Genomic DNA, 72,089 nt, shown 5'->3' on the forward strand with positions numbered 1-72,089 from the left:
AGAATGATAAAAGAAAACATAATTAAAATATGCAATATAAACTGAAATAGCAAGTTTGTGTTAAATGATAGCAAAGAGTAGGAAGTATTGACATCAGGGGGAACTATAGTCCACCTTTGGGACCCCAAGGGGATGGGTTCATTCCAGGACCCCCAGTGGATACTAAAATCCAAGATGCTTAAGTTCTTTGTACAAAGCAGTATAGTGCAATTGGCTCTCCATATTCCTGCGTTCTACATCTCTGGGTTCAAACAACTCGGATCAACAGAGCCAATTGTGTAGGGATGTTTCAAAGATGAGATGACATCCAGATTAGGCTGGATTGACAAAAGTTAATTTTATATATCTTCAGTCTCTCACTTCCTTCTGAAAAGGTCACTTCTAAGGTATACAGATATTTAATATTTTGAATATAAATAAAAGAGAAACTTAGAGTTTAAGTGTGTTCATTTTTTTTTACCCTAACATTAGAATTAGGCTGGAAGCCCTACATAGTAAGTGTTTATGTTCATGTGGAATACCCAGTTTATTCTTCTTTAGAATTGTATGTTTTACTCTTGCATTGAATACTCTGGTGGTGGTTAGTCGCTAAGTCATGTTCTGCTCTTGTGACCCATGGACCATAACCTACCAGGTTCCTCTGTCCATGGGATTTCCCAGGCAAGAATACTGGAGTGGGTTGCCATTTCCATCTCCAGGGAATCTTTCTGACCCAGGGATTGAACCTGTACGTCCTGCTTTACAGGCAACTTCTTTTATGCTGAGCCACCAGGGAAGCGCACTGAATGACTTGAATCAAAATCATAAAAAAAAGTTGCTTAAAACTTTGTAACAAATTTGCTAATTAGCAATATATAGTACAGTGGCTATGGAGGGCAATATGAAGGAGCTATTTCAATAGAAGAAAAATAAAATATTACTTTGTTAACTATGTCACATGAAGTCAGACTTGAAATTTACATTGGTGTATTTTACTATGGATTTTATTTCAGAACTTGTCAACAAAGACCTGGTAGTTAAGAACATTAATATTAGTGATCCCCAGATTAAGATGGGTTTTCGTCTCTACTAAAAAAAGTTACAAATTGAAAGGCAGGAATTTCCTTCTTGTAAAATGTGTTATGTTAAAAAAAGAAAGAAAGAAAGAAATGCAAAAAAGCAAAATGGCTCTCTGAAGAAGCCTTACAAATAGCTGTGAAAAAGAGAAACAAAAGGCAAAGGAGAAAAGGAAAGATATACCCGTTTGAAGAATTCCAAAGAATAGCAAGAGAAATAAGAAAACTTTCCTCAGTGATCAGTGCAAAGAAACAGAGGAAAACAATAGAATGGGAGGACTAGAGATCTCTTCAAGAAAATTAGAGATACCACGGGAACATTTCATGCAAAGATGGGCACAACAAAGGGCAGAAATGGTATGGACCTAACAGAAACAGAAGATAATAAGAAGAGGTGGCAAGAATACGCAGCACTGTACAAAAAAGATCTTCACAACCCAGATAATCACAATGGTGTGATCATTCACCTAAAGGCAGACATCCTGGAAGGTGAAGTTAAGTGGCCTTTAGGAAGCATCACTACGAACAAAGCTAATGGAGGTGATGGAATTCCAGTTGAGCTATTTCAAATCCTAAAAGATGATGCTGTGAAAGTGTTGCACTCAATATGTCAGCAAATTTGGAAAACTCAGCAGTGGCCACAGGATTGGAAAAGGTCAGTTTTTTCATTCCCATCCTAAAGAAAGGCAATGCCAAAGAATGCTCAAACTACTGCACAATTGCAGTCATTCCACACACTAGTAAAGTAATGCTCAAAATCCTCCAAGCCAGGCTTCAGCAATATATGATCTGTGAGCTTCCAGATGTTCAAGCTGGTTTTAGAAAAGGCAGAGGAACCAGAGATCAAATTGCCAACATCCGCTGGATCATCGGAAAAGCATGAGAATTCCAGGAAAGCATCTATTTCTACTTTATTGACTATGCCAAAGCATTTGACTGTGTGGATCACAATAAACTGTGAAAAGTTCTGAAAGAGATGGGCATATCAGACCACCTGACCTGCCTCTTGTGAAATCTGTATGCAGATCAGGAAGCAACAGTTAGAACAGGACACAGAACAACAGAGTGTTTCCAAATAGGAAAAGGAGTACACCAAGGCTGTATATTGTCACTCTGCTTATTCAACTTATATGCAGAGTACATCATGAGAAAAGCTGGGTTGGATGAGCACTAGCTAGAATCAAGATTGCTGAGAGAAATATCAATAACCTCAGATATGCAGATGACACTACCCTTATGGCAGAAAGTGAAGAAGAACTAAAGAGCCTCTTGATGAAAGTGAAAGAGGTGAGCGAAAAAAGTTGGCTTAAAGCTCAACATTCAGAAAACTAAGATCATGGCATCTGGTCCCATCACTTCATGGCAAATAGATGGGGAAACAGTGGCTGACTTTATTTTTTTGGGTTCCAAAGTCACTGCAGATGGTGACTGCAGCCATGACATTAAGAGATGCTTACTCCTTGGAAGAAAAGTTATGACTAACCAAGACTGTATATTAAAAAGCAGAGACATTACTTTGCCAACAAAGGTCCATTTAGTCAAGCCTATGGTTTTTCTAGTGGTCATGTATGAATGTGCTGCTGCTGCTGCTGCTGCTGCTAAGTCATGCTAGTCGTGTCCAACTCTGCGACCCCATAGGTGGCAGCCCACCAGGCTCCCCCATCCCTGGGATTCTCCAGGCAAGATCACTGGAGTGGGTTGCCATTTCCTTCTCCAAAGCATGAAAGTGAAAAGTGAAAGTGAAGTCGCTCAACTGTGTGCAACTCTTAGCGACCCCATGGTCTGCAGCCTACCAGGCTCCTCCGTCCATGGGGTTTTCCAGGCAAGAGTGCTGGAGTGGGTCACCAGCACCTTCTCTGATGGATGTGAGAGTTGGACTATTAAGAAAGCTGAGCACTGAAGAATTGTTTTGAACTGTGGTGTTGGAGAAAACTCTTGAGAGACCCTTGAACTGCAAGGAGATCCAACCAGTCCATCCTAAAGGAAATCAGTTCCAATCAGTGTTCATTGGAAGGACTGTTGTTGAAGCTGAAACTCCAATATGTTGCCCACCTGATGTGAAGAACTGACTCATTTGAAAAGACCCTGATGGTGGGAGAGATTGAAGACAGGAGGAGAAGGGGTTGAGAGAGGATGAGATGGTTGGATGGAATCACGGACTCAATGGAGATGAGTTTGAGTAAGCTCCAGGAGTTGGTGATGGACAGGGAGGCCTGGTATGCTCTGGTCCATGGGGTTGCAAAGAGTTGGACGTGACTGAGCAACTGAACTGAACTGAATGCCTCAGTACCCTTACAGTTCCACAGGGGGGGCTTTTGGGAAGGATGCTTTACTCTTTTTGTGGATTCCATGTGAGGGTTCATATGTGAATTTTTGAGAACTTCGGCAATTTGAAATCTCTATGACTAAAATTTCCGCCTAGGAATTTAGTGAAAACATCTCTGCAGTATTCTTTTATGCTGCTATGTTCATCCATAAGTGGCTGCATTTCCAAAGGACCAAAATTTTGTTGAAGATCACATGTTTGTGTATGCGTGTGTATGTGGTAGTCAGTCATGTCCGACTCTTAGCAACCTCATGGACTGTAGCCCACCAGGCTCCACTGTCCATGGGGTTCTCCAGGCAATAATACAGGAGTGGGTTGCCATTTCCTTCTCCAGGGGATTTTCCAGACCCAGAGATTGAATCCAGACAGAGCACTTGGTATGATAAATAATATAAGTTGTAAAGATATTTATACAAAACAGTTGATTAAAAACCTTGCTGTCTGTGAAAACTCTTTGCCAAACTTCCCCTATCCTTTATTTTGTGACTATAAAATCAACTTGGTCAAAGTGTATAGTAAAAATTGATTTTAATATCTCTAAATAATTTCTCAGATAGTTGCTGGGAAAATCAAAAAACAATGATGGCATGAATAGTCCGTTTACAAAAATAATTTGAAGTTTTAAATCATTTGATTTAATACAATAGCATATTAGTCCAGAGTGTAAACTCCCTAGGCACAATGATCTTGTCTAGCTTTTTTCATTGTAGCATTTTCCTCAGTATAAAAAACAGTACCAGGCATACAAGGGAACTTCAGTAAACATTTTCTGAATAAATGAGATAATGAATTACATTCTCTTTTTGTTTATGTCACCCACTAGATTTTTAAGTATCTTCCTAATCTGAAACATTCACTGTAGTATAAATGTAGTTTCTTTCAGAATATAATCATAAAGATTGGACACTTTCTAACATGATATCCTCTGCAGGTGCGTGCTCCACAGACATTGTCTCTCCTAATCCCCACAACACTATAGTAAGTATTATGACTGTCTCTATTTTACTGCGCTTCCCTGATAATTCAGTTCGTAAAGAATCCACCTGCAATGCAGGAGACCCCAGTTCAATTCCTCAGTCAGAAAGATCCCCTGGAGAAGGGATAGGCTACCCACTTCAGTATTCTTGGGCTCCCTTTCTGGTTCAGCTGGGAAAGAATCCCCTTAACCCCCACAATTCCATATTAAGTATTATGTCTGTCTCTATTTTGCAGGTAGTTGAGGCTAAAAGAATTTGAGTATTTAGCCCAAATAGTTCCGTGAGAAGCAATGGACTCCCCAGGTGGCTTAGGGGTAAAGGATCTACCTTCCATTGCTGGAGACACAGGAGACATGAGTTGGATCCCTGGGTTGGAAAGATCACCTGGAGGAGGAAATGGCAACCCACTCCAGTATTCTTTCCTGGGGGATCCCATGGACAGAGAAGCCTGCGGGCTACGGTCCAAGGGGTCACTAAAGAGCTGAACGTGTCTTAGCAACTGAGCACACACCTGTCTATTTGCTTCTGGAAACAGCTCTTTAATCTGTTCAGCCACCTCCCCCAATCCTGATAATCTGTCTACCATCATCTCTCAATGTCAGGGAAGAGAATTAAGCTTTCAGAAGTGAAAATGCTTGTGGTGTTTTTCATATAGCAGCATTTATTTTGGAATGTTTAGCTGCTTTTAAAAGCATCCATGAAAGTTTGCCAATTACCCAGAAGATAACAGCAACAGCAAAACACATTTGAAATTCTGAGGAGTCAATTTTTTCTTCACTTTCACTGCAGGCAGGAACCTGGAAAAATATATAAATTTCCATTTAGAGATGACTGTCTCTAAATTCATCTCTCATGCATCCTGATGTTTCATTATTCATTCTTCAATTGTAAAATTGTAGGCAGTTTAAGAAAGTGATGAAGATGATTTTGAGATAAAAGACATGATTCACTGAAAGTAATATAACAAAGGGTCAGGAATTGGACAAAAGAGAGAATGACAATACACTTTATTTCATTACATCATTTACTGCTGGCAAAAAAGTTGGTGATTAATTAAGACCTTGGTTTCTTTTTTCATCTTGAGAAGATCACACAATCTCAGACTCATCCTTATGTGTGATAGAGCATGTGCTCTGCCTCTCGGCTCTTTTGGATTGCAATTTCTTTCATGGAATTCTGTGAGCGATCACTGAACTCTGATATTTTATTCTCTTTTTAAATCAAAGTTTTAATTCTGGGCAGGTAGCTCTTCTTGGCAAGGAGAGGAAGGAGGCATCGCTTAGTTGTTGCGGCCTTTCTCTGAAGGTCCTAATTGACAAGGGAACCCTTTACAGGTGACTGAAGGAGTTCCCTTTGTGCTGGAAATCTGTAATCTCTCTGTCGCTTTCTGCATGCAGATGACAAGCTTCTGCCAGCTTCAGAACTTCATATCCTCTAGCTTCAGAGACTTTTGTGATTTCCAGCCATTCGAATTCGTCCAAGCCAGTGAACTATTCCCATCTCCAGCATTCTTTCAGCCAAACCAATCCGCCGTTATCACCACAGAGGTGCCAGAAACTTTGTGAATTACATGCTGTTTCTCATGTTTACTGATGCACTGGTATTTGGGAAAGGGCTACAAAAAATTTTATTTTAATGTTCAGCACATTTCGGTTGAAACTGAATCACCCCTCCCAACTTTTCCTTTCCACTCAGAGCTGAGTTTCTGAGTGTGAAACCTCTGGGAGACGGAACTGAAGTAATTGAATCGGATTAGACAAGCCAGCAGAACAAAGTCACATTCCAGGAGGTGTTTCCAGCATCGAGTAGATGAATTGTAATTATTTAAGGATTAGCACAAGCTTGAGATGAGGTCCATTCTGAATACTCTTCACTGTGTATAAACAAAAGCAAGAAGTAGTAATATAGGCTGTTTAAGCTTCTTTTTATCTTTAATAGATTTCTGTTAGAGCTACGTGAACTTGAAAAACTGCTGCCATAGTGAGCAAACTCGCTCATTGTTTTTCAATAAAACGTTAGGCCCAGCTAAGCCCTCAAGTCTAGGGAGAGAGCTTAATTAAGGCTGCTTCTTTTACCTTAATTTACTGGGACCGTACTTTGCTTTATGCCATAGGCAAGGGGAATTGGGCCTATCATTTGTAAATAAAGTTTTTATTTTAGGAGAGTTAGATTTACAGAAAAGTCGCAAAGATAGTATGGAGATTTCCTATACACCCAGTATATAATTTCCCTTCTTGCTGATGTACTACTGTAGTATATTTGTTACAGTTAGTGAATAAATAAGGATATATAGATGATAAACTCCATACACTATTCTGACTTTCATTTTTTTTTAATAAAGTCCCTTGTCTATTCCAGGATCCTATCCAAGATACTACATTTAATCATCATGTTTTCTTAGGCTCCTTTTGACTGGGAAATTTTTTCATACTTTTCCTGTTTTTTGATTATCTTATACTTTTAAAGCATACTTATTGGATATTTTATAGAATGTCCCTCAATCTGAATTTGGCTGCTATTTTTCTTATGGCTAGACTGATATTATGAGTTATTAGAAGGAAGATCAGAGAGGTAGAATGCTATTCTCAACACAGCATTTCATGCATACTATAGCATGCATCTTATCATCATGACTTATTACTGGTAATAGTAACATTGTTCACTTATTTTTCTATACCACACTCTTTGAAAGCAAATTATTAAGTGCAGCCCACAGTTGAGAGGTAAAGATTTATATTCCACTTTACTGAGTGAGGAGTATCTACATAAATTGTTTGCAAATCTATACTGGAAATGTGTCACCTCTCATATTCATTGATTGATTAATTCAGTGCTTTTTTGGTATCAGTATGGATTCATAGATATTTACATTTTGAATTATAATCCAATACTGTGTTACTTATTTTGTTGTAACTTTGCCATTGGGGGTTATTTCAGTTGGATCCTGTGTCCCTTTAACATATTTGTCTTTTCTTTGTTTTATCATTTAATTACTTTCTGGACTTCCCTGGTGGCTCAGATGATAAAGAATCTGCCTGCAATGCAGGAGACCCAGGTTTAATCCTTGATTTGGGAAGATTCCCTGGAGAAGGGAATGGCAACCCACTCCAGTATTCTTGCCTGCAGAATCCCATGAACAGAGGAGTGTGGTAGGCTATAGTCCATGTAGTTACAGAGTCAGATGCGACTGAATAATTAAGCACACATACACGGGGTTGATAAATGCTTCAGGTTCATATTGTATATTACTTGTCCCAGGTCCAGAAATTATCCATTTCTTAAAGAATCTCAGGTTCCTTCTACTGGGGGGTTGCATGAGGTAAAAAAATCAGACATTGGGTACACTCATTGCTACTGGGGGATCATTGCTTTTAGAACTTTTCAGTGGACAAAGTTAGGAAATATATATGTGTACCAATCTCTATATTATGCTAAATCTGAGTTTATACTGATGTCTCTGATTCTAAACCAGTATCATGGTTCACTTTGGTTCATTCTAGCCATGCCCCTTGCCCTTCTGTAACTTCTTACTCCGGCATTGTGAAATCTGATTTCCTCCAACACACATTCATTTACATACTTGTTCAACCCTGGTATGAATGTACAGCAGTTTCAGAATTGCTAACTTACACTCCCATGAAAAATAACTTTATCAACTAAAGTATAGTGTGTACAACTATATGTACAGCTCCTCTAGGTCTTTAATCTGTGTTCATTCATTTCTGAAGTGTCTTAGGTCAGCATAGCTTTCTCCTCATTAGTTCCCTTCAGTGAGATTATGTCATATTTTTGTAATACAGTTAGATTCTTCTCTCATAGTTTTCATTCCACCTTGCCACCTCTGTCTATCCTCTAGTTGATTTTATTGTTTTGTATTTTGCATACACTGAACTTAGTCTTATATAATTCTGTGGGTTATAGCAAATGGCTAGTGTCATGAATCTTCAACTACAGTACTACACAGAATATTTGCATAGTTCTAAAAATATCTCCTGTGTTCCCTCCATTTAATACTCTTCCAAACCCCTAACAATTAATAATCTATTTGCAGTTGGTATACTTTTCTCTTTTCCGGAGTGTCATATAAATAGAGCCATACTCTATCAAGCTCTCTCAAACTGGCTTCCTTTACATAGCAATGTGCATTTCAGATTCATGTATGTTTACATGCGGAGTAAGAGCTTATTCCTTTCTACTACTGCAAGGTTTGGACACATCACAATTAGCTTGTCCATTTACCTATCCAAGACCATCTTGGTTATTTCCATTTTTGTGGTTATGAATAAAGCTGTGAGAGTTTTCATATAGACATACATTTTCAAATCATGTTCATAAATACCTAGGATGGCAATTACTGGATTGTGTGTTGTCTTTGTTTAGCTTTATAAGAAACAGCCAAACCAACTTTCAAAGTGACTGTACCATTTTTCATTCTCTAAAGAATAAGAATTCATGTTGCTCTGCATTCTTGTCAGCACTTGTTACTACCAGTTTTCTTATTTTTTAATTTTAGCTATTTCTAATCAGTTTATAGTGGTATTTATTGTTATTTTAAGTTGTATTTCTTTACTGACATTATGTTGAGTAATACTTATTTGCCTTCTGTACATCTTTTTTGGTGAGGTGTCTCTACAAATAGTTTGCTCATTTTTAAGGTAGGAATGTTTTTTTGGCTTGTTTTTGTTTTTGTTTTTTTTGCTTATTGTTAGTTTTTTTTTTTTTTTAAGTGATCTTACTAATGAGTTTATTGGTCTTTTTTGTATAGGTCAATGTTTCAGATTATACGTCCCACATGCATCAAAAATCCTCTAAGATCCTTATTAATTGCAGTATTTTGGGCCCAATTCTAGATCCAATAAATTGAAACCTCTTGGAAGTATGACTCAAAACGCTATGCATTTCACAAATTCTGCAAGTGATTCTTACGCACCCTAACATTCATGAACTACTGGTGTATAATTTGGTGAGCCACTTCATAGTTGTAATTAGGTGTTGATGAGGCTCTTCTAAATCACTGGCTTTCAAAAATAGCTGTACATTTGAATCATCTTGGGACATTTTTAAGATCCAAATACCCACGCCTCTTCTTAACCTAATGAATCAGATCTTATAAGAATGAGATCCATTCAACATTCTTGCTTAACTTTCTTCAAGCAGTTGTAATGTACAGCTAGTATTGAGTATCACATTCCAAATTTCTTAAGTATTCAATGAGCCCATTCATTGTACCATATTTATTTTTAGCAAATAGATTTTAAAACCCTATATATTTTTCATTTTACTCATTGAGTTTTAGTGAGATTAAAGTAAATATTTATAATTTACATGATACACATGACAGAACTGCAATGTACATATCAAGTTATGGAAACACTTAATTCTGATGTTATATGATAATAAGATCTTATGTTTTACTAGCGGTCATATGCAGGCAAAATTCAATCTATTTCATTTTAAGAAGCATTGGGAGATGCAGCAATATCCTTCAAGTAGCCTATACTGGTGTTTCATACCATTATTAGAAAAGTCACCCTTTAAATAATAAGCATCCTCTGGTCTCAAACTTTTCCCCATTTATATTAATGTATGGTCTCATAACTGTTCCATTATATCTCTCTACATTTGACAATAGTTAGCTATTAGTAAAAGAATTATAAAAGATCTATATTGCATTATTTAAGTGTTATTTAAAGGATGTGTATGGGTTTCCCTAGTGGCTCAGTGGTAAAGAATTCACTGCCAATGCAGGAGACATGGGTTCGATCCCTGGGTTGGGAAGATCCCCTGGAGGAGGAAGTGGCAACCCACTTCAGTATTCTTGCCTGGAAAACCTCATGGACCAAGGAGACTGGCGGGCTACAATCCATGGTGTTGCAAGAAAGACATGGCTTAGTGACTCAACAAAAACAACAATTAGTTACCTATTGTTATGATAAAAAAATGCCTCCCAAATTTAGTGGGATAAAAGAACAAACGTTTATTACCTCACAATTTCAGAGATGAAAAATCAGGATGACTTATTCATGTAGCATTACTTCAGGGTCTCTCATGAATTTGCATTCAAGATGGCAGCAGGGCCTGCTGCTACCTGAAGGTTGAATTGAGGCTGGAATAGTCACTTCCAAGATGACTCATTCACATGGCTGTTGGCAGGAAGCCTCAAGTTCCTTGTTGCATGGGTCTCTCCATAGACTGCTGGGTGTTCTCACTGGCATGCAGATCACTTTCCTTAGATTATGTGATCCAAGACAGAGAGCTAAGAAGGAAACCACAATGCCTACCCGACCTAATCATGAAAGTTGCACATTGCTATCTCATCGCCTGTTATTCATTCAAAGCAAGTCATTAATTAAGTCCAGCTTATACTCAAGAGAAGAGGAATTAAGCTCTATGTCTTAAAAGGAATGGTATCAACTAAAGTGTAGACATTTTAAAAAGCATCAGAGCATCCTCTCAGTCTTCATATGAATTATTTTAAAAAATGTTTTAAAACATTAATAGTAGCATAAGATTTTATTCACTGAAAACTAGCAATAATTAACAATTACTACTCAGTTCAACAATATTTATTGAGTACATGCTGTAGGTCAGATATTGTGCTGGATTTGAAAATAAATGGGAGAAATAAGATCCAGGAGTTTAAATTTAGCTGGCGTCAGATTGGAGAAGATAGAAGTAAAAGCTCTATTTATTTTCTGCCACATATTCTGTGAGTGATAAAAGTATATACAGAGCATGACTTAAGAACAGAAAAAGGAAACAATCATGCTAGAGGGGCTGGTTGGAGATTTGGTCAGGAGAGGCTTCCAAAGACAACGATGGCTGATATGTCCTGAGAGATAATTGAATAATAGTTCATTAGAATCATGAAAGGAGAAGACAGACTCTTGCTAATAAAATGGCACCAGAAAATACATAATACTTAGGGGAACTCCAAATTATTCACTTTATCAAGTATTTTTATACTTAAGCACAGAAGGAGATAAGTGTAGAAGTAAAGTGAGCTTTGTATATAAACCATGATAAAGAATTCTACTTTATTATAAAGTAGTAAATACTTAACTAATTGCAACATTGTTACTACCATAAGGAAAAACCACCACAAGGAATTCTAAGCATTGGTTCTCATAGTAAGAATTACTTAAAATTAACTGTACTGATCAAATGGTTAATTAAATGAATACATTCTACTTCAGAGTATGCTAATAATTATAATCTATTAGATGAATAATTTCTCCTTTCATTTTATTCAGCTAGATACAGAATGCCCTACTTATCACAATTTCAAATATATGGAAATCCAACATATTAAAGCAAACATTATGCCAATAAGAATCTACTTTTGAGTTTTCTGTAATTGCCCCCACTGTGTTTGTTCACCTTTCTGCTGTTCAGAATATGAAATACATTTTAAAATGTCGAATAACTACTATTGTTCTGTCATACATTTGCTAACTTGTTAGGGGTGTTGGGTGGGGATGAGATGTAAAGCCATCCAGCAGGCTGGCGTTAGGAAGGATCCCAAGTGCCAAGGCTCCCATCATGTGAGTTGCTTCTCTGAGTGTTCAGGCTAAGGATGAGCCAGAGTGTGAATTCAAAGGGGAAAAATAGGAAAGTCAAAACCAGGGAAATTTAAGCCAAGATCAAAAACCAGGTTTATTCAGGATTTGAAGAAGACACTAAAGATAATGAGGGAGCTTACCAAGGTGATTCAAAAACTAATTTCAAGAATAGAGCCATGTACCCAAAAGTGCACAGGTAGGCAACCAAATACTGTGTTAAAGAAGGAGGCAGGTATAATGATATAAGACCCATAATGTCTGTAGTACCTCTTTTCCAAGTCCTTAGAAAACTTATTTTTATGTCTCCTTTTGTTTAATTCTGATAATCATGACTTATAGTGTCTAAATGCCAATATTCAAAGAAAATTATGCTTTTCTGTATGTGCCCTCTTTTTTTTTGTTTTCATTGACTTAAAAGAACAATATTAATTTAAGCAGTAATTCAGAACAGGGAAGAAAAAGACTCATTTAAAAGAGATGATGATGAAAATTTAAATGGAGATGTGGAGGAACTTGTTAAAAAGGATCGATTAGTGCCATTTTCTTTCACACTTATTTTCTTTAAGTGCATGGGGGTTGTTTCATTTTTCTTGCCAGATAGTGCTTCTTTGAATAAAAATAGGAAACTGTGTTCCAACACCATAAGCAGAGAATGGTTGTGATTCATTTCCAATAAATGGGAAGTGTGTTGCTGTTTCCAAGGCTCCTCAGAAATTGGTTGAGCATCAGGTGCATCTGTCTGACTCCTCCAATCACAGATGCACCCTCTTGCTTAGTTTTGTGAAAGCTTTTCTCCTTCCAATATATCCTGAATCTCTATGTGGATTTTAAAATAGATGCCATATTTTCTGTCCAGTGTTTACATTAGGCAAAAGTACAGAAGAGCTTTTTTTTTTTTTTTTTTTCTTCCCAAGGAGAGAGAAAGAGACAAATGGATATGTTCTCGAATATAGGGGTAAGAAGGATTTAGAACTATTTTTCTGAAAATGCCTATTCTCCCAAGCTTCTAGGCACTGATATCTTTGACTATCACCACTGCTGCACTCTAGGTTGTGGTCTTCAACATCATCAACACTAAGTGTTTTCCAAAATCATGATGGAAACAGACTCACTATTCTCAATGAGCCAGGTCATTTTAGTTTGAGATATGTGTCCACTTATCAAAAAGCTATAGACTTCAAGACTCCCAGTGACAGATCTGTAGTTAGTCTAGCTAGGACATAAGGGTGACGAAAAAGGGAAGTAGAGCGGGCAGGGCTTTTTGGTATCAGGCAGATGTCCCTGCTTTCTTTATTTTGTGCTGGAAAACTTTTCTTATTGTACACATCTGTTTTCTCAAACTGCAACTCTGCCTCCCTGTAGTTTAAACCTATTGGTATATTTCAGTTTCTACCATGTTATACAGGAGGTTCTGCATGTCTCATAAAATACATAAGCTGTTGCTATAGTTCATTTTAGTCTTAGCACTTGTGGTCTTAATAGTGATGCTACACGAAATCATCTAATAAAGGATCTCAATCCCCAATGTATTTTACTGGAAAATAAGATACAGTGACTGCTATTTCTTTATTGCTTACTGTTTTGTGTATCAGAGTTAATCATATGATAATTGCTCAATAAATATTGTGAATTGATTGAGAGTATTTTTAAAACTTAAATGTCTAACCCCCATTGTTAGACATGAATTGAAATCCTAAGGTAAAGGGATGTCTTGCACACTGCAATGGTTGTATAAAACCCCTCAAAATTCTTGGCAAGATAAGAAAAGCATTAATTTTCTCTCTTTTAAATGTATCATTTTTAATTTACAGAAATAAAAGTAATTGGATTTTTATTCCTCCTTCTAAACAAAGAGTTTATGAATTTTTTTCAAAGATACTTTGTGTTCTTGCTCTTACATCACTGCCATTATTCATGCAGAGTCAGAACCACACATAAGAGATTAGATTAGAAAGTTTTCAGGATTTTTTAAATTATAAAAGTCCATGATTATACTCTTAAGGAATTAATTGTTCATTTTTTAAAGTGAACAAAATTCAAATCTACCTCAATGTATTAATGTTAGAGATTGTTCCCGTGACAATAAATTCATTTCTAATGTTTTCTATTTTGCTCATTTCAATATGAATTCATTGATGATATCTGCATCTAAGTAAAATGAATTTTTTGGAATTATTATGGAGGTTCAGTCAATCAACAGGGAACTGGAAGAGGAAACTTCGAAATAAGCAGAAGCCAAGAACAAAGATGCCCAGTGTGGTTATAACTGAAACAATGTAGTCAGGATGTTGAATAGATAACAGTCTGCTGAATGACCTGTGTATATCATCTCCTCTTTACTTCCTAGCACCTTAGAGATTAACAGTGTTTAAATCACAAACTGGCCCCCTAGATCGCCTCAGACAGGAGAGGATTAAAGGATCTCTGAATTACAACTTCAGTCCTTTTATCATCCAGTCTGGGAAACTAGCAATAGATATAACCTTCCCACCAAGCCTCTACACACAGGGATGAAGATATAATCCCTAAGAAGAAAACAGAGGAGATAAAAGGGAAGACTAAACCTGAGTGACCCCAGATGATAAATCTTTACAACATTATGAAGTGGTTCTACAAGGGGTATGTGCAGTACTTTTCAGCTACACAGACATATTTTCTTCTTTGCATCTATACCTGAAGTGCATCCTGTTTGAAAAACTAATCAGGTATCTCTCAAACTTTTAAGTTAAGTCTCTCAGTTTGAGTCACATTCCCTTTCATTCTGCCCTAATCCCTAGATATGAACTGATTGTGCATGCGGGACTCTAGCTTCTCCTTGACTAATGGAAGGAAGGTGAACCTCGGTGTCACCAATTAACTCTTGTATAGGTTAAACCCCTGGTAGAATAAGATGACTTGTTGCAACAGTGATTTGAAATGGACTAAGCAGCATTCGCTGTAGTCAACATTCAAAATCCCATTATCACCAGGTCTCCAAGGAGTATTGTTTGATAAATACTGTTGAAATAACAATTTTGTCATTACTCATAGAGTGGCAAGATTCTTAAGTAGGAATTGTGTGCCTTTAAGCACGGTTGCACTATTTGAATTTTGGCAAAGATGGTTATGTCTGAAAGAATATGCTCATTAATCTTTACAAACAGGTTTTGGGGTTATTTTTTAATACTGTTTGATATAGAAAGAGAATAAGAAGTTGGTCTTGTTAGCATTTTACCATGAATGCCAATAGTTATTTTTCTCATCTGACTCAATAGTTCATGCCCTGAATCCATAAGAACATTGAAAACACAGGCAGTTTCAATGTCCTAATCTCCATTTTGATGGTGCTACGATTGCCTGTGGAAGAAGTGCTTATTTCTTTAGAACTCTTTTGATATTATCTTACTTGTTAAACAGGTGGAATAAGTGTTCTGCTTCTGAATAGATGAACTGGGTTTTCCAGGCACTTTCTGTGTAAGTTTTTCTTTCTCATTTTCTGTTTTGTTTTTTATTAACTCATTTACTTTTTCACTTTCTGATTGACTCCATATGTAGTATAATCATGCAGTTTTATTTCACTTCTTATTAATTCAGAGCATTCATGTTTATTTTAAAAACTCCTATGAAACCCATTTGCACTAAATGACTAAATAAAGATATGATGTGTCTTTATGAGTGAGGAAACAATAGAAGGAACTCTTAAATGTGCAGCCTCTAATTCAGAATGACTGACACATTAAATCATATCATCCAGCTATACTGTTGTGCTTTAAGAAATTCTTATTCTCAGAAGTAACATAATTAATAGTTGAGAGAAATAAGACTATAATATTTAGTTTGGTTGAAACAGAAAAAGCACATTTGGGAAACATTTACTGGAATTCAAAGAAGATGGATAAAAATCAATTTTGCCTGTTGTCTACATTGCTGTTTCATTCTCCAGTTGCCAACACACCATAAATTGGTACTAGAATTAGAATTTTGACATATTATTAATCAGAGAAATAAATATGAAACAGCTTGATGAACCCTGGTATGAGAAACAAAAATTCAAATAAAAAGTCATCCCATATGTGTCATTTCTTGCAGGAGCTTAATATAATTTAGTAAATCATATTGTAAATTTCAACAAGGGATACAAGCTCACTCTTCCTTATTTTTAATGGATTTTTTGAAGGGAAAACATTAGTTTAATATCATAAAATGTGTTTTCACATATCTTTGATCCATTTCTCATGACATTCACATCTACATTCTAATTCATATTAATTCTAGGCTAGTAATGTATATCTGAATTAGAAAAATTTCTTTATGTAGAGAATTCTTGTTAGACTGTCTGAGAACTATAACCACTCTAGTTTATTAAACTGTACTACATACATTGAACTTTTAATATATCAACAGAGAATAGGCTACACCTCATGTTGAATGCTGGTTGGTAGACTATTAAAATTATCCTGGTACAAGCTACCCTTAGCAGAGTAAAGACAGTGCTGATGATAAATGGATTTGGGAGAGGGATTCAGCCCCCTCTCTAAGGGCTAAAATTATCAGTCCTGTGGGGTGAAGTCGGAGAAGGCAATGGCAACCCACTCCAGTGTTCTTGCCTGGAGAATCCCAGGGGTGGGGAGCCTGGTGGGCTGCCGTCTACGAGGTCGCACAGAGTCAGACACAACTGAAGTGACTTAGCAGCAGCAGCAGCAGCGGGGTGAATGGATATGGAGACAGAGAGGAAGATCCCACATATGACTCTCATATTTCTTTTGCAAGAAACTGGATAGATGTTGGTAACATTAACAAAGATAAGAAACACTGAACCGACCATCCAGACTATTCCTTTCCACTTTTGTTCTCCTACTCCCTCTGCTTTCTTTATCCTGCCTTCAACCTCTACCTTTATTCTAAATAAGGCTCCAGGACCTACTTTCAGTGTCTCAAAGATTACACCCAGGTTTTAAATCTATTCTCTTTCCCAAAACTGTTTATTTTACCTTGTTTTTCTATCTCTTATTTTAGAGTGATGCTGTGTACGTTTGCCTGACTAGATTCGTGGAGTAATCCCAAATAGGATGCTCTTTTTTGATATTCCAAAATCCCAATCTTTGCAGCCTTAGATAGATATGATGCCCTGGGCTAAGCCTTCTAGAAAGGAAATCCAGGTCCATTTTTCCTTTCCTTCTTAGAGAATTTGTCAAAACCCCCTTTTGTTAAGTAAACCTCCCAGTCTTGTCTCTCTACCAAGCACAAGATAAGAATTCACAAATCATTAGGTTTAGTTTCTTTCTAACTAACTAAAGAACACTGATTGTCATAAGTGTCGTTAGAGTCTTAAATTAGATATGCACAAGCATGTGAGAGAATGTGTTGTGTGGTAGACCAGATAATGTACATAAAGATATAAGGTCCTAATCCTTGGTACTGGTGAATGTTACCTTATATGGAAAAAGGGTCTTTGCAGATATGATTAAGTTAATAATTTTGAGATGGAGAGGTTATCCTGGATAATCTGGTAGGCTCTAAGTATAATCACAAATAGTCATGTAGGAAAGAGGCAGAAGGAGGCTTCTTGACAGAACTAGAAAAGGTAATAAGATTATTCAAGCAGGATAAGTCAGAGGCCCGGGAATGCCTTCAGCCACCATAAACTGAAGACAGGACTGGATTCTCCACTTGAGCCTCCAAGAAGAGCACAGCCCTGCTGACACCTCAGTTTCCAGTTAAACTAATTTTAGATTTTTTGGCCTCCAGAACCATTAGAATATGAATATCTATTGCTTTAAAGCACCATGTTTGTGGTAATTTGTTAACAGCAGTCACTGAAAACTAATTCACGTTTACGCAAATAAGCTCTAAAGTCAAATTGTGTTTGAAAACTGAATACTGTTTGTAACTATGATAACTGGGTAAACCATGCCTTTCTCTGTATTTCCGAGTTTTCTTTTCTAATGCCTGTGCAGCATACTGAGTTGCTTCAGTCGTGTCCAATTCTCTGTGACCCCATTGACTGTAACCTGCCAGGCTCCTCTGCCCTTGGAATTCTGCAGGCAAGAGCACTGGAATAGGTTGTCCTGCCCTCCCCCAGAGGATCGTCTTCACCCAGGCATCAAACCCCGAACCCGTGTCTCTTAAGTCTCCTGCATTGGTAGGCAGGTTCTTTACCACTAGCGCCACCTTGGAAATCCCTTCTTTTGAAATAAGTGAAGTCGCTCAGTCATGTCCGACTTTTTGCAACCCCATGGACTGTAGCCTACCAGGCTCGTCCGTCCATAGGATATTTCAGGCAAGAGTACTGGAGTGAGTTGCCATTTTCTTCTCCAGGGGATCTTCCCCACCCAGGGATCAAATCCGGGTCTTCAGCGTTGCCGGCAGATACTTTACCATCTGAGCCACCATGGAAGCCCATTATTTTTTAATAAGAATTTATTAATAGTAGTCCCTGGAGTAGGAAATGGCAACCCACTCCAGCATTCTTGCCTGTGAAATCCCATGGACAGAGGAGCCTGGTGGGCTATGGTCCATGGGATCGCGAAGAGTCAGACACAACTGAACATGCACGCTGGAATAGTGGTACCCATCTCAGGATTGCGTGAGAATTTAGAAGAATGATTCGTATAAAGTGTTAACAAATCTCACACAGATGTTAGCTATTATTATTTACTTAACATTGCCATGGTTTGTTATTACCAAGAATAGTTAAGGAATTTCCATTTTTCAAAGTCTTTATCAAAGCTAGTTTATTTTCTTGTGACTAGAATTGGACAAGTTTCCAATCTGAGTTATATCAAAGATTTTTAAATTGTTTGACTGAAATATAGGAGATAGACAAAGTGGTTCTGATAGCCGATTCTAACTACGGTTTGATCATGAGCAACTTCCTTGATGTCAAGAAGGACAAGGGAGAATATTTAAGGAATGAAGCCCCTCTAATTGCTGATAACTTAAGCTGATTTACCAGAGTCACAGTAGTGGTCAGTTCTGGGATTTCTTTAGAGATGGGAGGTCAAACAACATGGAATTATTTACACTGATGACAGCCACATTAGCAGGCACAGGTCTGTAATGCTCAAGAGGGTGGCAAGGTCACAGACTTTGTGAAATTCCCTTATAAACCAAGATATCTCTTATAAATTTGAACCAGTGAGCTTAGACATATTATCATATTCATTCTTTATTTTATTTGATGTAGCAGTTTTCACTCTTCTTTTGTTAACATCAAGAGGGAGCCTAGTAATTGAGGTAACTGGAAGTGTGTAGAGGAGGACAAACCTTTCTCTACTCATCTTAGGTTTCTTGGCTGGGATCCTATAAATGGGACTGATGAAAGATTAATAACAGAAAAGCACACACATTTATTTAATACAAATTTTATATGACACAAGAGCCTTAATGAGGAAATGAAGGCCTGAAGATATGGCTAAACCTGAACATTTTTATACCAGCTGTGACAAGAATGGAAAGTTATGGGAAAATGTGATGGGACAAAGGAGAATGAGCTAACAGTAATAAACTGAGGGAAGCATAGTAGGCCTGTTTGTTCAGATTCCTCTGTTTTCCTTACACCTTCAGATAGAAGGATACTCTTTTTCTCCAAGCATGGGGAACTTCTCACATGAGGGTCTTTTGACTTGCTTCAGGAGAGAAGAAGAGAAGAGGTCAAAAAGCCTTTCCTGTATTGCTATCTTTCAAATTTCTTCAGCTTAAAATATTCCGTATGGCCAGGTATCATATATTGAGCTAGCCTGTCCTGAACACCATCAGTTACCACATGTGAAAATTTTAGTTGAGATTCCTGCACTGTTTGGTCCACCTGGAACTCTCCACTTGGACCATTCATTCTTACGTTTCAAAGTGTATGGGCACACTAGTCACTTTTTCATGACCTCCTCCCAGAATTCAATGATTTATTATATTTCACTTCTACCAAATAAAGGTAATAGTTTACCCTTTGCTGAGAAACATAATTTCACTCTAACATAAGTTTTATTTATATGCAACTAACACTTAAAATAGTAGAGATATTAATAAAAGATTTCTGAGGCAAAGCATCTGGTGAAATTCATTTTTTTAATATAGTATTTTATCTAGTTAATTAATGGAACACTGAAGCTTTTTTTTTTTTCCATTTGTTTTTATTAGTTGGAGGCTAATTACTTTACATCACTACAGTAGTTTTTGTCATACATTGAAATGAATTAGCCATGGATTTACATGTATTCCCCATCCTGGTCCCCCCTCCCACCTCCCTCTCCACCTGATCCCTCTGGGTCTTCCCAGTGCACCAGGCCCGAGCACTTGTCTCATGCACCCAACCTGGGCTGGTGATCTGTTTCACCCTAGATAATATACATGTTTCGATGCTGTTCTCTTGAAACATCCCATCCTCGCCTTCTCCCAGAGTCCACAAGTCTGTTCTATACATCTGAGTCTCTTTTTCTGTTTTGCATATAGGGTTATCGTTACCATCTTTCTAAAGTCCATATATATGTGTTAGTATACTGTAATGGTCTTTATCTTTCTGGCTTACTTCGCTCTGTATAATGGGCTCCAGTTTCATCCATCTCATTAGAACTGATTCAAATGAATTCTTTTTAATGGCTGAGTAATATTCCATGGTGTATATGTACCACAGCTTCCTTATCCACTTGTCTGCTGATGGGCATCTAGGTTGCTTCCATGTCCTGGCTATTATAAACAGTGCTGTGATGAATATTGGGGTGCACGTGTCTCTTTCAGATCTGGTTTCCTTGGTGTGTATGCCCAGAAGTGGGATTGCTGGGTCATATGGCAGTTCTATTTCCAGCTTTTTAAGAAATCTCCACACTGTTTTCCATAGTGGCTGTACTAATTTACATTCCCACCAACAGTGTAAGAGGGTTCCCTTTTCTCCACACCCTCTCCAGCATTTATTGCTTGTAGACTTTTGGATAGCAGCCATCCTGACTGGCATATAATGGTACCTCATTGTGGTTTTGATTTGCATTTCTCTGATAATGAGTGATGTTGAGCATCTTTTCATGTGTTTGTTAGCCATCTGTATGTCTTCCTTGGAGAAATGTCTGTTGAGTTCTTTGGCCCATTTTTTGATTGGGTCATTTATTTTTCTGGAGTTGAGCTGGAGGAGTTGCTTGTATATTTTTGAGATTAATCCTTTGTCTGTTGCTTCGTTTGCTATTATTTTCTCCCAATCTGAGGGCTGTCTTTTCACCTTGCTTACAGTTTCCTTTGTTGTGCAAAAGCTTTTAAGTTTCATTAGGTCCCATTTGTTTATTTTTGCTTTTATTTCTAAAATTCTGGGATGTGGGTCATATAGGATCCTGCTGTGATTTATGTCGGAGAGGGTTTTACCTATGTTCTCCTCTAGGAGTTTTATAGTTTCTGGTCTTACATTTAGATCTTTAATCCATTTTGAGTTTATTTTTGTGTATGGTGTTAGAAAGTGTTCTAGTTTCATTCTTTTACAGGTGGTTGACCAGTTTTCCCAGCACCACTTGTTAAAGAGGTTATCTTTTTTCCATTGTATATCTTTGCCTCCTTTGTCGAAGATAAGGTGACCATAGGTTCGTGGATTTATCTCTGGGCTTTCTATTCTGTTCCATTGATCTATATTTCTGTCTTTGTGCCAGTACCATACTGTCTTGATGACTGTGGCTTTGTAGTATAGTCTGAAGTCAGGCAGATTGATTCCTCCAGTTCCATTCTTCTTTCTCAGGATTACTTTGGCTATTTGAGGTTTTTGTATTTCCATACAAATTGTGAAATTATTTGTTCTAGTTCTGTGAAAAATACCGTTGGTAGTTTGCAGACACCTGTGAGCGGGGCAAACCCAGTGTGGCCGGAACACGGTGAGTGAAGCTTTAACCTACATTATTTTGCCTTGTTTTTGATTTGTTTGGATGCCCCTGTAGTTGTGACTGAGTCAATAGGTATTGACTTCTTCATGTGTTAATAAGGGCATCGTTCTAGTTCAGTGTTCACTGAGCAATGGACAACAGATGTCCTTCCACAAGTAGCTATCCTATGTCTCATGAAAAACCCATTCCATGATCAAATAAACTTGGCAAATATTTGGATAAAGTTGGGTGTTTGTTTTCTTAAAGACTCTTCAGAAGACCTTAATATAGTGAATATAGTCTGATATTCCTCAAGAAAGGAGAATTCATTGAATCCCATACCTCTTTGAAAAGAGAAATTGTATTTGGTTTGGCTTTCTTAACACATGAGCTCCACTCAAACTGTAATATTCTTAATTTTTCTTTTTTAATTAGATACAATACATAAAATCATTTTTTAAATGGTTAAACAGTTGATACTTTATTAATGTAGTCCTTGTGTAATTTATTCTAGTCAAGTCCTGAGGTATAAGATAACTAGTTTGTTTATATTCAATTTCCTATTCTTCCCTGTAAACCACCCCCTCCACTTTTATCACTATATAATCTGAATTCAATTACTTTAGTAAATTATGTGCAGTCCTTTTTCTTTTTTTTTTAAATTTTTACCCTTTTAAAAAATGCACAAAGATACCAAGGTCTTACATCAAAAATAAATATATTCCTGATTGGAAAAAAAAAAGTGTGAGTGAGAATTATTTCATGAGTACAAAGACATAGATTATTGTTTGCAATTTTTGGTGAAGAAACTTAAGGAAAATATGCCTCATACTTCTAAAATTTTGAAAAATGAAAATGGATAATTTTTGCTTCTACATCTCCAGAACCCCCTGGGGCATACTCTGTGTGAGACAGTTGAAAATGTCATTTTTAAGGGTGTGAGAATGATAGCTTTTCTTCCATAATTGATTGAACCCTAGGTAGCAATTTTATATATGTAAGTATTTTCTTAGTAGTGGTTTTAGGACTATTTGGGCAAGTGGAAATCACCATGTAAAGGCAATTTCTGGTTTAAAAAAAGTGTAGAAAGGTAAAAACTTATAAAATTTTAACCCACTCCAAATATAGTTTCTCCTAGTTAAGAAGAAAGATTATTCTGTCCCTAAAATCTCTATGGTAGAAGGAAGGATGGATAAGACTGAAATATTTTCTCTCTATCTTATAAAGGGGATCTTTTAATAACATTGGAATTCATGGCTCTGAAATGGTTTTTATTCACAAAATAACTAAGATTAGCCATAATACAAAGGGTTTATTTTAGAAGTTTCTTCTGTTCAATGATGCCAATATTAATCTATGTCATATATTTACAGAGAATCAATATATTTAGTGCTTTGTTAAGGTGTACCAAAGGGCCAAAACAAATAAATAAATGATACAAAGTGCAGGTCTTAGCAAAGAGGAAAGCTATATCCTTGTTAGCCACTGTAAAATACATGCTCTCATGTCTTTCCCAAATCTTTGAAGATCCCTAATCTGCTAGGTAATGCTTTTGGTGACTCCTTTTTACCCAGTTCCCATCTATAGCTGCCACTAGACACAGAGGGGCTTCTTTACATGAAACCACCCTAGTGTTTTTTGATCCTCCTTCAAGTTCAGAAAAAAAGATGAGAAGTTAGAGGGAAATCAGCTATTTTATTTATATTTTTCTTTTTGTCTTTGTTGGCTTTGAGATCATTTCTACCAGTTACCTCTTTCATACAAAATCAGTACAGAGATGGAAAAAATGACAGAAAAGCATCAAGGCAACATTTTCTATCTGCTTAAAAATGTAGCTATTAAAATTTTTTTTTTCAAATAGTAAACTGAACAACTGTCTCCTTTCTCCCCTGCAAATTCATATGTTAATTTTAAATATTAAAGTAACAAATCATCATTTGGCAGCAGATTTCTTTTATGTAGGATGGTTTCCTTTTTGTCACATGAACAGATCTTCCAAAATTTAATCTTATAATTATTTTAGGTATATTTTCTAATATAACATAATAAAGCTTAGAGTCAACTCCCTATATACTCTGTAATATAATAATTTTTATATCAAGTAACATATACATAGATGTTAAGAATAGTATCTGGCAAATAGTTAACACTCAAAACTAATAGACATTTTGTTATATTATTATAATTATCATTATCATCATCATTGTCATTATTATTACTATATTGAAACTTAAACACTACAATATCCAAATGAAAATAATGGATTAATAACACACAGTTGGAAAATTAAAGCACAACCACATTTGAAAGTTTTTATAAAAATTATTAAATGATAAAGCACCCACAGAAATATATTTGAAATATTAATATATAAATTAGCATTCATATGCCAAGCTAGAAAATGTTTTTTATATATAATAAAACTGATCCTGAGGAAGTCATTATAAAAAGATGCCAGCATATATATTTGCATGATGAGACTACGAGTAACTTTTTTTCTTTAATTCTACATTTTATTTACTAATGTTTTACAAAATAAATACTATTAAAGTGAAAGTAGACCCTCTAAAATTAACTACTTATTCTAAGTCTTCAAAGACCCAAGTTCAGCTTGCCATCATATCTTCATCAGAAAAATTTGAAAAGTTAAGTGACACCTTCCCTGCACTTTTAAAATGTATCTTAGGTTTAGTGTTTAAATTTTCAACTTGTAGCAGTAACCTTTGTGTTTCTTGTAATCTTTGTACTTAGCACATCATTTAACACTTCTTTTGGTTCCTTTGTCCAATTAAGTGACAGAATTTTCAGTCTTGAAGGACATCCATTTCTCACCATCTGAGAGAAGGGTGCCTTGATCTTTGAATATCTCTTCTTTCAGGAGGCCACTGCTCTGATTCAGGTTTGCTACATAGAAGAGGAATATGCTCCCTTGTTCCTTCTCCTCATTAGAACATTCAATTTCTGGTTGATTGAATAGAGTCTTGAGGAAGTCTGGGGAAGTTAACTCACCTCTCCCTGGAATGCTTTAGTTTAGCCAAGCCCTAGGCAAGGAGACATCTGGTGAGAGACTCCCTTAGAATCCTTCAGGTGCAAAGAAACAAGTTAATGTCTACATTACTCTAAGGCAGTGTTTTGCAAAATATGGTCCTTGGAACATCTGTAACAGAATAATCTGGGGAGGTTGCTAAAAAGGCAGATGCCTCAGCTCTATCCCAAAACAATTAAAAATATATTTGAGGATGGAGATCAAGTAAAATCATGTTTATTAATGTTTCAAGGACTTCTTTTGACATTTAAGATTATAGAATCAGTGGTGTGATTTCTCTAGTTTCCAAGTAAGAATCAATCTAAGTAGAATCAAACTAAAGAGAATTGACCAAAAAAGTAAAGGAGTAGGTAAAATTAACTCCAGGTGAGGCATGCAAAAGTAAAAGGTAGGATAAAGGCAATAATCATTTTCTATAATGAGGGAGACACAAACATCATAGGTTACTATTTGTGAGCCATATCATCTCAATGCTCAGGACCTAAGTCACCAGGGTATGCAAATTAAAGATTCTATTCATAAAGAAATAAACCAACTTTGGCAAAATCTATAACTGATTCATTTTTTATTGCTCATCTCTTCTCAAGAATATGTTTCTCATGTTATAAGTTGTTACATATTTTTATTATTTGTTTAAAGTCATAAAACTTCAGGGAAATGCATTTAAGAATAATGTTGAAGAAAAATCATTAAAAGAAAAACCAGTACGTTTTCACCTGCTTATTTCATTGGATTGTCAGATTTAAGCAATAAAATCGATTCAAAGTTTTCTGCTCTTTGGAGTTAAGAATGGAAATATTTCTATGTTATTTTGTTTCTGGTAAAAAACAATACATATGTAGTATACACACATAGAAAACATATTTCCTAGTAAATTCAAACATGAATTTGTCTTTTGAGTTACTTTAAAATGATTAGCAGAGGCACTGAAGGGAAAAAATATCATTTTATAAGAGATGATATTGATTGAGCAACATAGTATGATTATACATAAGAAATAAATGATAAGGTACACTGGAATATTTTATTCTTAATGGCCTATATATAGCTTTTATAATTTACATACTCATATAAGATATGTAAATCAGAACACCATAATGCCCTTTATATCTTATCGAGGAAGAGTATCATCTGATTCTTTCTGTTGAGGCAAACATTTCCTTTAGCAAAGGCTAAAAACCCTTTCCCTGCCCCAAGTTATTAACTCAGAGTAAACTTCAAGTCTAATTTGCTTTTTTCTTCCACTCTCAGAACATAAGACATAAGGAAGATTGTTTTAAATCAGGCAAACCAGAACAGGTGAAATTTTATGGTAGAGGTAATAGTATACAGTAGTTGTTCTATTAATATTAGGGATAGGAGTAGGAAAGGATAAACTGGGAGTTTTAAGTGTAAAGACTATAACCTAAGGGCTATTTGTAAGAAAATCAAACATCTTAATGATGTAAAGACAAGAGAGCATAGACTAAATGTTTCCTGCCAGCCATGTCTTAGTTAGAAGCAATAAATAAATAAATAAGTATTAAAGGTGAGATATAAAATGTTTTCAATCCACTATGATAAGACATTCAAAAAGCAAATTAACTGTGTTCAAGTCGCTATTCAGTTGCTAAGTCATGTCCAACGACTTTGTGACCCCATGGACTGCAGCATGCCAGGTTCCTCTGTCCTCCAGTATCTCCCAGAGTTTGCTCAAATTCATGTCCACTGAGTCAGTGATGCTATGCAACCATTTCATCTTCTGTTGCCCTCTTCTCTTTTTGCTTTCAATCTTCTCCAGCAACAGTGTCTTTTCTAACAACTCGTCTCTTCACATCAGGTGGCCAAGTATTGCAGCTTCAGCTTAGGCATCAGTCCTTCCAATGAACATTCGGGGTTGATTTCCTTTAGGATTGACTGGTTTGATCTCCTTGCAGTTCAAAGGACTCTCAAGAGTCAGCACCACAGTTCAAAAGCATCAATTCTTTGACACTCAGCCTTCTTTATGGTCCAAGATTCTCCATACATGACTGCTGGAAAAACCATAGCTTTGACAATGCATACAGAACTTTGTCAGCAAAGTGATGTTTATAATGTGCTGTCTAGGTTTGTCATAGCTTTCCTTCCAAGGACCAAGTGTCTTTTAATTTCATGGCTATAGTCACCATCTGTAGCAATTTTGGAGCCCATGAAAATAAAATCTGTCACTGCTTCCAATTTTTCCTCTCTATTTGCCATGAAATGATAGGACCAGATGCAATGATCTTAGGTTTTTTTCACATTCAATTACAAGCCAACTTTTTAACTCTCCTCTCTGACCCTCATCAGTAGGCTCTTTAGTTCCTTTTTGCTTTCTGGCATTACAGTGGTACCATCTGCATATCTGAGGTTATTGATATTTCTCCCGGCAATCCTGATTCCAGCTTGTGATTCATTCAGCTTGACATTTTTCATGATGTACTCTGCACATAAGTTAAATGAGCAGGGCTACACAATATTTAGCCTTATCATACTCCTTTCTCAATTTTGAACCAGTCCATTGTTTCATGTCTGGCTCTAACTGTTGCTTCTAGACCTGCACACAAATTTCTCAGGAGACAGGTAAGGTGGTCTGGACTCCCATCTATTTAAGAATTATTCAGTTTGTTGTGATCCACAAAGTGAAAAGATTTAGTGTGGTCAATGAATAATATTTAAATGTAAATATCACTTTTTCCATGATCTAACCAGTGTTAACAATTTGATCTCTGGTTCTTCTACCTTTTCTAAATCCAGCCTGTACATATGGAATTTCTCTGTTCATGTACTGCTACAGCCTAGCTTGAAGAATTTTGAGCATTACCTTGCTAACATGTGAAATGGGGGCAACTGTGGGGTGGTTTGAACATTCTTTGCCATTTCCGTTCTTTGGGATTGGAATGAAAACTGACCTTTTGCAGCCCTACAGCCACTGCTGAGTTTTCCAAATTTGCTGCCCTATTGAGTGCAACACTTTCACAGCATCATCTTTTAGGATTTGAAATAGATAAACTGGAATTCCATCACCTCCACTAGCTTTATTCATAGTAATGCTTCCTAAGGCCTACTTGACTTCACATCCAGGATGCTCAGCTCTAAAGGAGTGACCACATCATCGTGGTTTTCCAGGTCATTAAGACCTTTTGTTGTATAGTTCTTCTGTGTATTCTTGCCACCTCTTCTTAATCTTCTCTGCTTCTGTTAGATCCGTACTGTTCCTGTTCTTTATCGCACACATCCTTTCAAGAAATTTTCCCTTGATATCTCCAAATTTCTTGAGGAGATCTCTAGACTTTCCCATTCTATTGTTTTCCTCTATTTCTTTGCATTGCTTATAAGAAGGCCTTCGTATCTCTCTTTGCTATTCTCTGGAACGTGTTCTCAGTTGAGTATGTCTTACACTTTCTCCCCTGCCTTTCACTTCTTTTCTCATCTATTTGTAAATACCCATCTGACAACGACTTTGCCTTCTTGCATATCTTTTTCTTTGGGGTGATTTTGATCATTGTATCCTGTACAATGTTACAAACCTCCATCTATAGTCCGTCAGGCATTCTATCAGATCTAATCCTTTGAATCTATTCATCACCCCCACTTTATAATCACAAAGAATTTGATTTAAGTCATACCTAAATGGCTTAGTGGTTTTCTGCACTTTCTTTCTTTTTTTCTTTTTTCAATTTAAGCCTAAATTTTGCAATGAGAAGTTCATGATCTGAGTCATAGTCAGCTCCAGGTCTTGTTTTTGCTGACTGTATAGAGCTTCTTTATCTTCAGCAGCAAAGAACATAACAGTCTGATTTCAGCATTGACCATCTGGTGATGTCCATGTGTAGAGTCATCTACTGTGCTGTTGGAAAAGGGTGTTTGCATGACCAGCATGTTCTCTTGACAAAACTGTTAGCCTTTTCCCTGCTTCATTTTGTACTCTAAGGCCAAACTTGCCTGCTATTCTTGACTTTTTACTCTTGCATTCCAATCCTCTATGATGAAAAGGATGTCTTTTTTGGTGTTATTTTTAGAAGTTGTTGTAGGTCTTCATTGAACTGGTCAACTTCAGCTTCTTTGGCATCAGTGGTTGGAACATAGACTTGGATTACTATGATGCTGAATGACTTGACTTGAAAATGAACCAAGATCATTCTGTTGTTTTTCAGATTGCACCCATGTACTGTATTTCAGACTCTTTTGTTGACTTTCAGGGCTACTCCACTTCTTCTAAGGGATACTTGCCCACAGTAGTAGGTGTAATGATCATCTGAACTAATTCACCCATTCCCATCCATTTTAGTTCACTGATTCCTGAGATATTGACATTCAATCATTCCATCTTCTGATTGACCATGTCCAATTTACTTTGACTCATGGACCTAACATTTCAGATTCCTATGCAATATTGTTCTTTACAGCATCAGACTTTACTTTTACCACCAGAGACATCCACAACTGACTGTCACTTCCACTTTGGCCCAGCTGCTTCATTCTTTCTGGAGCTATTAATAATTGCCATCTGCTCTTCCCCAGAAGCATAGTTGATACCATTTGACCTAGGAGGCCCATCTTCTAGCGTCATATCTTTGCCTTTTTATAATGCTCATGGTGTTCTCAAGCAAGAATACTGGAGTGGCTTACATTCCAGTGGACCACGTTTTGTCAGAACTCTTCACTATGAGCCAGCTGTCTTGGGTGGGCCTGTATGGCATAGCTTATAATGTCATTGAGTTAGGCAAGCCCCTTTGCTTGACAAGGTGGCGATCCATGAAGGGGTGTTCAGGTAGTTTTCACTTATAACTTGAAAATGAATTTATCTTCCATTCAAAGTATTTACCAAATTGTAATTAGCATTTAATCTCATTTCCAAATCCTGAGCAGGGTTAGATGCACATCCATTGATAAATTATCCTGTGGCATATGCAGAGATGACTTTAATTTCACTAGGTTGAGTCATGTGGCCATTTATAAAACAGTAAACAATGTCAAGTTTCTTCATGTCCCACTGAAAAACATGGCCACTCCATATGAATTAAGTAAATGGAAGTGGGGAAACAAACACTTCTGAAAAATTTGTAAGAGAAGATAGAACCTGGCAGATAAAAATTTAGGTGCCTACAGGAGCCATTTGAAAGTGAATTATCTGATTATATCTGGGCATATGATGTGGATGCATAATCTGAGCATCCAGTGGTGATAAATTAAAATAACTGAATCAAATAAATATCAATGAGACCACACTGATATAAATATATACATACATACATAAAAAGGATTTCTTTCCCAAATTGTAATGCCAACTAACATATCTGGAAAGATTATGGACCTAGAGAATTACCAATGCTTGCTAATGATTCTCGTTAATTATAACAGGGAATGTGGAGCTTTAAAAGTATTGCATAATTATCCAAATGTCATGGAGTGAGAGAGACTCCAGAAAAGTTATAGATTAGAAAAAACGCTGGAAAAATCTGTAAATTTCTTGCTTGTTATTAAAGCCTGGAAACATAAGGGATTAATACTTAAAAATGTATTTTATTTCAAGTAACATAAAAAGTAACAGTTCTGTATTGAGCAATTTTTTAAAGAAATTCTGTTATAGTGGAACCTATATTATTATTTCAGGTCATATGTGTAAATATTTGTAATGTTTTTAATATTCAAGATTTGCTGAAATCTTATCTGATAAATTGGAACTTGTGAGAATAATAATGGCCTTTGGAAACTTGGCTTGCAATTGGGCTATTATCATTGGTTTAAAAGTCATATATTATTGTAATATTTTAAGTTTTTATTTTAAATAAGCTGGTTTTAATTTTTTTAAAGCCATAGAATCTTTAATGCAACTATTCAAGCACTAATCATGCATTTTAACATAGATTAGAATAAGTAATGTCTGCAATGGAGGATGGTGGAAACTATCAAAATAAAACCTGATATGCAGAGAAGCTCAGGAAATTGACCCAGAAAGAGTTTGTGCCCAATTTTTCTTAATATGTTCTTTCTTATTTTATTTTCACTCTCTTACCCCTTATTAATGGATCTCCTCAAAAATAATAGGAATAAATAGTAATATTCTAAAACAAAGAAAACTTGATAAAATATTAAGCAAGAAGAGAAATAGAAACTTTGGACTGAAGTTAGAATATGTATTCTGTAACATTTTTTTTTGCGCTGTGTCTAAAGTTCCTTTGCATTCTTAGCTGGTTGACTAAAGCAAGCATTTGCTAAATAGTGCCCTTGGGGTTTGAATGAGTTAATAGAGATTTCTGAAGTAAGAACATAGTACAAATTAGCTTATTCTGAAACACAATCCTTAATAAACTGTCTCTCTTGTATAAAATATTTTAGGAAAGCTCTTCTAGACATTTTGTTGCAGATTAGATTAGAGGAGGAAAAAAGCTCCCTTCTTTCCATATTCATTGCCCTTCTCTTTATCTGGCTAGTTCCATTACTGTGAATTCTGCATTTGTTTGTTTATAGCAAAACTAGCTAGAGCTGTAAATCTACATTTGAGGGGAGGATGTCTCATAAGAGGAAAGGATATTTTCACTTCAGGGCCATCTGCAAAAATAAAAATTAAGAAAAGGAGAGAAGTAAGGGAGGGATGGGGGGAGGAAGGAAAAGAAGTAGAAGAGAGAGAGAGAGAAAAGGAAAAATTAAAGAAAAAAACAAAACTTTTTTTTCTTTTAACTTACAATTTGTAAATGGTAAGGAATCTCCTGTTACAATGGGTTGCTTGGAAATCCAGCATTCTGTTTTCTTGTTCTTTCTTTTGTTATACCAGACCAATTCTATGTAGAATTGCCCATAGATCAAAACAATCATAAACTGAATTTGATAAAAGTATATATGTGTGTTTATAAATGTAGTGTGTGTATGTAAGTATATATATTATATAATTTTAGAAAAGAATTATTGAACAGTGTCTTAAACTAGAATAAGATCTAAATACCAGCAGTAACATTAGATTGCAGATAACCTGAAGTTTCTAAATGGAATAAAAATTAGCAATAAATATGGTACTATGCTCTTTGGACATCAAAGTATCAAGGGAAACCTAATCAATCTCTTAAGTGACATTACAGGCTGAATAAAGGTCTTCTTTGGATTTAAAGAACATTTTTCCTAGTAGGCTTCAAAGCTAGGGTACTGCGGTAGAGTCAGAAAAGAAGACAGTTCTCAACAGTATTAACACAATAAATTAAGTAACAGATTCCTAATATGTTTCATGTTATAGTCTCTCAATGTAAATAGAGTTAATACCAATGATAGAGCATGTGAATCAATTCTGAAGGAAGCCCCCAAAATTGAGATCCTTATCTACAGTTTTCTCATTGCCAGACATAAAATGGCCTCAAATTAAAAGTTATGCCTCTTAGTAACAAAAGTGCTTTACTGGTCTTTGCAATCTTATGTAAGGCATTATTTGAACTTTGCTCTTGCAAATTTTTCTAAAAAGAAAAGCCCCATATTTCATAGACTATTTATATGTGTATATACATGAATATAATATATAATCTCATAGAAAATACTCTTTCATAGGATATATATGTGTATATACATATGTATATATATATTCACTATGAAATATGAGATTTTCCTTTAGAACCTCTGTATGTGTATACACATCTATACTTATATGAATATATATAAAGAGGGAGAGAGGCAGAGAAAAATTTTATATATATGTACATATATAGATACTTTAAAATCTATGAAGTTGTGGTTTTTCCATCACTTTGTGGTATACGGAATTTGATAAACTATGGCACTATTTTTTTTTTAACAAAATGACCTTTTACCCTAAGACCCTATATAATTTGAACAGCTCTGGCGAAAATGTTATTTTGATATGTTGATTTGCAGTTTTCATACAGAAGATAATTAATTGCTCCTTGGAGGTTTGAGTTTGAGAAGAATTTCTGTGAATAAATTAATCTTCTGCACCTTTTACTCTTACAGAGGAAGGAATGTCTGAGGTCAGGACAAACTGTAGCATCACAAACAAGATGTATTTCCTTGGATGTGATTGCTTTCTTCAAGAAAATGATTAGAGAGATTAACATGCAAATAACAGACTAAGCCAGCTCTTATAAGGGGGAAAAAATAGCTCCAGATACATTTTGAAAATCATTGGGACCAAAATCTATTTCTATAAATGTCACTTTTATGATAATCAGAATACATTGTTTGGAGAAAAATATTAATTTAGGTAGGTCTGAAGAGTTGTCACCCAGTTAATTAATCCCATCTGCTATTTTTACTGTCAGAACTGCAGCAATCTGTTTGCCAGGAATTCAAAACCAGAAAAAAAGGCCCCATGAGCTCCACTAACAATCTTTGTCTACAACATCTTTCACCTAATATACATGAATTCAAATTTGAAAAGGTGACAAAGAAAAAAATATCTGGATAATCTGCTTTATTTCATTTATGTTCATGGAAATTTAGAAATTAACTTTAAATATCATGACATTCAAGAAAAGCAAACTGTGAAATTACAGAAAAAAAGGGAGGGTACAAGAGTATGATTAGAAAATTTTACCCTTTTTCCCAAAATAAAATGCAGTTCTGCTTGCAATTAAAATATGTACTTTATTACTTATAAATTCTCCTTGATTCTTTGTGTCAAAAATTCATTGATCTTCATTCTATTATGTTAACTCTGGAGTAGGACTTGAAAGCTGATTTTTGCATAATAATTTTGCCTAGTTTTCTTTAGATAATACTGAATTATGGGAGATCTAATATTAGACTTGTTATTGAGAAGTAACTCATATGTGACAATGTAATGTGAGTAATTATGTGCATTATAAATTTCCCAAATAGACATATGGTATCTTGTTTTCCCCAGTGAGTTTATCACTCAGGTGCTTAAGGAAGTGTATTAACTCTTCAAGACACCCACTTCTCTAAGTCTTTAGATTATGCCAGAGCATAGAATATAAATAAACTGAGATATTTATCAGGAAAAAGAATGGATAAGCATGTTTTATGGAGTCATATGGCCACTGAACTCTCATATCAAATTTATAATTAGAAATGTCAAGTCTCCTTTTCTAGTTCACATGGTGGAAGGCTGCTATAAAAGTCACTAGATAATGACCAACCTCCAACATGATATTTTTAATTCTTGTTTTATTTCATCCCATAGTCTGATGCTATCACTTACTCCTTTCTCTATTAAATCTGATTATAATCTTATCTTTACGTAATGTTTAGATTTTCTCTTTCATAAACCCTTCTCCTTTAACCCTTATAACTTTTTTTTTTCTTTATGCCTTCTCCTAGAGCAATCTGTTTTCTTTTCTCTTAGTTTTGAAACCTGGGTACAAACTCCTAGAACAATTGCATTCACAGCTGTGGTATGAACTGTCTACTCTGCTAATGTAAATATCAAAGTGTATTTCACCTATGAGGTTCCTTTACCTTTATGCATTTTCCCCTTCTGTTCAGTCACCAGTTGTGTCCAACTCTTTGCAACCCCATGGACAGCAGAACGCCAGGCCTCCCTGTCTCTCTCCATCTCCCAAAGTTTGCCCAAGTTCATGTCCAATGCATCAGTGATGCCATCCAGCCATCTCATCCTCTGCCACCCTCTTGTCCCCTTGCCCTCAATCCTTCCCTGCATCAGGGTCTTTTCCAGTGAGTCATCTGTCCAAATCAGAAGACCAAAATACTGGAGCTTTAGCTTCAGCATCAGTCCTTCCAATGACTACTTAGGGTTGATTTCCCTTAAGATTGACTGGCTTTATCTCTTTGCTGTCCAAGGGACTCTCAGGAGTCTTCCCCAGCACTACACTTTGAAGGCATGAATTCTTTGAAATTCTGCCTTCTTTACAGTACAGGTCTCACAGCCTTACGTGAAACACTGGGAAGATCATAGCTTTGACTCTACGGACCTTTGTTGGCAGAAGTCTCTGCCTTTCAACACAGTCTAGGGTTGTCATAGCTTTTCTGCCAAGAAGCACCCATCTTCTGATTTCATGGCTACAGTTACCATCTGCAGTGATTTTAGAACCCAAGAAGAGGAAATCTGTCATTTCCACCTTTTTCCCTTCTATTTGCCATGAAGTAATGGGGCCATTTTAATCTTATCCTTCCCCAAATTGATCACGCTTTATTTTCCCTCAAACTTGTTCTTCTATCACTATCATCAAACTAGTAGTGTTCTTATTAACTGTGTCCAGTTAATTCAAAACCTCAGTCATTTCCATCTTTCCTCATTATTCAGCACTCATTGTTTAGGAATTCATGATGCCTGCCCCAAATTCTAAGTCCTTAGAGGACAGAAACCAATACTGCCCACATTGTTTGCTCAGTATTAGCTCAATTCTGGATTTATATTAGATACATACACAAAAAATGCTTGCTGATGAATGAACCATTGTCAATATCATTTAGTTACATTGACATTCTTTTGTTAGAATATTCCTGGCATTGTTGGGCCATAGAAGGATTTTAAATTATTTTTTAATAAATCCTATTTCTGTGGTCCTAGCTATCAGAATAGGATTTTATTTTCTCCCATTCACCCATGCCACATGTAGGGAAAACTGTAGCCACAAGGTACATCTGGTGTTTTTACACATCTCTTTAAAGAAAAGATAGGCTGTATCCTCTGAAACCTTTAATTCATCTGACTCGAGTCACTTTTCTAATATTCATTGATCTGTCAGTTTGTGGACAATGAGGATCATACTTAACTCATAAGTTCAATGGTGTGATTTAAATAAAAATCTATTCATTCAACACATATTGTCCTAGATATGTGGCTACATTAATAAAACAGACGCTTGATACCAAGAAACTTAAAATCTAGTGGAAAATAAAAACAGATATTAAAAAACAAAAAAAACAATAATTATAGTAAATATATATATATATACACATAAATATGAATGGTAAGAGTTAAATTACAGAAAAAGGAGAACAATTGTTCATAGACAGTGGATTTGTGAGGAGTAATAGTGAAGTTTTAAAGAAAAAGGGAGCAAGAAAACAAATGAAAATTTTTGACCTTCCTCCAGAAATTGTGCCTGAGGAAGATAGATTACAGTCCTTTTCTCCTTTTTCTCCTTGGGGGTTGTATTTCTTTTTTTTTCCCTTTGTTCCCAATCAACTCCCAGCCTAAGTAGTGTGATAGAAAATCTAATACGCTGAAGAAATAAGCTCTGAAATAGCCAATGAAAGAAGCCATTCCTAAAGAGTGAAGAGTTAATGAAGAATTTTTAACAGCCTATCGACTCAGCTTCACTCTGTTACCATTTAAATGGCCTCAAATGGGATGTGAAGCTTAACATATCACGGAATAGCATGTAGCTTCTGGTGACTGCAAACATTTTCTCATTAATCCTGGTTGTCGGATACATCAGCAATGCCAAGAAATTTGGAGAGTCTGTACCTTTGCTTCAAGTTTCTTTTTTCTTTTCATTTAAAGATGGAATTTAAGAGAATTAAGCAAAGAGTGAAATCATGGGCATTTCCTTATTACTATTACTAAAAATAAATCTAAGTAAAATAATTAATATCCTGTAAACATGGGTGGATGTGACTAGATCCAGTGTTCTCTTTTCAACCAAAAAAAAATAAGAATTCAAAATATGTAACTTACAGACCTGTATTTTGCTGTATTACCTACTCATGTGATATCTTAAATGTTTGTATATCCTTGGTTTCATGTTCTTAAGTCATCCCATATACACAAAGTTCCAAACATGCTATTTTGCTTATTTATATTGGTAGTTGTGAGGGATTTTTTTTAAATTATGAATTTATATTGTATATATCTGCATATCTTACTCATAGAGGCTCTATCATATCTTTGACTTCTTTGCAAGATGCCAACTTGGACAAAGTTTTATTTTTTTCCTTACTGACACAGACATTTACAAAATTTCTGTGATAAAATATAGATGTTTCCTATTTACTGTTTCAGAATGTTCATAGGTAAACAAATCTTCAGTTCCTAAAAAAAATTGACTAGATGTTCCTTCACTCTGGGATTAGGGTGAACAAATTCCAGTTTGTGCCTGGTATCTCAGCATACTAACAATAATTGTCCTTGTCACTCAAGAAAGCCTCCTGATTTGTCTGATAAATGGAATGGTTAACATATCCATGATTGATCTGAAATCTGGCTGTCATTAAGGACATCACTCTTTAATGTGACTTCTAAGATATTATTCGTCTACTCTTCTACCATTCTGGAATAACCCCAGGTCCTTTGAGAATTATTGCCATCATCGGTTTTCTCTTTATTACTGTCACGGATATTTCATTTATTCAGGGCTTTTGCAGTTGGTCTTAGTCCCCACCCCAACCCAGCTATCACCTTTTATTTTTTATACTGCATGCTCTCAAATAGCCAAACATTGTGATGTCCGAGTTCTGTTTCACATTTGTCTCTGATCATACACTTACACCCGGTTTTATATCCATAGTGATTCCCTAGATCTTGTCTGATTTACATTTGAAATCTGTTCCTTTTTCTAACCAAACCTCTTATTTTCACATACCCTTAGCTTCATTACGAATTTCTTGCCCTGACTCTATTTTTTTTTCCATTTATTTTTATTAGTTGGAGGCTAATTACTTTACAATATTGTAGTGGTTTTTGCCATACATTGACATGAATCAGCCATGGATTTACATGTATTCCCCATCCCGATACCCCCTCCTACCTCCCTCTCTACCCGATTCCTCTGGGTCTTCCCAGTGCACCAGCCCTGAGCACTTGTCTCATGCATCCAACCTGGGCTGGTGATCTGTTTCACCCTAGATAATATACATGTTTCAATGCTGTTCTCTCGAAACATCCCACCCTCGCCTTCTCCCACAGAGTCCAAAAGTCTGTTCTGTTCCTTAAACCCATCAGCACCTTAAAAATTTGACCTCTTACTATCATTCTCCCCTTCATTAATCTCTCTGAGCTTTAGTTTCTTCCCTAGTTAGAATGCTTCCTCTTTCCTTTTACCCTATTTCCCCAAAGAAATAAAACTTGATAGAACAGGAATTTTTATGTTTGTTTACTGTTGTGTCTGTAATATCTACAAGGGCACCTAGCATATATACAATAGGCCCTCAACAGAGGTTTGTGAAAGAAAAACAAAAAAAAAAAGGTTTGTATCAGTCAGATTACAATTTAAATTTCAACTCAGCATTACCTATTTTAATGACCCGAACTGAAAAAGCTTCCCCTTCCACTCTCATTCATACTCTAAAAATATCCCTGTTCCACCTTGTTCATGGCAAGGGAACAGTTCCCGAAGTTTACTTGCTTATTACTCACACACTTTTTTTTTTCCTTAAAGGCAGGACTCATTCTGCATTGTTCACTACTCTATCCCTAATACCTAATGTATTGTGTAAAGTTTAGGTCATAAGTAAATTACCTGTTCTTTTGCTAACCTTTCTATAAAATGCAAATGGTAACAACATCTAGTTCACAGCACTATTGTAAGATCAATGATATCATATATAAGGAGCTTTGTACATGGCTTAGCAGTCAGCACACAATTTTTAGCTGTTTTTATTATGACACAGAAGATAGCAGTGAGGTAGACTTCCAAAAAGCAAATGACCATGATGTTTACTTAACACTGTTTTAAAAGGCCAACCATTGTCTTGGCGATGCTGATCAAACTCCTTAACATAGCACAGAAGAGCATTTGTTATCTAAGCTATCTTGTCTCATCTCATGCTATGCTCAAAACACCTGAAAGACCATATTCTTATCCTACTGAGATACATGCAGTGCCCATCACATACAGTCCCCTTTCTAGGCTTCTGCCAAGATCTTTGGTTCCACTGTTTTAAAATGATCAATGCCTCCATGGTCTCAAGATCTCAGTTGTGATAATTTTTCTTTTATGAAGCATTTCCTGACTCAGAGTGCAGCACCTTATGAATTGAATTGCCTTTTTTTTTTTTTTCTTTTTGGTCTCCTCCCCTAGACCACAGACTATTCAAGGGTAGGAATAATTTTGTGTTCATCTTTCCATTTTTGGCACTTAATGAAGTAGCTAACACATGGCAGGTAAAGAAGTTTCATACCCTTCCCTCAACATATCCATCTCTTTCAGCAGTACCCACGCCATTCACTTGTCCTCCCCTCCAGTGCCATCTTTGAAACATAGATGTCATGTCTAATCCCCATATGCACTGTAGATTCTATCCTTTCAAGCCTGTTCAAGGACATCACTCCACTAGCTTTCTTTCACTTACTAGTACTTTTAATTTTCTAAAGAATAATTTGCTTATAACAGGCAACTTCTAGTCTCAATTTTATGAAAACTTCTCTTAACTCTACTTCCACATACCAGCTAAAATCCTTTTTTGTGCTCTGGTGGTGGTGCTTTAGTCACCAAGTCATGTCCAGTTCTTGCACCACCATGGACCGTAGCCTGGCAGGCTCCTCTGTCCATGGGGTTTCCCTGACAAGAATGCTGGAGTGAGTTGCCTTTCCCTTCTCCAGGGGATCTTCTGGACCCAGGCATTGACCTGGGTTTCCTGAATTGCAGATGGATTCTTACTGACTGAGCTACCAGGAAATCCTTTTTATGCTCTACTGGGCAACAAAAACTTTTTGAAAGATACACTTATGGTTTCGATATCTTCAGTTTTCCTATTTTCAAAGCACACTTCAATCTGTTTTCATCCTGTCACATCTTCAAAAATTACCATGACAGGATCATCAGTAGCTTCTATGTTGCCAAATGGTTGATGCTTTTTAACTTTTTTTTTTTTTATTTGGAAATGATTTCAAAAGTTATGAAAGTTCTAACAGTAACAATAATGCTAAGCATACCATGTACCCATGTTCACTTATTGCCAAATTTTTATTCCACTTGCTTTCTCTCTCTGTCACACACACACACACACACACACACACACACACACACACACAGAAACCCTCTAATTTTTTTCTCTGAAACATTAGAGAGTGGGTCACATATATCATTGATGGCCCTTTAATCCTAAATATGTCATCGCATAGTTCCTAAATGTAGGAATATATTATTTTATTATTATACCACAGTTATCTTCATACATTTATATGCTACCATAAGTTTATCTAATCTACTGTTCATATTCCAAATTTGTCTGTTGATCCAATAATGTCTTTATATCTCCCCACCCCTCGCTGCCACTGCCCAAGTACAGGATCTAGCCTAGAGTTAGTCTTATTCCATGTCATTGTCATATCTCTTTAGCCTACTTATTGGAATAAGGTTTTTATTTTTTATGGCATTGATATTTTATAAAAATAAAATATATCCCCTGCACATTATTTTTGCTAATGAGAAAGTAACCTCCCCTCTTCTTGACTGAAATAGCATTGCTTTCATCTATCAGCAGCACATCTGGAGGCATGCAGTGTCCATCTGTCTTGCACTGGTAATTTTTAATTTCACTCACATATCCAATGTCATCAGATTTCTCCATTTTATGATTACTGTTATTATTTTTTTTCCTCCCAACAACTAGTAAACAGTCTGTGAAGAGAAACATTAATGAGAACTTTCTGATCCCTTTCAAAATTTCCCCCTAGACTTACCATCCATGATAATTTTGCCTGATGAAAGCTTTACCAGGATTGTTGCAAAATGATTGTTTTCCAACTCCAGCCTTCCTTCCACGTTTACCAGCTGTCATTCAGCATTTTACTATAAGCAACATCTCTTCCTATTTATGTATCTATTTTTTTATCATGGGCCCAGGATTTCTTATACGTTTTTGGTTTATAGTCCATGCCTGTACTTCATCATTTCTGACTAACATTACCTGCGTTTGGCCTCTGGAAATCCCTTCAGTCTGGTATTTGTGTTCTTGTGATATGCCCTTATCATTTTTTGAGTGCTCTCTTGTTTTCCGGCATAGCATGGTGTTCCTGGCTCATTATGTACCTACCCTGAACTATCTATGAGCTCAACCATTCCTTAGAATGAACTCTGGTTCCCTTCAGTGGGGACTGATCATAGCGATCAAGATTTGGGCACAAAATGTGCTCATTGCTACAGAGGTGTCTGTGCTTCTATAGACTTTTCAGCCATCCAAACTAAGAAATATATGTACACACACACACTATACAGATGGAGAAGGACATGGCTGGGAAATCTCATGGACAGATGAGCCTGGTGGGCTACGGTCCATGGGGTCACAAAGAGTCAGACACAACTTAACGAGTAAACAACAACAACACACATATATGCATATATATGCATACAGATATAAATATTTATACATATGCATAAATACATATTCATTGCACATAAACATTAATTTGCACATATATACATATTTTAGAAATTATATGTTCATAGCAATACTTTTAATTCTAATGCATTCTCACAGCGTTCTTTCTTCCTTACACCATTCCTTATCTTTTTTTTCATTCTTCCTTTTGTGAGAATCCTGGCTCTGCACAACATCAAACACATTTACTCTTCTGCTCAGTCCTATAATACATCTAAAACAGTGGATGTAATTTACTATTCTAAAACAGTTTTATAATTTTTACGTGCAAACCCCTACAATAAGCAAAACTACTAAAAAAAAAGTTTAGGCTTCCACCTGGACTTCCCAGTATAGAGGGTATATAGACAAATACTGTGCTCATGAATTATTATTTGGATTAAGCTACTTTTTCCTTCCTTCCCTTCCTTGCTTCTCTGCTTCCTGTCTATATGATTATCATATTTTATCATAAAGTTAGATTCTTTTTTTTAGTTTTCTTTCAGTTTTATAATATCTCACTCTTCCCATTCTTGTGGAAAGTAAGCAAAAGAAAAAAAAAAACTTTAAAATGTAGACTATTAGTATACTTCCAAGAAACACTACAGAAAATTTTAATCACAGAAATATTATTCTTCTTCTCTATCACCACATTTCTTACCTTTTGTAGATAGCCATCTATGTAGTATTTTTTGTTTTATTCTTTCTTTGTTGTATTTTCTAATGAAAAGTAAATCTATGTATATGTTTTTCTTATTCAAAAGGTAGCATACTATGTTTTTTTGGAGTTCTTTGAATTATCTCATGGAGAGTACACAATGCAATTTCTTTTTCGTTCATTCACAGTTATAGCTTCAGGGTACCACATTATATGTACTATATGTAATATATATATTATATGTACTACACATTATATGTACTATAATTTCTTAAACTAATCTGTGCTTAAAAATTAACTACTTCCAATATTTAGTGATTATAACATGTATAATAAATAACTTATTTATGCACACTTATATTTATAGAGGTGAATCTTCAGGATAAATTCCTAGAAGTGGCATTAAAATATTAAAGTATATGTAGATGTGATATTTTGCTAGATATTGGCAAATTTTTGTCTATAGAGGCTATGTCATTTATATTCCTGTCATCAATGTGTGAAAAAGTCAACTTCCCCACAGCACTACCAACAGAAGTTATTGTTAGGTGGTGAATTTTGTTAAACTGATCTGAGAAAAAGGTGGTATCTCATTGTCATTTAAATTTGCATTTATCTTATTCTAAGTTACATTTCTTTTTTTGAATAGTGTAAACATATATGTTCCTCTCCAATATACAGCTGTTGGTCCTATCAGCTTCAAATTTTTTAATTGTTAATATTAATCCTTTATTTATGATAGGTGCTACAATTATAGTTGTCTTTGAAGAGTGCTTGTGGTTTTATTATTACCAACTTTCCTCTTAATTAATATAGTAAACTTTATCATTTTCTTTTGTTTCACAAAGTTTCTTAGGTATAGTTAGAAGTTCTGACTATGCAACAAATGAATTTATTTGTATTTCTCTAATCCTTGTGTCAGTTCCACTATACATTTAGAATGTTAATATGTCAAGAACATATCCTTGCATGTGGTATGATAATCAGTTCAGTTCAGTTGCTCAGTCAAGTCCGACTCTTTGTGACCCCAGGGACTGCAGCATTACCAGGCTTCCTTGTCCATCAACAACTCCCAGAGCTTACTCAAACTCATGGCCATTGAGGCAGTGATGCCATCCAACATCTCATCCTCTGTTAGCCCCTTCTCTTCCTGCCTTCGACCCGTCCCAGCATCAGGGTCTTTTCAAATGAGTCAGTTCTTAGCATCAGGTGGCCAAAATATTGGAGTTTCAACTTCAGCTTCAGTCCTTCCAATGAATATTCAGGACTGATTTCCTTTAAGATGGACTGGTTGGATCTCCTTGCTGTCCAAGGGACTCTCAAGAGTCTTCTCCAACACCACAGTTCAAAAGCATCAATTATTCAGCACTCAGCTTTCTTTATAGTCCAACTCCCACATTCATACATGGCTACTGGGAGAATCATAGCCTTGACTAGACGGACCTTTGTTGACAAAGTAATGTCTCTGCTTTTTAATATGCTGCCTAGGTTGGTCATAGCTTTTCTTACAAGGAGCAAGTGTCTTAATTTCACGGCTGTAGTCATCATATTCAGTGGTTTTGGAGTCCAAAAAAATAAAGTTTCTCACTGTTTCCATTGTTGCCCCATCTATTTTCCATGAAGTGATGGGACCAGACTCTATAATCTTAGTTTCCTGAATGCTGAGTTTTAAGCCAACTTTTTCACTCTCCTTTTTCACTTTCATCAAGAGGCTCTTAGTTCCTCTTTGTTTCTGCCTTAAAGGTGGTGTCATCTATGCATCTGAGGTTATTGATATCTCTCCCTGCAATCTTGATTGCAGCTTGTGCTTTATCCAGCCTGGCATTTCACATGATGTACTCTGCATATAAATTAAATAAGAAGGGTGATAATATATAGCCTTGGCATACTCCTTTTCCTATTTGAAACCAGTCTGTTGTTCCATGTCCAGTTCTAACTGCTGCTTCTTGACCTGCATACAGATTTCTCAGAAGGCAGGTCAGATGGTCTGGTATTCCCATCTCTTTAAGAATTTTCCATAGTTTGTTGTGATCCTTACAATCGAAGACTTTGGCATGATCAATGAAGCAGAAGTAGATGTTTCTCTGGAACTCTTTTGCTTTTTGTATGATCCAATGGATGTTAGCAGTTTGATCTCTGATTCCTCTGCCTTTTCTAAATCCAGCTTGAACATCTGGAAGTTCATGGTTCACATACTGTTGAAGCCTGGCTTGGAGAATCTTGAGCATTACTTTCCTAGCGTGTGAGATGAGTGCAATTGTGCAGTAGTTTGAACACTCTTTGGCACTGCCTTTCTTTGGGATTGGAATGAAAACTGTCCTTTTCCAGTTCTGTGGTCACTGCTGAGTGTTCCAAATTTGCTGGCATGTTGAGTTCAACACTTTCACAGCATCATCTTTTAGGATTTGAAATAGCTCAGCTGGAATTCCATCACCTCCACTAGTTTTGTTCATAGTGATGCTTCCTAAGGCCCACTTGACTTCACATGCCAGGATGTCTGGCTCTAGTCCAGTGATCACACCATCATGGTTTTCTGGGTCATGAAGATCTTTTTTGTATTGTTTTTCATTATATTCTTGCCACCTCTATTTAATATCTTCTGCTTCTGTTAGGTCCATACCATTTCTGTTCTTTATTGTGCCCACCTTTGCATGAAATGTTCCCTTGGTATGTCTAATTTTCTTAAAGAGATCTCTAGTCTTTTCAATTCTATTATTTTCCTCTATTTCTTTGCATTGATCACTGAAGAAGGCTTTTTTTTATCTCTCCTTGTTCTCAGAACTCTGCATTCAAATGGGAATATGTTTCCTTTTCTCCTTTCCCTTTAGATTCCCTTCTTTTCTCAGCTATTTGTAAGGCCTTCTCAGACTTTCTTTTGCATTTTTAAATTTCTTTTTCTTGGGAATGGTTGATCACTGCCTTCTGTACAATGTCACAAACCTCTGTTCATAGTTCTTAAGGCACTCTATCAGATCTAATCCCTTGAATCTATTTGTCACTTACACTGTATAATCATATGATTTAGGTCATACCTGAATGGTCTAGTGGTTTTCCCTACTTTCTTCAATTTAAGTCTGAATTTGGCAATAAGGAGTTCATGATCTGAGCCACAGTCAGCTCCCGGTCTTGTTTTTGCTGACTGTGTAGAGCATCTCCATATTTGGCTGCAAATAATAAATCAGTCTGATTTTGGTGTTGTCCACCTGGTTATGTCAATATGTAGAGTTTTCTCTTGTGTTGTTGGAAGCGGGTGTTTTCTATGACCACTGCGTTCTCTTGGCAAAACTGTTAACCTTTGCTCTGCTTCATTTTGTACTCCAAGGCCAAATTTACCTGTTACTCCAGGTATCTCTTGACTTCCTACTTTTGCATTCCAGTCCCCTGTAATGAAAAGGACATCTTTTGTGTATTAGTTCTAGAATGTCTTATAGGTCTTCATAGAACCGTTCAACTTCAGCTTCTTCAGCATTACTGGTTGGGGCATAGACAACGGGGTGTGACAATGGGTCCAACCATATACTTTACCAAATGACTATTCAATTGTTTCAGCACTACTTTTGGAAAAGTTACACTCTTGCCTTTCTTTCTGTGTGTTTTGAAAATATGATGTCAATTTGACTCTCCAAGTAAAGTAATTGTGCATATAGATATTTTAGCCTTGAGTCCCTGAAGATTTTTCTTTATGTTTAAAGTCAAGTAGTTTTAGCTATAGGATATGGTGAAAAATATTGATCATTTTGGGTTGAATTTTCCTTGTACTCAATGGGCTTTTTAAATGTGTAGATTAAGATCTTCTCTAACTTCTAAAATTCTTGATTTCTAATTTTAAATATTAGTTCATTTTACTATTTTTAAATCTTCCTTAGAGACACCCATACATGAAGTCTGACATTCTTTACATGTTATTCACTTTAATCAATTTTTCTTCATTCCTTTTTCCTTAATTTTTTTAAATCTCATTTTCATTCTTTTTTTTTTCTGTGTATTTTTTATTTAATTCTAATTTCTTTGTGCATCTTCTAATTTAGTCTTTATTTTTGATGAGATTTTATCTTTTTCTTCCATTTATGTCATTAGTTCAAGCAACACTAATTTTAATCCTTCCCATTTTATTTTTTTTCTTTCTCTTTTATTTTTTTCTGTTTTTGAAACAAAGTGCTTTTATATTTCAAAAAAAAATGTTCATTTGAGTATATTTATTTCAAGTTAAGGTGCTGTACTTCAGATTTTCCATACAATGGTTATTCTGAGAAAATGTCTTTTCATCAGCAGATCTTTTATTTGCATGGCTAGCATATAATTTCCTGTGTATGTGGTCTTCTTTTTTAAAATTTTATTTCATGTATTTGGTACCTAGTTCAAGAATACCTTTGACATTCAGATTTTTTACATTTATTGTCTTGTTTCCTTTTTCTGATAGTGATTTTTACTATGCTTCCTGTGACCTCAGTTCTGCTATTTTTCATAGTCTTTTCAGTCCCAGTCTTGACCCATCTGTTTGCCATGAAGTGATGGGACCGGATGCCATGGTCTTCGTTTTTTGAATGCTGCATTTAAGCCAGCTCTTTTCACTCTCCTCTTTAACTTTCTTTAAGAGGTTCTTTAGCTCCTCTTCACTTTCTGCCATAAGGATGGTGTCACCTGCATATCTGAGGTTATTGATATTTCTCCTGGCAGTTTTGATTCCAGCTTGTGCTTCATCCAGCCTGGCATTTCTCATGATGTACTCTGCCTATAAGTTAAATAAGCAGGGTACAATATACAGACTTGATGTCTTCTTTTCCCAGTTTGGAACCAGTCCATTGTTCCATGCCCAGTTCTAACTGTTGCTTCTTGAGGTATCTGGTAGCAACAATAATTCCCTCCTTCCAGATACAAGTCCTTCATTTGATGTTTAGAATGGTACATTCTTCATTTTCCTTTTAAATTTGCCATTATTTATTTAATTTCCTTTGTTTATTTTTCCACTTATCCCAGACTTCTCTTACTTTATACTTACCACCTAGACCCCCCTCTGAAATTCCGGCATTCTATATTAAGTTTTTACTTAAAATTTGTGTTTGTATTTCTTTTTTTTTTTAACTTTTTATTTTGTATTGGGCTATAGCCGATTAACAATGTTATGATACTTTCAGGTGAACAGTGGGTACTTTTATTTCTAATAGATATCTCAAGATTAACATGTTCTGAACTAATCTCCTAAGCTATCTTCTTCTAAAGCTGTATAAACACACGCACATATTCATATCCCTCAAGACTATCTCCAGTGATGACAACTGCATTATTTTTACTGTTAAAACTCAAAATGTTGTTTTTTTAAAAAATCTTCTTTTGAACCACACAACCTATTCATTAAGAATGCTAAAGATTTTAATTATAAAATATTTTCAAATAGAGCATTTTCTACCACCTCTAGTATAACCATCCTGGTGAGATTTTGCATCTGAACCACTTACATAACCTCTTCAGTGTTTCTTTCCTTTACTACTTATAGTAGCTAGAGTAATTATCTTTAAATTTCACATATATATCATCATTACCTTGCTAAAAATTCTCCATTGACTCTCCATTTCCATCAGAATATAAACGAAATTCATTATAATAGTCTACAAAGTTGTCCTTGATAATGTCTTTGCTCTGACCTCAGCTTTGCCTGATATTAATATAGTCACACCTGTTTATTTGTTTGCTTTTAAATTAGCATACAGACAATTTGTGCGGTATGTATAATTTTTAATCCAAGCTGGTAATATCTGTCTTTTAACAGATGTGTTTGAAGCATTTGCATTTATAATTATTAATATGTTTTGATTTCATTCTACCATCATGTTACTTGCTTTCTGTTCATTTCCTCCGCTTTTTGTTCTTTTGTTTTCCCTTTCTTACCTTATTATTAAGTATTTCAAAATCATAATATGTCATTCTATCCTGTATGTCATGTTTCATTTTTTTAATATTTATTTATTTGACTGCATCGGGTCTTAGTTGCAGGAGATGAGATCTTTCATTGTGGGGTATGGATTCTCTAGATGTGGCACGCAATGGTTTAGTTGCTCTGAAGCATGTAAGATCTTAATTCCCTTACCAGGGATTGAACCCGTGTCCCTTGCACTGCAAGGCAGATTCTTAACCATTGGACCACCAGGGAAGTCCCCTCTATATTGTGTTTTAAATTAAAATATGTGTACATGTTTCTTTGTTGTTGTTGTTTTAGGGATTATAGTGTACATACACAAATTTTCTCAGTCTATTTAAAATAAATATTTTAGCACTCCATGTGAAATGTAGAAATTTTACAACCTATATGGTAGTGTTATTATGGCCCTCTTTCATCTTCCCTGGGTAAAGAATCTAGTGCAATGCAGGAGACCTGAGTTCAATCCCTTGGAGAAGGGAAGAGCTACCCACTCCAGTATGCTTGCCTGGAGTATTCTATGTGCAGAATTCCATGATGAGCTACAGTCCATTGGATCATATAGAATCAGATATGACTGAGTGACTAACTGACCCTTTCACTTTTCACTTTATCTTATAGTTGCCTTATATATCATATCTACGTATATTGACAGTCACATCAAGAAATGCTACAACTTTGCTTTTAATTGTGAGATAGTTTTTTAAAAAAATCTAGATGAACAGATTAATCTGTTCAGTTCAGTTCAGTCACATAGTTGTGTTTGACTCTTTGTGACCCCATGGACTGAAGCACACCAAACTTCCCAGTCTATCATCAACTCTTGGAGCTTGCTGAAACTCATGTCCATTGAGTCAGTGATGCCACCCAAACATCGCCTCCTCTGTTGTCCTCCTTTTCTCCCACCTTCAGTCTTTCCCAGCACCAGGGTCTCTTACAATGAGTCACTTCTTCGATTCAGGTGACCAAAGTATTGGAGCTTCAACTTCAGCACAGTCTTTCCAATGAATTTTCAGAACTGATTTCCCTTAAGATTGGCTGGTTGGATCTCCTTGCAGTCCAAGGGACTCTCAAGAGTCTTCTCCAACACCACAGTTCAAAAACATCAGTTCTTCAGCGCTCAGCTTTCTTTATGGTCCAACTCTCACATCCATACATGACCACTGGAAAAACCACAGCTTTGACTAGATGGACCTTTGTCAGCAAAGTAATGTCTCTGCTTTTCAATATGCTGTCTAGGTTAGTCATAGGTTTTCTTCCAAGGAACAAATGTCTTTTAATTTCATGCCTGTAGATACCATCTGCAGTGATTTTAGAGCCCAAAAAATTAAAGTCTCTTACTGTTTCCATTTTTTCCCCATCTATTTGCCATGAAGTGATGGGACCAGATGCCATGATCTTAGTTTTCTGAATGTTGAGCTTTAAGTCAAATTTTTCACTCTCCTCTTTCACTTTCATCAAGAGGCTCTTTAGTTCTTCTTCACTTTCTGCCATAAGGGTGGTGTCATCTACATATCTGAGGTTATTGATATTTCTCCCGGCAATCTTGATTTCAGCTTGTGCTTCCTCCAGCCCAGCGTTTCTCATGATGTGCTCTGCATATAAATTAAATAAGCAGGGTGACAATATACAGCCTTGATATACTCATTTTCCTATTTGAAACCAGTCTGTTGTTCCATGTCCAGTTCTAACTGTTTCTTCCTTACCTGCATACTGGTTTCTCAAGAGGCAGGTCAGGTGGTCTGGTATTCCTATCTCTCTCAGAATTTTCCACAGTTTATTGTGATCCACACAGTCAAAGGCTTTGGCATAGCCAATAAAGCAGAAATAGATGTTTTTCTGGAACTCTCTTGTTTTTTTCAGACTTCCCTGGGGGCTATTACTTGCTAAATATGTGTCCCATACTACATTCCTCTCCATCTCAGATTCCAATTGCACAAATATTGAACCTTTTATTATTATCCTATAAATTACCAAGACTGCTTTATTCCCCCCAACATTCTTCACTTTTTTCTTGAGAGTACTTAGTTTCTACTGGTCTATCTTCAAGTTTAGTAACTTCTCTATTATGATGTCAAGCCCATTCAGCCCCTTTGTGTTATTGAACTTTTCAGTTCTAAAATATTCATTTAGTTCTTACTTATATCTTTGACTCCTTCATTGAGAAGTCTTATTTTCCTGTTGGTTTCAGCAGTTGTCCCGGTTACTCACTCAGCATGGTTTCAGTCTTTGTGACATCTGTATTATCTCAGCTTTGGCATCATTTTTTTAAAATGTAAATTTAGATTGCACTGATTTTTAATACACTGAATAATGTTGAATTATATCCTGAACATTATGAATATTATGTCATAAGACACTGGGTTTTGTTTAAATCATGCAGAATACTTATATTTTTGGTAAGTCAGTCTAGGTTCATGCCACAAGTTCCATACTGCTTTCCCTGGACTATAATTCCAGTATCAGGACATTTTTTAAAGTCTTTGTCATGACCTTCAGATTTATATTGTGTATGCATCACTCAGTGGTCACTTGGCTCTTGGGGATGGTCTGTCTGCCAGTGTGGTTCTCACAGCCTTTTCTTTGCTAAATAATGCAGATCCTTCCATGTGCTCCTTAGGCATAAACTCAGAATTTCACAAACAACTTTATGAGGTTGTTTTATTAAGCTTCCCCCTCTCTGTAATCTCTCCATTACTTTCCAGTTGCCTAGGTCTCCTCTTTTGTGTCCTCTCTTTAGAAATCTGGGACTAGTTATCTCTGCCATATACTTATGAAACTATACCCACATATATGGCTAACCAATGGGAAGATAGAGAAACAATGTAACAGGGATTGGTCCCACTCTTTTGGAGCCATAGTTCTATCAGAAAGGAAGATTCCTTACCTTCAGATGTTTGACTCTCCCCAGCTCTCAGTCTTCTCTGATACCTCAGTGGATAAAGAATCTGCCTGTGATGTAGGAAACATGGATTCAGTCCTTGGATTGGGAAGATCCCTTGGAGGAGGAAATGGCATCCCACTCCAGTACTCTTGCCTGAAAAATCCCACGAACAGAGGAGCTTGGCGGGCCTCAGCCCAAAGATCTGCTAAGATTTGGACACAACTGAGCGATAAGTGAGTGAGCAGCAAGCTCCCACTGCTGCTGGATAGTGCCACCATTGTGAAAGTGAATAGATTCTGGGGCAAGAAAAAAAAGAGCAGAGAAAAGAAATGAAAAAAGTGGGGGGACTTTTTCCTTCCCTATGAGAAGTAATAAATGTTAATTTTCTCACTCCTTTAATCAGAGCTAGAGAGCTTTTCCTGGAGCTTTCTCTTTTTGCTCCCTAGTACATGGTTCTTAAGCATTATATTGAGGCAAGGAGATACTGGAGGGAAAAATTCTAACCCTACCACTAGTTCAGGGGTTTCGAATTCTGGCCTCCTACTCCAAATTTACCTGTTGCTTTTAACTTTTCAGAGACCTCAAATATTTCATCCATGCATTTTATCCAAGTTTTAGAACAGAAACAGAGTAGAGTGCATGCATTCCAACTTATTCAGAATTAAACCAGAGGATTTTATGGTAAGTAATTAATTTTATTCTTATTACAGCCAGAGAGCCATCTATTTTCTCCTATAAAGTCACTATTTCCATTTTAATATTATAGGCATTGCTATTGTGATTTCACACTCAAAGATACCACATTTCTTTAATTTGGATGCTCCACTATTTTCTATATGTAAAACCACTCTATTTAGCAAAACTTGCATTTTCCTAAATCCTTGCTTACTAAACTGTTGCAATCATTAATTTAGCTATTCTAATAGTTTACAAACCCCTTAGGTTCACACACTTTATATTTTGTACCTATATTTCCAAAGTTAAAGTTAAATGATGTGCATATGTTAGTTTAGGAAATGTGCATTGGACTGATGAATGAATGTGTGGGTGGATGGATGCATGGATGGTGAGTGAGTGGATGATAATAAAGAGTAGACTGCTTTTGTCCTTTCTCACTCAAGAATACTTGTGTCATGTAAATGGAGGCATTTTATCCCCTTCTTTGATCCCACAAGGATATGGTATTTGAAGGAAAGAATCTATTCTAAAGGTATTCTAGTATCTTTAAAGGGATTTCTAAGTACTAGAAACTGGAAAAGTTAATAGTTTGTTTCCCTAGGTCATTTACTATCTGGAATATTACTCTGCACTGTGCAAAATGAAGCACTCTAGGTAGAGTCCCATATCTGTTCAGCAACTCACAAGTGGAATAAGTTAGGCCCTTGACTTAAAATTCAGTGGAAACAATTTTAAGGAAACAAGGAAACAATTCAGGGCATCAGAGCAGAGTGGGCTTGTGGAGGAATTTCCACTAATCTCTTACTTCTTCTAGGCAGCATTGGAGCATGCCACATTTTTTACAGAAATTTTGAAGTTTGGGGAGAGGATAAAATGTAACAAAATAGGCGTTTATCTTTAAATCCCTCCTACTCATAGCACATCTCTGAGAAACAGCAGCCATTCTTCTGTTCGATATGAGAAATGGTTGGGAGCACAGGGATATGGAGAACAATTTATTGTGTTGAAACTCCCAGTTATAAGTCACTCAGAAGTCTCTTAGGACCCTGATAGATGTATTGAGTCATGCAAAATCTGATTTATGCCCTGAAGGAGGAGATTTGGAATCAGAGAGAGTAGGTTCCTGTTTACTAAGTAAATACCTCTGGAAGAGTTAATTAAGGAACTAAAGTTCAATTCTCCTACTTGTGAAACAGTAATAGTAATTTTGTCAACTTCGTAAGACTGATGTGAGGATTACATGGCAACACAGATGTAAAGTGCTCTGTTAGTTTTCTGTGGCAGTTGTGACAAATTACTGCAAATTTTTGTGGCTTAAAACAATATATAATCTCTTACATTTCCATAGAACAGAAGTTTGATATGGATATTACTGTGTAAAATCAAAGTTTTGGTGGGGTGCTTTCCTTTCTGGAGGACCAAGGGGAGAATTTTTATTTTCATTTTCTCCAGCTTCTAGGGACTACCTAGGTTTCTTGGTTTATAGCTTCTTCCTCCATATTAATATCCAGCACTATAAGATTATGTCCTTCTCACAGCTGACATCTCTCTAGTTCCAATTTTTTATTCTTCCACTTTTAAGGATTCCTGAGATTACCTTGTAACCACCTAGATAATCCTAGCTACTTTAAGGTGATTTGATTAGCACTCTTAATTCCATCTGCAAACAAAATTCTCCTTTGTTATGTAAAGTAACTTATTGACATGTTCTGGGGGTTAGGATATGTACATCTTTGAGGGGCTATAGATTCTGCCTGCTACAAGTGCTAATTATTATTGACAGATTCTTCAGTTTCTTTTTTTAATATTCTATGAAGGGGATAATATTATCAGTTTCATAAAGTGTATTTGTGATGGTTAAATGAGCTAGTAGAAATAAAGCATAAAGTACAGCTTTTAGTAAATAGCAGCTTTTGCTTAGTACTTGGAGTCTAGTTTGTTTATTTTTTTCTTTAATCAGTAAAAAATAATGCATTAGTACATTTTACATTGTTATGAAAATTAGAAACATAGTATATAGAGTTCCTAACAATTGTTGCTTACATAAAATCAAGCTACTAACATCCTTCATCTTTAAATTGGGGTCCAAAATTTTATACACATCAGAGGATTCTCAAAAAAATTAAATTAGAAAATATTCATTAAGCATTTAGCACTGTGCCTGATACTTGATAAGTTATTAATAGTAAGCTAGTCACTATATTTTTAATAATAATATAAATTATTACTATCACTACATGTTCCATGATCCATAACTCTTTCTAAAATAACTCCTTCTTGAAAGGTTTCTAATTTTTTTTAATTTTTGGAATAATCAATGCACTGTGAGAAAACTGGGAAATTGTTCTTCATGGACAGATGGATTCAGTCTCTTTAAGCCAAGCAGATCACTCCCTGCCTGCAGAATCCCTCCCTTTTCCAGAGACTAACTGAGGTTTAGTGAAAAGCAAAGATAAATGGGCATTCTTGGGTTGACCATCAGCCAAGAGTAGAGGACAGATCCTTGCCAAATCCACATGTACTAGACTCACAGCCGGATTGTGCAAACCACAGGAGTTCTAACGATCTGCAGAAGGTCCTGATGAGCAACTGGCTACTTGGAGACTCCTGAGTCCATTCTTATTGAATAAATTCCATTGCTGGACTGAGGTTATCACTTGAGGTACTCTTATTTGGGGCATTTTCCTTAGCAGTGAGGGTAGTTTTGTCCATGTGTCCATAAATTACCTATTAAAACTTAAGTCTAAGCTTTCTAGGATGTGGTGGAATCTGACCCTTCTCTCTTTCTTTAGCTTTCCATGTTGGCTGACATTTTGTATTTAAGAGCCATACAATATTTTTTATTTGCTTTATTAAGTATATGTCACTTTCTTGGCCTCTTTATTTTTATACCTTCTGTTCCATCTACAAAGTATGGTCTTAGCCTTCTTATTTATCTAGAAAACTTATTTTCACTGTAAAATCTGTCTCAGAGACTACCTTCCTCTTTGAATCTCTCACTCAGACTTTCAGTATATTCATTTTCTAAGTGACCTCCGAATCTTATATTATCTTTTCATTTTATTTATAGCATTGTATTATAATTTTTTGCTTTATCATTTGTCTTACCAACTACCCAATGATCTACTTGAGGCAGAAAGTGTGTCTTTTCTATCTCTATATCCCAAATAGCCACAAAGGGCTCAGAAAATTGGTGAAAGTTCAGCAAATTTTTGAGAAAGGGAGCAATGCACAAAGTGATATTTGATTTCCAAGCAGCAAAATCTTACTCAAACTAGCTTAAGCAAATTTTAAAAAGAATATGGAAAGGATATAGGAGCATTTCATGAAACTGAGGATTGGAAAGTGGAGCCATGCCTAGTTGAGCTGCTCTCATGGTGGTTTCAGTCTCACCACTGGAAATGTTTCCATCCCTTTTCTTTGTCATTTTGGCCACATCTTTCTCTCTTCAGAGTGGTTTCTCTGCATCTCAAGTAAAAGAGGGAAATGGATATATACTTCAAGATGACACTTTTGATTAAGTGCCTTCTCCATTCAGTCATTTTATAAAGAACAACTAGGCTTCGTGGATCCTTTACCAGGGTTTTGCCAGAGAATGTGATTGACCCTCTTAGGTCAAATGGCATTTATAGACAAATTAACAATGGTCAGGAATCGAGAGCTTCAAAGTAGGTGACACTGCAGGGCTATAATAGTCCTGGACGAGGTGAGGAGGGTGTGCTGGACGTGGCAACAACTGTCTGTCACATCTAGACAGGGGAAGTAATTGAATTCTTAACTTCTTCAAGTAAACAATCTTACTTGAGAGAAAAGCCTAGGTTATATGAGTAGACTGATCACCTTGGGGAAAACAGCTCCTCAGATGTTAAAATCATTGGGAAAAACCACACTCACCTCTCAGTTCTACCAGACTGAGCCCACTTCTGCCTACAGACCAGAAGCTTTAGAGACTTTGTTGATGCCTTTTACACACAGAGCCACTCTTAGGGGATGTTGTGTATTTATTAAACACCACCGGCACTCATTATGGATGTGTTAAAAATTCAGATCCTTAGAGAACACAGTAGATCGAAGTATTGACTACTGTTTCACTTTCCCCATCTGTCCAAACATCAATAACAACAGTGTATGGGGGTCTGGAAGCACTGGGCTAATGTACCTTCCTTCGATCATAATTCCAGAGTTCGCCTTAATTAAGATTGATTTTTGTCCCTATGTTGTACATCTCTTAACTAACAGAAAAGTCGCAAGGGCACAGTTTAAGAATTAAGATTGTGAGGATGGAGGAGGAGAGGATGGAATCAGGTCTTGGCTTGTGGAGTCTAAAAACTGCATGGCAGGCATACTTAAAATAAATCCTCAAGCAGAGTTCTGAGGCATTGAAGAAGTCACATAAGGGCACTGGAGAAATGAATTGCTCTTCTGATTCGCTTTCCTTCATATGCACTGCCTGGGTGCATTATTGTTTATGGGAGGAAGGGAAAGTACTTACTTTAGATTAAGCATGTGAAGGCCGCAGCAGGCCAGAGTTGTCAGCTTTTTTCTTAGACGTTTTCAGAAACATCACTATCATCAACAGAATTCTATTGAGTGCTCACAATACTGCAGGCTCCTTCAAAGAACTTGTGCTTAACAAAGGGAAAGTGTAGCCTCTGCCCTCAAGCAAATTACAATCTAGAGTAGAAAGTAGACATGGCATTAAGAAAGGGGGATGTGAAATCATATAATACATGAATCAAAACACTACACAAAGGGATTTTGATTAGTTGTGAGTGTACCTTCCTCCAGCTCCTGAAAGAGAGAGGCTTCTTTGGAGAAATAACTGTAAGGAAGTTGGGTTGTTTTTTGTTTGTTTTTTTTTTTTAAGAAGAGCCTAAAAATTAGACCAGTGAATTGAGAAAAAGAAGAAGGATATTCTAAGTATTGTAAATATTTTATGCTAGAAGTTTTAGCTTTCTGTTTATTAAAGCATATCATGAGAATAAAGGTTCACAGAACTCTATGGTGTGTGTGGGTGTGTCTGTGTGTACTTTATATAGAACACTTGCTATTTTGATACTAAGATAGATAGATTCCAACTGTTTTCTTCTTTCAGTAGTGATACCATCTCACACAAACTGAATACAACAGATTTCAAATGGTAATTTTTATAAACATTGGAATAAACACTATAATAATTGCACTTTTCTTGATTCCTTCCATCTTTTGCCTTAAACCAGCTCTGGAAAACATACTGTACATCTGTGTGACTGAAACTTTGGACAGGTATATGCAACATCTGGAGAATGTTAATAGGGATCATTTGGAGTTGAGATTCGAAAATCCTCATACTGATTACAACAGAAAAGCAAGTGATTGAAGGACTCAATGTCACAGACTCCAGTTACTAACGAATCCAGGCAAATACTTCGTCAGGGTTGCTCCACAGTCATCTGCTATCTTGTCTCTACCCTCTCCAATTAGCTTCTCTGTTCTCCTCTGAGAAGACAACAGTTCTCAAGGAAAGAAAGAAAAGTGAATGACAGAAGAGCAAGAGAAAGGCAAACGTGATGTGTATCAAAATAAGCATGGATGTTGCATGTGTGTGTGTGTGTACATTTATGAAAACTAATATGGATATATCCATTGACTGTGGCACATTTTCAAATAAGATAGTCTGTCTGTGAAAAAAAACATGCTTGGGCACCTGCTAGGTAGAAAGCACTGAGATTAGGAAGAGGAGGATTATACTAATATCACATCCTTGTTGAGCAGTAGGTGAAAGCCTATATCTCACTTGCATTACATGCTGCTTTGGTTAAGTATAGGGTCATTGCTCAAAAGCCCAAGCTAGTAATAGTCCTTCATCTGGATAAATATACCATCTGGAACACAATGTCCCCAAGATTGCTTCCTTGGCACTAACCAGAGAAGGTTAAAGCTTCTTAAGAGTTATACATTGGCTTTTAAATTATTTATCCTGCAAGTAAAAATCACTTTCTCTCTAAATTCATTGAATGGAAATAGTCATGTGAACTTTTTCCTCCCTCACTTTGTCCAGCTTTACAATGACATGTAAAATCAACTGCTACAGGATCTTAAACCAAAAGGGCTATTGAGGATAACATAGAGTAATTCATAGTGAGCATTCAAGAGGTATAGTCTAGTCTGGGTTTTCTCAATGGGTGACGCCTGAACCATTAGCATCAGTGTCATCTGGCTACTTGTTTGAAACTCAAAATCTTAGACGGGCCCTATCCTGGAGATGGGGCTTAGCAATCTGTTTTAACAAGTTCTCCAGTGTTTCAAATGTTTTCTTATTGTTGTTCAGTCCATCATGTCTGACTCTTTGCAACCCTAATTGACTGCAGCATGCCAAGCTTCCCTGTCTTTCTCCCGGAGTTTGCTCAAACTCATTTCTATTGAGTCATCCAACCAGCACATCCTCTGTCACCCCCTTCTCCTGCTCTCAGTCTTTTCTAGCATCAGGATCTTACCAGTGAGTCAGCTCTTCCCATCAGTTGGCCGAAGTATTGAAGCTTCATCATCAGTCCTTCCAATGAATATTCAGAGTTGATTTTCTTTAGGATTGACTGGTTTGCTCTTCTTGCTGTCCAAGGGACTCTCAAGAGTCTTCTCCAGCACATAGTTCAAAAGCATCAGTTCTTCAGCCTTTAGCCTTCTTTATGGTCTAACTCTCATATCTGTACCTGACTACTGGAAAAAATCATAACTTAGACTATATGGACCTTTGTCGGTAAAGTGACGTCTCTGCTTTTTAATACTCTAAGTTTGTCACAGGTTTTCTTCCAAGGGGCAAGTATCTTTTAATTTCATGGCTGCAGCCACCATCTGCAGTGATTTTGGATCCCAAGAAAATAAAGTCTGTCATTGTTTCCACTTCTTCCCCCATCTGTTTGCCATGAACTGATGGGATCAGATGCCATAATGTTAGTTTTTTGAATTCTGAGTTTCAAGGCAGCTTTTTCACTCTGCTCTTTCATCTTCACCAAGAGGCTGTTTATGAAGACTGCTTGTTTTCTGCCGTAAGGGTGGTGTCATCTGCATATCTGAGGTTATTGATATTTCTCCTGCAATCTTGAATCCAGCTTATGCTTCATCCAACCCGGCATTTTGCATGACGTACTCTGCATGTAAGTTAAATAAGCAGGGTGACAGCAAATAGCCTTGATGTACTCTTTTACCAATTTTAAACCAGTCTCTTCTTCCATGTCTGGGTCTTACTGTTGCTTCTTGACCTACATACAGGTTTCTCAGGAGGCACGTAAGTTTGGTGTGATCGACATGCTCAAAGGGCTTAGCATCGTCAGTGAAGCAGAAGTAGATGTTCTTCTGGAACTCTTTGGCTTTTTCTATATTGATTGGATGTTAGCAATTTTATCTTTGGTTCCTCTGCCTTTTCTAGATCCAGCTTGTACATCTGGAAGTTCTCAGGTCATATAGTGCTGAACCCTAACTTGAAGGATTTTGAGCATTAGCTTGCTATCATGTGAAAAGAGTGCAACTGTGTGGTAGTTTGAACATTCTTTGGAATTGCCCTTCTTTAGGATGGAATTAATCTTGACATTTTCCAGTCCTGTGGCCAGTGCTGAGCTTTCCAAATTCACTGGCATATTGAGTGCAGCACTTTCACAGCACCATCTTTCAGGATTTGAAATAGCTCAACTGGAATTCCATCACCTCTACTAGCTTTGTTCATAGTGATGCTTCCTAAAGCCCACTTGACTTCACATTCTGACATGTCTGGCTCTAGGTGAGTGATCACATTATCGTGGTTATCTGGGTCATTAAGACCTTTTTCTGTACAGTTTTTCTTGCCATCTTAATCTCTTCTGCTTCTTTTAGATCCTTATTGTTCCTGTCCTTTATCATGCCCATCCTTGCATGAAATGTTCTCCTGGTATCTCCGATATTCTTGAAGAGATCTCTAGTCTTTCCCATTCTGTTGTTTTCCTATATTTCTTTGTATTGTTCATAAGAAGGCCTTCTTATGTCTCCTTGCTAGTCTCTGGAACTCTGTGTTGCAGTTGGGTATATCTTTCCCTTTCTCCCATGCCTTTTTCTTTTCTTCTTTTCTCAGCTATTTGTAAACACTCCTCAGACAACCTCTTTGCCTTCTTGCTTTTTTTTTCTTTCCTCTTTGGGATGGTTTTAGTCATTGTCTCCTGTACAGTGATACAAACCTCCACCCGTGGTTCTTCAGACACTCTGTCTATTGGATCTAATCCCTTGAATCTATTTGTCATGTCCACTGTATAATCATAAGGCATTTGATTAAAGTCATACCTGAATGGCTTAGTGGTTTTCCATACTTGCTTCAATTTAAGTCTGAATTTAGCAATAAGGAGGTCATGATCTGAGCCACAGCTCAGCTCCCAGTCTTATTTTTGCTGACTGTATAGAGCTTCTCCATCTTTGGCTGCAAAGAATATAATCCTGATTTTGGCATTGACCAACTGTTGACGTCCACGTGCAGAGTAGTTTCTTGTGTTGTTGGATGAGGGCATTTGCTATGATTGGTGTGTTCTGTTGGCAAATTTCTGTTAGTCTTTGCCTGGGTTCATTTTGTAGAATCTGAAAAATCTTGTTTTAGTCTGTGGGTGCTATAGAGATATAAAAAGCTATACATGTATAAGTAGAACTTTAACCTTAAACTACTCCTTTCTAGTGTATCTGTGATAATTTGTTAGCTTGATCTAACAACAGCATTAGTAATAGTTCTTTCTGGAGAAGGAAATGACAACCCACGCCAGTATTCTTACCTGGGAATCCCATGGATAGAGGCACCTCATGGGCTACAGTCCATGGGGTCACAAAGTAGTCAGACAGGACTGAGAGATTAAACAATAGCTGGCTTCCTGGTTACTCAGCTGGTAAAGAATCTGCTCGCAGTGCAGGAGACCTGGGTTTGATTCCTGGGCTGGGAAGATCCCCTGGAGAAGGGAATGGCTACTCACTCCAGTATTCTGGCCTGGAGAATTCCATGGACTGTATAGTCCATGGGGTTGCAAAGAGTTGGACACAACTGAGTGACTCTCGCTTTTACTTTCATTATGTTCTAGATACCATACTCATTGTGAGACATGGTACAATTCTCATGGATCTTCTTGTTAGTTCCACTTTGCTTAAGAGCCCACCTAAGCGTAAAAAGGATAGATCAGTGTATTTATGAGTATAAAAACCTAAGAATCAAAAAAATTAAAAAAATAAAAAATAAAAATAAAAAAATAAAAAATAAAAACCTAAGAATCATAGTTTTAGAGTAGGGCACTGAACTGACTCTACCAGGTCACTTTATTTCCCTAAGACCTAACCCAGCGTAAATTGTCTTTTTTTGATTGTTGCTTATGTATTTGTTTTGTTTTTATTTTCTTGCAATTTCTCTGCATGCAGGAGTGGGGCACCTGTCCTTAGAAAGGCAAAAGTCATCGGTCCTGCTCTCTAAGGTTTTTTCCATTTTCCTTTCCTTATACCCTATGATTTGCATGTTGTATAGAATTCGTGATTACGTCCTTCTGCTACTGTGAGCCGCTCTTCCTGCTGCCGCCATGGCTAACCTCTCTGGCTGCACTTTGTCAAAACTGTTTGCCCCAATTATTTAAATCTTGGATCACTAGGAGCACACAGTGAGAGGGTCTGATGGTGCCTCTCCTAGAAAGCCTGTCCTTGGGGACATCCAAGGATGCTTCTAGGAAAATAGAACTACCTCAGTATTTAGAAATTAAAATGGATTATCTCTGCTCTAATCCCTCTTCTTTTACTGTCAAATCCTCTGTAGGTATTTTGCTACAACTATCCGTCCATGGTGTGGACTTCCTGCATTCATCCTCCTAGAAGCAGAAAGCTGAATGTGTCAGTTCCTATTGCTACTGTAACAAATCAGCATAAACTTAGAGGTTTAAAACAATGTGAATTTTATTATTTTACAGTTCTGGAAGTCAGAAGTCTGACAGAGGCATCACTGGGCTACAATCAAGGTGTCGGCAGGGCTTCAGTCCTTTCTCGAGAATGTAAGGGAAAATCTATTTCTTGTTCTTTCAGCTTCTAGAAGCCGCCTGCATGCCTTGGCTCATCATCCTCTTCTATTTCCAAAGCCAGCAATAGATGATTTCTCAAATATCATCAGCTGGACACTAAGTTTTCTGTGTCTCTTCCCTGATGACTACATTGGATGGAACACATAACGCAAGATAATCTCCTAATTTTAAACCCAGCTAATTAGCAACCTTAGTTTCATCTGCAACCTTAATCTCCCTGGATATATAATGTAATGTAGTTGCAGATTCTGGAGATTAGAATTTGGCCATTTTGGGGAAGCTGTTATTCTGCCTACCTTCCTGACCAACTCAGAACTTAATTTTTTTTTTTCCTTTTACTGACAACAACGTCTGGTTTACAAAAGCAGAAACTATGTGAGTATGGAATTACAAGTCAGATGAACTTGCTTATTGATCTCAGTCAGCCCACTTCTATAATTAATATGTCTCCATGTTTCCAGACATCTCCAAATATCCTTTGGTCTTCTTTTTACCCTTCTGGGTAACTCTTTTGGTTCCAGTACTGACATCCTACTCTCATTAAACTCTGTTTATTCCAGATGTCTCTATCATCAGCATCTTCTGCTTAATATCCAGGACATATTTGCATATTTCTTTTTGCCCATTATCAACTGTTAGTGGATCTCTTAACTTCTCTGTGATGTGGGCATTTTGCTAATTTGTTGTGTGATTGCCCTTCTTTCCTTACCAACCCTATCAGCTTCCAAAGAGTAAAGTACAGGCTATGCCTCTTCAGCTTCTTTCAGTTTCTAATGCAGAGTTTTGTTCATATTTGCCTAATAGTTTTCTCAAACTCATGTCAATTATAAAGATTTGCTTAAAAAAGAAGTTCTTCAGAGTACTTTATAATTAGCTGAATAATACATAATTCTTGGTCAATTACCTCTGTTCTCATTATTTTTCCAACCCTTTCTAAGTGAAGCCTTTTAATGGAAGACATACTTGATTAAAAAAATTAATTTCTCAGTATGGCACAGGCAAATTTCCAGGATTCAAGCATTGCTACATTGTGCCTAACCCTGTGCTAAAGACTTTATTTATCTTTCTGCATCATGACTAGAAATTTCTGAATTAAGCAGTATTCCTATCATTGTTAATTTTTAATCAGATAAATTGAGTCACAGAGAGTTTAAGTAACGCAACAAGCAAGGGGCAGACTGGCTTGATCTCATCTCTCGTTCACAAACCCCACAATCTTTAGGATGAAGCTATAGGTGCTGGCCCTCTGAGTAACTCACTTCAGTTGCTCAACCAGCTGCATCAGAAACCATGTCAAAGAAAACCTATTAAAATACAAACTGCCTTTCCAATTCAATTCAAGGACTAGTCATTGAATGGATGCTACATGCCAGGTGTCATTTACCTGTGATTCTGCAGTGTTTGTGCCAACTCAGCCTTAGAGCATTATACACTTTCTTCAGAAGAGGCTGTGTCTCAAATATAGAAACTGTTAATGTCAAGGACATTCTTAAAATTGCTATCAATGCAAAAGTATTCTGAATATGCTATATGGATGTTGATAAAAAGAAAAAATAAATAAACTTGATTTGAATAAAAGAAAATCAGCAGCAGTTGTTTTTGTCAGTTCTTCTCAGAAAGCAGTTGCATTTAATGTAGAGTGAAATGTCCCAGGGATGTTTGCATAGAGAGTAAATTAATCCAGTAGAAGCTACTTGGATCCTCAGTAACACAAGCCCAAGATGTACAAAAAGGCTAGAGGGGAGAAGGGAAAGGCAGTGATGCTGACAATTATCTTGAATGATTGTTAATTTTTTGTCTGTCCCTCCAGTGTATATGTACATGTATCGCTTATGTCTGGAGATCTATCTATTTCTCAGAGACTGCATTGGTCTATTCTCAGGAGAGCATTATATATTAACTGTATCCTTCGATTTCTGGTCATACTTCTTTGGAAAGATAGCAAAAGGCAGGTGGTACCTACAAACTAGTGAGGACTCCTCTGAAGCACCAAGCTTAGAACTGTTGTTACAAACTTGGAAGAGCAGGTAGGGTTGTTTATCTAATTGTGACCCAGGACTAACCTTTCTGTTTAGGTTTTAGATCATTTGGCGGGGGGGGGGGGGGGGGGAATCAGATTCCAAAGACTGAGTGCATTTGTCTGTGTGCACTTTTAGGAAAATTCCAGGAACTCGTTTTCACTTGTGAGTTCTATTAATTCCATCCTCTGCCTCCCCTCTCTTCATACCTAACAACATCCTCCAGAAGCTATAAAAATCTCTAGAGATCCTTGAAGTAATGAGAAAGCTGATGGGTTTTTTTCCCTCTCTAATAATTATGCTTTGATTTCTCCATAACAGTCTTTAGTTTACTGCCAGTCTTCAGGACAACTTTCCGCTGCTCTCACCTCTGCCTGATGCAGCCTGCTCCCTTGTCTGCAGATTCCTCCTGTGCGGACCTCGAGGCCTTGGCAATTCCCCTCTAGGCGACTTTGTCCACTAGGTGGAGCTGTAACAATTTAGCTCACAGATCACAGTGTGTGACAGATTAAATTCACTGACCAGTGCTCAGTACTCTGGGGAAACATCTTGCTGTGGCCCAGAATCGCAAATCAAGTGCAGAGTCAGAAAACAGAACAACAAATCCCATAACAGGAACACAATTGGAGATAACAAATTCCATGGGACAAATGCACGTTGACTCCACAAGCGAGCCCTGTGTTAGGCCTCCTGAATCGCTTGCCTAATTCCTCTTTGGTTCCTGGTAGTGGGGGAAAAAAAACAACACACACAGAAAAAAAACTCAGCCCAGAGTCAGGAAGCCTGAGTTCTGGACCCAGCTCAGCCACTCACCAGCTGCAGGCTTCCTCTTTCTGAGGCTCTGTGCTCTTTCTGTAAAATGAAGGGATTAGAGCAGATGATTTTGAAGGTCTCTTCCAAGTGTAACTCTGGATCTCACTCTAAAAATCAAATCGTAACATTTGTAAAAACCAAAAACAAGGGAGGATGTGAATTTAAATGTCTGCTGTTCAAGTCTTCCTTCTGAGTTAAATCCATCTCTTTCTATATCCATATCCTTGCACTGCTGTGAAATAAATATTTGAATGATTTTTTTCTCACTTTTAATTTTAAAATTAGGACAAAGAAGATTTCCAAATCTAAATGTGAGATGCTGATTGTGTAAATGTAAAGACAAAAGGTTGGCCTTCTTGGAAGGAATTCACTCACCATCCTCCAAATAAGCCTGCCCAGCAAATGTGGTTTCTTAAGTGTCTACACCTTTATTTATATAGGTCTTTACCTGCCAATATCCTTTTCTGTTGTGGTGAATTAATGCCACTAGGTTTCAGCTCTGATGCAGAGGTTGCTCCTCACTGGGAAAGGTGAATTCTCCCTCTTTAGAGCTCATTTGGAATTTATATTTAATGCTTGTAGCTCAGTTTTATACCCTAAAACAAAGTTTTCCTACTTTTAAAATACCAGTTTTTCTTTTTCTTATTTTTTTGAATGGGGGAGGAAGGAGGGGGAGGATTTCTCTAATACTAAAATGAATACCTTTTTTTTTTTGGTCAGAAGGTGTTAGAAACTGACTCTTGCCTCCCTTCTGCTCCTGTCTAAATCTCTGTTCCTTTCCTCAGCCCAGGGCACTGAGCATTGGTCCTTTTAATCTATTCTTTGTAAAACATTAATTGGATACATAGAAGCACAGAAAACCTAATAGGTATTTTTTTTTTTTTTTATGATGGAAAGGGCATAGAGATCATTTAGTTAAACCCTTTTTATTACACCAATGTGGAATTGAAGACCCAGAGGTTAAGTGGCTTACCCAAAGTTTTTCAGAGAATGAGTGAAAACATTGTTTTAGAAGGTAACTCAGACTGAACAGGAAGAGGGCTAAATCCATTCTTTATTTTCTCTACCAAAATAATTCCATATTTTGACCCATGCATAGTTATGTCTGTGAGATGGGATTGACTTTTCCCTGGTTGGTCTGTCAAATTAAATTAAGGCTGAGCAATTTGCAGGGTGTGTCCAGTAGTATCATAAATGGACTGTAACCCCAAAAATGGAGTAGAAGGACAGAGCCTTCTGAAATGTCTTCTGTGGCAACTAGTCCAGTGAAGTGACCCAGCATAAGTGCTCTGCATTTGACATAGACTTTCCATGAACTCTCTTTAGCCAGCCTTTTCTGAGCCCTCTTCTCTACTAGGCCTTGACCTTGCTCCCTCCTCCACCCCCAGCTCCCAGGACTATTTTCACCCTGTCTAACCCAGTTGTAGCAAGAATCCTGTTAAGTCACTTTAGCAATAATTTGCCACTATTGATCAGCTTTTAAATCAGTTTAGCTATTATCTTCACCCTTGTTGTCTCCTTTTAGTACTTTTCCATCTATGCACCCCCTTCCCTCTGTTCACTGGCTATAAATTCCAAGATTTCTTTCCTGTATTCAGAGTTGAGCCCAATTGCAAAAATTCTACTGTAAAAATCTTGAATAAAGCTTTCCTTATCATTATAGTAAGAGTCAGAATACCAGATTTAAACAAAATATAATGAAATACTAGTACACGTCATTCTTTCTAGGGGATTCATCAGGCATGCAGTCCATTTAGTCCCTGAGACGTTCTATAGTAGAGACCACTGTTTACCACTGTTTAACCTGTTGTTGGTAAGTCAGTTGGCCTTTCTCTCTTGAAGGGTTATATAGTTATATCCATGTGATTTAGTTCCCATGTATTCATTTTGTGATCAGAAGCAACCCCCATGCCTCCTGTTATTCTCAACAGTCTTTTGTTTTCCAAGTCGGCATCCTTCTGAATGAATCGATGGAGAACACAGGCAGGAAGACAGAGGGACTTGCTGCCATAATTGTGGGGCAATCCCCTGCCCCTGGCTGCTTATGTATTAATACTTACGCATGCCTCATGCCAGAAAATGAACTTGTGACCAGAGGCTCATGTAAACTGAAGACAGAAATTTTAACTATAGTACTTCATATATTTATATTTAAGTTTTGCATTCCTTTCTAACATACTTACATTTATTTTAATGTAAAATTATTTCCTCTCAATATTTAGAGAAAATGTACAATGTATAGAATATACCATGTTGATCCAGTGATGTCCTATATTCCCTGGCATGTGTTAGTTGCTCTCTCGTGTCTGACTCTTTGCAATCCCTTGGATTGTAGCCCACCAGACTCCTCCGTTCATGGGATTCTCCAGGCAAGAATCCTGGAGTAGGTTGCCATGCCCTTCCCTAGCATACAGACCCACATATCTCTGAGGATATGCAGAGAAAGCAGAGTCAAGAAAACAGATGTGGTTAGAAATCTGGGATATGGTTTCCCACTCTGGTTCATTTCAGTTGTGTGACCTTGGTCTGTCTAATCATCTGCCTTATCTGAGGCCCCACAGCTTCAGCCAAATGGGGACAATCAGAGGTGCTCTGCCTGTCACACGATGTCTTTATGACCTCAAAGGCGGTAGCATACGGGGAAATTGTATAGAATGTTCCTCAAACATAAGACTTTGTGATTATTGTGTAGGATAGATGGCAAACCTGGGATCTCATTCTTTTCCAAATTTGCTTTCAGGAGGACACTTTGCCTTGTGATATTTGGGCAGAATGATTATTAGTAGAGCATTGGGGTTAGAAAAAGTGCTTCTTTGTAACTGGAATCAAATAAAACAGTGGGGACAGGGGACTGTATATCAGACCTGATCGACTAAATTGCAAGAGCTGTTTTGAGTTATATAAAACACTACGTACACATATGATGATATTGTTATCTCATTTTGTGAATAAAAAATTTGCATCGCATTGAAAGCTTCACTAGGACAGAAATGTCCTTCAGATGTATTTTCAAAAAAAGGCCTTAAAGATTGCATTAAAAAATTATAGGATTAAATGGCTTCTTTTCATTGAAGTTGCTAATACTCTCACTGATGCTCTTTCTAAGCTCTCTGAGGAACAAAAACAGTCCCTATTGATTCACAGGAGAGTAAAACTTGTTATCTAACACTTGTGGGTGGGAATGGGAATGGGTGGGTATCAGATTGTCTTAACAAAATCTCATATATATGTCAAAGGGCAATAGCATGTGAAGGGAGAGTGCTAACATGGGAGTCAGGGTATTGGAGTATTTAATTCAATCAACCCATTTTTATTCAGCACTTTCTCTTCACTTGGCCACCCTTTAGATTAATAATGGGCAACACAGAATATAGAGGCTCTGCCTTTATGGAGTTTCTATCAGATAGTAGGGGTAGGGAAGCCATGATTAACCAAGGTGAATGGAGTCCAAGGACAGAAGGATATGATTGCTTGAACGGGTCAAGTAGTGGAAGAAGAATGCTTTGAGTAGAATTACTTTGGATTTATCCTAAAGTGTGACACCACACAACTAGATTCTGGGCAGAAAGCAAAAGTCGTTTCTGGTTATGAAATTCCCCATATTTTAAAATAATTCCAGAGCATGCTGGGGAAAGACATTAGAAAGACCACTGAAGGAAAAATCTAGTCTAGACTCAATTTTGCTCCCAATGAGGTTGTAATCTTTCCTAAGTCCCTAAACTTTAGTACTTTCATTGAATTTGAACTAGACATTTTCGAAGTTCTTATCCATATCATATATTCCATTATTTGATGATTTTGTGACTACTATCATTATTCCTGATATTTCACTCAAATTAAATGTTCAGATTTTTCTCCACTAGAATTCATTATGAAAAATGACTGACAAAATGTATTGATTGACAAGATGGACTATAATATTGGTCTTTTTGGAACAATAAATGTAATAACCTACAAGTTAACAATTAATGAGTAGTGCTGAATAGTTGCCTACTGGGCCAGGAGGTCTGCACTGACATTGCATTTCTCTGCATGGTAAACATTTGATTTTTTTTTTTTTTTCCTTCATCCACATGAATGACTCAGCTTGGTTGGTGAAAAATAATCCAAAATACAGTATTGTCTTAGGCTTATATAATGAATGACTTGTGTACTGCTTAATATAATTATTGTACTGATATTCTAAACTAAATTGCCAAACACCATTAATTAAAGCTAAGGCAGGGAGATGTGAAGTTTGATCTATTACTATAGAAAAGTGAATGATATCTGTTAAAGAAAGCTAGTGAGTGTTGTATGGAGAGGAGGTTTGGGCCTACCTAGAGACACATATTATTGACAACTAAGAAAGACAGGCTTTTAGTGTTGTGCATAAGTTTGCAATGTATAATGATTACTAGGCAGTCTACCAGCAAGTAATCTTTAATCCATAGATCTCTAAGCATCTTAAACACATTGATTTATTAAATGTGGCCTCTGCAACAGTGATGTCTTCAAAATTAAATCACTTAACCTCTCAGTTCAATATTGTTACTGTTATCTGCTGCTATATCTACATGACACTGAAACAAGAAGCCAAGGCAGTCAATTCATTACAAATAAATAAATAAGTCATACTTATTAATTGCATTAGGTCAAGTTAGTTAATTGGCACTGTGTCCACCAAACAATGAACTTCCTGGATGAATTACTCCTTCCTCAGCGGACTGATTTGGTCTGATTCAAAACCTGAGAGGGTCTTGTAATTGTCTTTTCATTTGGTAAATTTTGGAACTAGGACATGTTCTTTTCTTTTTATAATCTATGTTTTATAATAACTAGAAAAATGGCATTTTATGCATTTTGGGGTGATGATAATTAATGCTAAGAAGTTGAATTTTATAATGCATTTAGTTAAAAAATTCTGGACCTAATTTAAGTTCTCAGATGTCTAAATGATAAAAGAGATTATGTTCCTTAAACCTGCATTTTATTGTGTTATTTTATTGTTTTACTTTTAAACGAAGTAAGCAAAAACTTTCAAACAAACACCTGTTATGAGTTTTCAGAAAGTGCTACAATTTCCCAATAGATCTAAGAAACTTTTCTTATCAGGTTGTAGGGAAAATCTTTACATAAAAATTAAGGAAATATCATACTTCTGATTTTTTAAGTCAGCAGTATTCATATATATATATATAATTGTTGTTTGGACACTAAATTGTGTCTGACTCTTCTGTGACCCCATGGACTGTAGCCTGCCAGACATCTGTCCATGGGATTCTCCAGGCAAGAATACTGGAGTGGGTTGCCATTTCCTTCTCCAGAGCATCTTCCCAACCAAGGGATCAAACCTACACCTCCTGCTTGGCAGGCAATTCTTTACCATGATTCTTTACATATATATATAATTTCAGTTAATGTATAAAATTTTAATGGAAACAAAAAAATAATGTATGGCCACATAGCTTTGACTAGGTAGAAGGGTGTCCTCTAGGAAGAATCTATTTGTAATCAAGTGAAAACAAAAATAACATAGTCTGGGCTTCTGACAAGTCTCTAGGAGCCCTATGATGAGTTTCTTTGCATTAACTTAATATTAATATTAGTGAGGGGCTTTGCTATTGCCACCACCATTGATTCTTATAACAGAAGCTATGAACATATGCCCATGCATCATGAGCTGACAGCATTCAAAGACTGACTTTACCAAAACTTGCTTACTAGAACTAAAAGGGATCTTAGGATGCATGCAATTATACACCTTCCTTTTAGGATCAGGAAATGGCGGTCCATAGAAGTTATGAATTGGGGCTCTGGTTGTACTCTGTTAATCAATTGTTTGTTATTTAAAACCCTCACACATATATCAATGATCAAAAGCACTTTATTTTAGTAAAAGTGTGACTGTATGTAAGGATAAATGATCATTTAGTAGTGAGGCTGATGATCATCATGGCCTTAAGGATGATGCTAATAATGATTTCTATTTAGAGATACTTTACTATAGATGGGCTTCCCTGGTGGGCCAGATGGTAAAGAGTCTGCCTACAATGCAGGAGACCCAGGTTCTATTCCTGGGTTGGGAACATCCCCTGGAGGAAGAAATGGCAACCACCTCCAGTGTTCTTACCTGGAGAATCCCATGCACAGAGGAGCCTGGTGGGCTACAGTCTATGGGGTTGCAAAGAGTTGAACACGACTGAGTGACTAACACTTACCTTACTGTAGGCAGATGAGAACAGTGATTAAAAAATGCAAGTCCTAAGGTCAAACTACCTTAATTCAAATCCTAGGTTTACCATGACCTAGCTAAGCATCAGTTGTCTTGCCTGTAGACGGGGACTAGACAAAAGGCATACCTCATTTGGATCAGAGGCTTAAATACTATAATGTGTGTGAAGTTTTTGCATTGCATTATATAGATATAGAGAACACTCAATAAATCATTAAAATGATTATGTTGTGTCAAATTTATCATGACTGAACAAAGTGGTCATCATTATTCTCATTTTACATTTCCTCAGTTAAGGAAACTGAGTCTGAGAGATTTTTAATTATTTGACCCAGGGGACATTGCTAGTAAATGTTAATATGACTATAACCCCAAATAAGAAGATGGTTATAAAGATTCTTACAGTGTTAAGAAACATAATTACCAATGCTTTGGTGAAAAGAAATTCCTTGGGATGCTTCCAGAGAACATAGTAAGGACTGAGTAAAAAGAATGTACAGATTAATTCAACATTCCTGTTCTCATAAGCCTTTGGATTCTTTACATTACAAAGTTGGTCAACAATGAGTCCATGTTAGTTTCTATAGGAAACTGCGAGAACCATGGCCTCAAGTTCTGAATGTCTGGTATATGCACAGTTTTTATGGATTCAGATAAACCCAATGCAATCTTCCTTCTTCTCTAATCTAGCACTCTTAGAATATACTTATATATTGATATAGAGATATGATCTATATAGAGATATACTCTCATATTTCTTAATGATGAAACCCATCATATATAAAGAGTTAGACATAATGTGTATGTATGTATGTGTGTGTGTGTGTGTGTGTGTGTGTGTGTATGCTCTTTCAGTGTAGGTCTTTGAAATCCTTTCCTTAAACTGGAATCTGGACTCTGATTCTAGTCAAGGGTCTGGAAGCAAAGTTGGGTACTGGCATTGAGAATTGAAAGAATTAACATCCTCTTAAAAATGCACTGCCTTGAATTAAAGGTATTTGAGCAAATTATGTTGTCTCTTCAGCTGAGGATGCAGGAGTGCTGTAAAGGATGTTCAGTGAGATTCAGAGTTTTTAATCATCTACATTTGCCCACATATCCCCATTCTAATCCTCTAGGTACGACCCTTTTCCAAACTGTGGCCTAGCTCTCATAGGAGATCTGGTGGGTCTATGAATTAATTTATTTCCCATCCTGCAGAATCAAAAGTTGACTTCTATTTTTCGTATAGATCAACCCCATAGCTATAAAAGGAAATATTTATTTAGGAAAGTCATAAAAGTTCTATATAATTTTCTGATCATATTGGGAGCTGAAAACTGAAAGTACTGGCCTTGACATTTTCTTCTTGAATGCTTTCCAGTGCAATCAGAATTAGCCATGCTACTTTACAACCCTTGAGTGCCTCACAACCTACAGTACACTGTTGTAGGAGCTACTCAATCTGTTTCTTTTAAGGCTTCTACAGGTAATAATTTACATAGCTATTTAACACTGAATGCCGTGGAGCATCACTATCTTATTTTCTGCTCTGAGATATTGTGGAAACTTCCTTGAACCCTTCCCATTAAAGATTAACCAACCTACATAGCCATCATTAAAGTTTCTTTTCTAGAATTACTTCTGGTTACAAAGATTGTATTTGAGGCTGATCAGAACAAAACCATATAGCCCTCTAGGTATTCCCAGAGGAATGGATGGAGGATAGCACAGGAAACTGGGTGCTTATGGGGCAGTTGGCAAGAGTGAAGAGGTAAAGTTCAGGGAAACTGCCAGTATTTCCTATTTGCTATGAATTTTCATTTTTAATTTTATTCATAATGCCAAGAAAGTTAAGAAGTTACAGGAATGATCACTATGCACTGCAGCCT

This window comes from Odocoileus virginianus, chromosome 3 (assembly GCF_023699985.2).
Source record: "Odocoileus virginianus isolate 20LAN1187 ecotype Illinois chromosome 3, Ovbor_1.2, whole genome shotgun sequence".
Classification (NCBI taxonomy): Eukaryota; Metazoa; Chordata; class Mammalia; order Artiodactyla; family Cervidae; genus Odocoileus; species Odocoileus virginianus.